The 72,089-nt window shown below is 35.4% G+C and overlaps 4 protein-coding genes across 4 annotated transcripts in view; all 4 read right to left on the reverse strand.

Annotated features, from left to right (window-relative positions):
* LOC142343290 (uncharacterized) overlaps positions 1-4,267 on the reverse strand; it is a 67,315-nt gene extending 63,048 nt beyond the window's left edge. Inside the window, exons 1-3 of the mRNA XM_075395097.1 lie at positions 4,012-4,267; positions 3,325-3,567; positions 2,323-2,634 (exon numbers count right to left, since the gene is read on the reverse strand). Of these exons, the coding sequence (XP_075251212.1) occupies positions 2,323-2,634; positions 3,325-3,567; positions 4,012-4,153 (697 nt within the window). The 5' untranslated portion in view covers positions 4,154-4,267. The remainder of the gene's footprint in view (positions 1-2,322; positions 2,635-3,324; positions 3,568-4,011) is intronic.
* Positions 4,268-12,863: 8,596 nt separating this feature from the next.
* Positions 12,864-15,041, reverse strand: LOC142343291 (uncharacterized). Its single transcript, XM_075395098.1, has one exon. It carries the CDS (start codon positions 14,922-14,924, stop codon positions 12,948-12,950), a length of 1,977 nt encoding a protein of 658 aa, XP_075251213.1. The 5' UTR covers positions 14,925-15,041; the 3' UTR covers positions 12,864-12,947.
* A 4,601-nt stretch (positions 15,042-19,642) lies between these two features.
* Positions 19,643-55,785, reverse strand: LOC142343293 (uncharacterized). The gene is made up of 4 exons (XM_075395101.1): positions 55,411-55,785; positions 54,829-54,975; positions 54,029-54,103; positions 19,643-20,823 (listed from the first exon to the last, which is right to left on the reverse strand). Exons 1-4 carry the CDS (start codon positions 55,544-55,546, stop codon positions 20,546-20,548), a joined length of 636 nt encoding a protein of 211 aa, XP_075251216.1. The 5' UTR covers positions 55,547-55,785; the 3' UTR covers positions 19,643-20,545.
* Positions 55,786-55,854: 69 nt separating this feature from the next.
* LOC142343292 (checkpoint protein HUS1-like) lies at positions 55,855-57,050 on the reverse strand. Its single transcript, XM_075395099.1, has 2 exons — positions 56,622-57,050; positions 55,855-56,553 (listed from the first exon to the last, which is right to left on the reverse strand). Exons 1-2 carry the CDS (start codon positions 56,833-56,835, stop codon positions 55,901-55,903), a joined length of 867 nt encoding a protein of 288 aa, XP_075251214.1. The 5' UTR covers positions 56,836-57,050; the 3' UTR covers positions 55,855-55,900.
* Between the last annotated feature and the right edge of the window lie 15,039 nt (positions 57,051-72,089).

Consider the following 72,089-nt stretch of genomic DNA (forward strand, 5'->3'; position numbering starts at 1 on the left):
TATTTCTATTTTTTCCAACTTTTTTTCCAATAATCAAATAACAAAAATTTGAAAGATATCATACCATCTTTTGTGCAAGAAATTAATGAATTGAAATAATTTGTTCCGCAACATTTTTTAACCGGCCTTCAAAAAATTTTGCTTGACATTTCTAAATTCAGAAAAATTAGAAGGAATAATTTTAATCAATTTATTTATCAAACTTAGTTTTTTCAAATCTGCCTTCAGTTTTAAAGCAAATCGCAATAAATGCCGAAGTTTTCGTTTACAATTTTCAAACAGTTTGTATCGCAACTTTGAAACCATCTTTCGTAAGAAATAGTGCTTGCTGGACGTTATACAGAGTTCCAAATTCAGAAAATTTAGAGATAATTCCATCTTTTTTAAAATAAAATCCCTTGTAATTTAACTTCAGTCACTTTGAACTGTGATCCAAGCCGAATCTGCTATTCCAGTCGGCCATTTCTTGATCTCAAAAAAATTTCAATACAATTAGTTTCTCTCTACATTCTTTTTGAAATTTCCGGAGAAACCTTTAGCTTGCAGTTTTGCGAGACAGCAGCTGTTAGAAGTAATGACTTCACATTTTGGAGCAACAATTTCCATAAAGATCTTCACTTTTAGTTTCACTGTTTTTGGGTTTCAAAGACAAACCTTTGCCACAGAGTAATAAAAAGCCGAGCATATCTTTTGACGGCTCAAGCTCCTATGAAATTGCTCTGGCGAGTTTGCAAAATTTGAAGAAGATAATTTTTCAAAATCTAACTTCTGCAAAACTATATCGATTAAGCTATTTATATTCAACTTCAGCTGACATCCTAAGGTGAGGGGGGTGGGAACTGTATGTTCAACCGATTTTTTTGTTCACTCAATTTTGACCGATCAATAGATTCATCGTAGATAGTTGGCGTGGTATTATTAGAAATCCCTTCAAGTAGGGAACATTTAAGTCAAGGAATTTATTTCGTATCAATTATCGAGGTTGGCTGCTTTTCGTTTTTTGTTCATATTTTCTGGAATTTTGCTCAATTTGTTAAAATCATTTTCGAAAAATATATGTTAAAAATGTTAATTAATGTGTTATTGGTTATACATTAAAGATAGAGGAGGGTTGCTAAATTGATTGATCCCACTTTTTTTAGCTTAAAATTTGGAACTAAGCCTTTGTAATGAAAGATAGCATCAAGCACAGCTTTGTCCAAATTTTCCGGAAGTAGAGACCTAAAAACTGCTGACAGTTAATAACATTGATGCTTTCAATGGCTTCAAAACGGTTTACCTAAATTTTTATAATTTTGACCGGTCCCATTGGCTGCCTGGGAGCTACATGTTAATTTTAGTATTTTTTAGATGGAAGATGATGTTGGTACGACTTCTGAAGTTAGTCGGCTAAAAGTTTCCTAACACTTCCTCATTTGGTAACTTCTTCATTAGAACTTTTTTATTCAAAGATTTCAAAAGGGCACAAATTTTACTGATCACGGTTTGCAGAGACGTAGGGAATTTTTTACATATTTTCTGGGGTGCCCGTCGTCCTCGCTTTTTTATTTGAATTATACGTTTTTGAAATTCAACACTGTTTTTGTTCAGCCTTTGAAATTTTGGTACTTAGCATTAAAATTCAGGACGTTTCCATTATTTTGTTTATGACGTCAAATGTTTCCACAAATGATTCATTTCATATTTCCACAAATGTAATCAAATTTTTTCCTAAACTTAAAAAGTAAAGTACTAATAGAAAAAATTGGACTGCTCTATTATAATCAATTATAAATTTAATATTGCACGGTGTTTGCGCATCTCTTAATTCTTTCTTCTGTTTTTGTTTCAGAAATTTGATCTAGCAGAAAACATAATGGACTAACTTCGCAGGAAGTGTTCTCAAGACTGGCGTCGGGCTGGCTTTGGTTTAGACAACTAACGCTTAGAGAGTCAAACCTCACTATTCAGCCAACGTGTACGAATAGTAAGGGAGGGGGAAATGAAAGAGTAAAATTTTAGAAAGTTTTGGCAAAACGTTTTGGTGTCACTTAGACTACTAAAGCTTTACGAGCATGCCACTGCGACTTGAAGGCCGGACGGACGCTTTACTAGTTTGTTCATTCCATTTTTGAGGACAATAGTAAAATGAGTCAGACATAAAACTATCAAAAAAGTGATTCGTTTTATCCCATACATGAATGTTTGAAATTTGTCATATTTCGATTTTATCAAGCAATAACAATATTTGTTTGTCTGGCACCAGAAAAAAAACATTCCGGACCAATGAAACATTCGGGCACAAACGGAAAAGATCCTAAACGAATTTCAGAATACACAAACCGTTATTGTTCTCCACTTTCATAAGCTGTGGTTGCACAGTTGAATATGGGAACTGTTTCCTCGTCCAGTTAAACGCAGACAACTGAGTTCTATTAAGCATCACAGATAACAGAACTGCCTCATCATAAATGAAGTACTCAGGTCCACTCTTAGAAGCGGCCACGATCATGAACAGAATGCCCATACTGACCAGAATGATACCCAGAACCAAGTAGAAGAGAGGAGAGACCGTTTTGAAAAAGGCCGGTTGGAGAAATGAGAGGGTGAAACTTTTCGGAGTAGAAGTGCCGCGGTCGCCAGCCAATGTTGACTCTAAACACAACAAACAATTTTTGATCTTTTCCTTTTGTGTCCCCAGTACGTTTTGCACCCCCCCCCCATCGCCATAGCACAGCGTGCCATTACTTAGTAAACCATTATGTAAAAATATGGCACATGCGTCTGGGGGTGCAAATAATATGCACCCGCTAAGCTGGGGGGGGGGGGGGGGCACAAACGGAAAATATCTCCAACTCTTTTCACAAATTCGAAAGAAATACTACTAATAATAAATTGTTCGTAGAGTCGCGAAACCAAACAATTTTGACAAACAAAAAAAAGTACACTCCATCAGGCGAAATGGACGATACCAGTACGCTGTTGACCCTATCTGCTTTGTTTCCAAGTGCCTATTGGAATAGAACTGGAATTTCGAAAAGATCTTAAAACTTTTCATTCTGTTTATACTTTTGCAGAATTCCATACATCGCTTTCGTAAAAAAAATGATTCTAAACACAGCAAATAATTGCTGCGCATCGCTGCGATTTTCTGGACAAAATTTATTTACATCTTATAGCAATTTGCAATTCCAGAAATGACAAGAACAATTCTGCAATTTGGAACAATAAAATTTTCGTGGCAGCTAGATCTCAAATTCACTGGAATTGTCACTTTTTTTTAATTTCCCCATTGTTCTCGGCTATCCTGAGAGAAAAATCAAGAGCTATAAAAGTAAAACTAACGCGCATCCAAAATGTAAATATGGCACTTGGCGGGGAGAGCCAGCTGGGCCAACTCAGTATCCGGTTCCAGAATCTGCACCTCTGTCATGACCACGTTAGCCAGACTACTGGACGAACCGGATTGGCAGAGAACCTGTTCGGAGAGGGAGTGGGCTGAGCTGACAGAGGGTGTAGCAGAGGCAGAGACTGTGGTGGATAGCTGAACTTCCAGCACGTAGTCATCGTCCCCAAGTGCATCGCGACCTGGTTCCAAAAAATGATCAATCAACAGAGAGAATTCAATATTGTTTTCTGGAGCAAAAGAATATAGGATCTTTTCTGTTTCTGCTCAAAATGTGAGGCTGTATCGGTTTCGCATTTTCGACTCATGAAACGGGTGGGGTGTAATCTAGTCTCAAGAGTTGGGAGGCTTAATTGTAGCGCCCAAGACAAAATTTTACAATTACTATCGCCCACATATTTAATTCATTTATGTAATCAACATTTAAGGCGTAAAACTCAGTAATTAAACCAAATCTTTCGCTCTTCTGAGTTTCGCATTGCACTAAATCACGTCAACTAGCACACGCATCTTATTTCAAGTGGTTGAAATTCAGCTATTACAGAGCGAATTGGACCACCCTATATACCATTAATGTATGCGATCAAGTCACTGGAACAGTCGTCAAAACAGATGACCCAACTTACCAAGCCTTGCGCAGTACCAGTCGACGATGTCTCTGAGGTATAGAAAGGGAGGATCTCGTCCCTCAGAGGTTACCTCAGTCTCCCCTCTGTATCCAGGCACAGAACTGCTCACATAAAAGACAACAGAACTCTGGGGTGCCATTCTGAGGTTGCTCACTGACTCAGTTCACTTGATTGTACATGCTATTTCAGGGTGACGAGGAAAAACCTGGCGCCGTAACCTTTTCATTTCACCTAAAATTAGTACAAATTGGATATTTTGGATCACAAAATGACAAAAAATCATTTTCGAGAACATAGCTGGCAGATAGTCAGAAAATAGCCACCAGAAAGAGGAAGTCTCTTCATTTTATTAATTGCTGAGATGTCATATTTAGAAAAAGAGTGTGTACAAGTTACTGGTGGTTCTATTAGCTGCCTGCTCTCAAATAACCTTTATTAGTTTGGCACACTCAGTTGACCTTAGGTCCGTGCAATTAAGTGAAGGTGTCACTTTTTCACGTGTCCTCAAGTCACGTGTCCTCAAAAACTTAATCACGCAAACGAAAAAATAAATTGGCTTCACAAAGATTTTAAGAAATGACGCCAGTATGCAATTCAGACGAAATTGCATAAATGAACAAAAAGCAGAATTGAAGTTAGTTTACATGTTTTGCGCTGAACACAGGAAAAACGTCATATCCTTCCCCATGTTAGTTTTATGATCTTTGATGTGAATTCGCAGACCCTTCTTTAAAATTTCCGGAATGTGCTCAAATTACAATTCTAGAAATGGTAAGAATGATTCTGCGCTCTGGAGCAATAAATTTGTCCTGGCAATTAGCTCGCAAATCCAATGAAATTGTGATTTAGTTCTCCCTATTTTTAACATGTTTGGCACTGAAAACCGGAAAGATGCCATCACTTTTCCCCTTGTTAACTTTATGCTCTCTTTGATCTAAATTTTTAATCTCGTTGAAAAATTACATTAGTATGATCGATCCATCCACTGCATTTAGAGATAACTTCCCAATTGTATAATGTCACTTTTTCCCTTTCAAAAGTTCAAAATAGCAGGCGGGCCAGCTATAAAACGAATTTGTCTGGAGCATGGTTTTTGCTATCAAGGCGAAAAAGACAAAAGTGCTTACAATCGAAGACAAAAAATGAAACTGATTAAAATTCCAGTAGCAGAAAAGCGCAATTACGACACTGCTGAAATGAATTGCTGAATGACGGGGGGAAAAGTGGCATGTAAATAATCAAAACTAATAATTGATTTTCACTCATTGCGGCGATAGGTGTGAAACTGAATATGTAAAAATGGAACTGAAGAACTCAGAAAAATCTAAAAAAATACTTTATTTCCTATTGTAAGGAAGAAGAAGACAAAACATACAAGATTTAAACTTGTTTCTATCCGGTTGTAAATTTATACTAAAATTTTGCTTTTCATTATTGTTTCAAGTATATCTCATACTTTGGTTTAAATTTTAGTTCCACTGTATTTTTTAAAAAATCTTATGACAAACACAGATATATATAGGGAGTGGAGTGAGGGAGGATAGGAAAAGTGGGGGGGGGGGGTTGTGTGGTGGTACGGAAGTTGAGCGGGGGTATAATCGGAAAAGGGATTTCCAATATTTCCCTTCTCGCCGTAAATTTGCTCTTTCGCTGTCCACGGTCCACAAGGGGAGGAGGTGTGTGGATGGGTGAGTGGTGTTGTTGTCCGGGAGGGGGGGGGGCTTGGCCTTTACCAGTTGATCTTGTTTCTCAATTTGAAAAAGTAACGAACATTTAGTAGTCAGATGGAAAACCAGTATACTCAAAATTGCAATATAAAGACCCGTACGAGTAACTCGATTGCTACAAACTTCCTTTGAGTGTATAATTAAAACACATTTTTGCATTCCAACACGAAAACATCAATCGTCCAGAACTGTGATTGCGAACAATTTCTTCAAATTCGATTTTTGCTAAACCAAACGTGGTAAGCGAACCTATTTTAAATTACAAGTAACATATTGAAACCCAGAAAATTTTGTTCTATTACACCAATCGCAATAGAATTCAACATCAGTATATTAAACTATAAATCAAAGTTGAAATAATTATTCTATGCAAAATTGAATCTAAAGGTCTTTTTCAAGAACTGGTTAGTGAAAGTGGTTAAATCTAAGTTAAAATCTAAGTTAAAAAAGCTTAAAAACTAATAAATAAAATTGAGCTTAAGACAGATTCGTGATCAAATCAAAGCTATCAAAAGGATATTGATTTTTTCTTTTTATCATTATCATTGCAATCGATGATCTGCTTGAAATATTTTTGGAAAGTTTACCGAAATCTGTTATTCCTGAAAATGTGTCCACTAAAACAAACAATTAATAATTTTCAAGCATTTTACAAAATTTCATTTCTTACAGTATTAGAAATGAAATTTTGTAAAATGCTTGAAAATTATTAATTGTTTGTTTTAGTGTACACATTTTTTGTGCACGTGCCTCTCCTGGTACAAATACAACAGAAAACTATCAAAACAATTCGACTCGATGAATTTGTTTATTTAAGCGCTGGCATAGTTATTGCAGAAACAAGACAATGCTGCAATACTACAGTCCAATAGTCTAGCGAAAGAGCAGTTCCAATTTTCCTTTTGCTTTCCCTTTCACACTCTAGATTCCAATATTCCGTATCCAATAATTATTAAACCCCATCAAACTGCAGTCCAACTTAGCATGTATCACGCCCCTTTTTGAGTACACGCCTCCTCAAATGATCCTAATTTCATGTACATCGAAGCGTTCAGATTGAAGGCGGTCCCGACTGTACACATGCAAGAAAGCATGGAATTGTGTGAACAAAGAATGAAAACGAATTTCTCCGGTGTAATCAAGCTCGTACCACAGAGATATTTAAAGTCTGTCGTCATATTAATTAATATGGTGCAATATATAGTATATACTATTGCATGTAAAATTTAATACATAGCATGCATAACCATTTAGATACCACATGCATTGATATGGTTTTATTGTACAAGCATTTTAATAGCAAATAAACACAATTTGGTTATAGCCATTTATTCTCTAAAAATGGACATCAACTACTTTTTCTTTAGTTTTAAACTGAACATAACTCCACCTCATTTAATACTTCAGGCTTCACTTTCGGGATAATTACACCCGGCCATAAATTATATTTTGAACTTCGCTATATCACTTTATGCATAGTCGTCAATTTTATGCATTTATTAAATTTCTGCAGCTCCTAAAATTACCAACTGTCAAAAATAGCGTAAGTCGCGTGTATGCAATTTATGATTTCTGTCATCATATTGACCTAAGATAGCATCACTCAAGGCGCGACCCAATCATCTTTAAAGATTAGTTCAAACCGTTCTAAATACTTTATTGTAGAAATCTGACCTTTTCATCACACTTCAGTTTTATTTCACATCCTCACATTTCATTCAGTGACCGTTTCTGATGTAACCCTAATAGGTATTACCGAATGCTTATGGTTGACCTTCTTTGGTTTTAACCTTTCACCCATTTATTTACTTAGTACTAATTTAATACAAATCAACATCTTATCATTCACTGGTAGTCGTCTATTTAAATCATAAAACCACTTCAAACTTAATTTGAAGAAACGATATGATGTCACAATGATTCAAGCGAGTACTAACTGACGCAAAATCGCACAATAAAGCAGACCTTTTTCTATGAGCTTTTATAACGACTGCGAGACAATTATTTACGGCTCGGACGTTACTATGTATAAATATGGCACAAGCACCTGCAGGCGTACAAGTTATATGCCCACTAAGCTGGAGGGTGTAGGCGAACCAGAATAGATCCGGTTGCCATTGAAAAAGTGCTTTTATCTTCAAAATCTACAGTAAAAAAGTCTTCACAATGATGCAACACATTGAAAAATAGAGCAGTTTTTCAAACTCAACTTTCCCAGTCTAGCTAATTTAGAGTCCACGCTTCAAAATAAGTATATACATAAACGACTAACGTCGAGGCGAATTGCTCTCAAACGACCAGCGAGCGGGAGATGCTAGCATTGGGGGGGAGTACGGTTGGGATGGCTTGGAGAGAGAGAGAGAGAGAGAGAGAGAGAGAGAGAGAGAGAGGGAGAGAGAGAGAGAGGGAGGCTCCAAAACACCAGGTCGAGGAGGGTGGATTGGGGGTGTGTTGTGGTGGGGTGAGGGAAGGGTGTGGCTGAGGGGGTGTGGGGGGTTGGCAAACTTTCAAGATTAAGAACCGCCCTCCATACCTTGAAATTGTCTCAAAACAGTTTTGCTGAATCGCATTCTTGGAGACTAGTAAGACGTAAGGCTCTTAGAGAACTTAACGCCTTCAGGCGTTGCCTATTTATACCATTATTCAAATAGGCCAGACGACAGCATTTTTACAGGCCGACCATTTGCACATGTTTTCTTTCTTAGTCTCACGAAAATCAACAAACGTTGAGGTCATTTGTTCTTGAGCCTGAGGTATCCTGATCACTGCCAAAAATAGCGCAGGTCGCGTGTATGCAATTTATGTTTTCCGTCATCATATTGGCCTAAGATAGCATCACTCAAGGCGCGACACAATCATCTTTAAAGATAAGTTTAAAATAAGTTTTAACTTATCTATTTACTAATTTCTCCATAAGTTGCATGACAAATGAATCAATGCTAAATTATGCTAACACGTCGATTATAGTAGTTTTGGATCTACCCCCCGCTTAATGTGGAATATAACTTTTACGCCCCTCCGACGCACCTGCTGGTTTTTTTTGAATAATAACGTGCAATATCACAAAACATAATTTGTAAGTGGGGCGCGAAACAGAATATTACGTAATTTTTACCTGAGAATTCCCTTAAGTATTTAATCAAGGTTTGCAAACTGGTTTTCCCCTTTAATTTCTGGATAAATGTGAGAAGACACTAAATTCACTCACCTCTTAGGGAAAGGTTCATGAACATAAAAGGGGCGGTACAATCATTGAAAAAACGGGATCAAATTCGGTTAATTGCTACATGGTCAACATTGAATTAAAAGGAAAAACTAATGTAAAAAAATTATCAATCCGCTACAAAAACATAGCTGGCAGCTTGTCAGAAAAAGCTCCAATAGCTTTGTAGATCTGCAGTCTCAAAAAGATAGTAACAGAAACAGACTAAAAAAAGAATTTTGATTTATTTGTGCTGAGATGGTATATTTTGATCCAGAATCTGTATAAGTTATTGATGCTTGAAAGTAAAAAAAAGACGTCACACGCGCAATTCACTTGAAATTGCATGAACGAACGAACAGAAAGCAGATGAAACGATTGTGACTTCATATGTTCGTAACACATCTTGTCGACGAAATAAAAACATAGCAGAATAATTCCTGAATTACACTCCAAAGAATTGAATTCATTAAGGACGTGACCATTAACATTTTGACAGCAAGATCAAAATAGATAACAACATAGCCCCTGACCCCATATGCGAAAAATTACACAAAATAATCTAAAAACAATTAGAAACTTTTTCAAGATTCTGTGTTTTACTAATCTCTAGACTCTACGCATCATTAAAATGATTACACAAAATAACGAAATGGTGGAAACATGTCAGCAACGAAAAAAAACAAAACAATGAAATTGGCAACAATCAGAGAATCTTTCGGCAGCGTAAAGCAAAAAGAGAACCGCCAAACTTCATGCTAATATCTTTTACCGCAACAAAAAAGAAAACTTAAGAAGCTACAATAGAAGCAATTCTAAGTAATTCGTACTTTTGACTTACCGATAGGACCACAGTAAAAACAACACAACAAACGAAACTAAAAAATCAACGTTTATTTTTTAAAGGAAAGTGGCAAAACAAAAAAAAACAGCCGGCCGAAAATATACCCCAAAGGCACTTGACGACGGGATTGAACACAATTAGAAATAGGAGACAAACGTCGCGAATTTTAATCTCAAACGACCGGCGGGCGGTTGGCTTCGTCAGTAGCTAGCTACGGTTTAGTGAGGCTAGCTTTAGCTGAATAGAAGGGGCGTGAGGTAAGCGCAGGGGGGGGGGGGGGTGAGGGGGTCAACGTCTAAGAACCGCCTTTCACGCCATAAGTATGTCTCCACAAGTTTCTGTGAAACGCATGCTTTAAAATAGAGAGCTGAAAAGTTCTAAGAGAACTTAAAGCCCCCTGGGTTCTACCTGTTTATCCCGTTTTCATGACGAAAAGTCAAATGGGTTAGACGAAAAATCGTTCAAGCAAAAAATCGGCTAAGAAAGACCAACACGACTAACATAATTGCTACATATTTCGTTTGAGAGCAATTAAAAGTAAAAAAATTAAAGTGTCAACAAGTGCAGTGTTCTAATTGGGTGTGCAATTTTAGTTAAAATCTAAACTATTCTGAATCCAGCTTCTTATCTGTGGTCTATTGAGCTTAATACTTATGTAAACTATCAACCACTCTATTGAACTCGGAAATATGTACCATGACTTAATGATTGGGCTTTATCGGTTTATACCGTTTCTTTCGATTTTGCTCTTGACCTATACAATACATTGCGTAATTCAATGAATGGAGGAATTGAAAAGACATCCATTTTGTGAATGATATCCAATGCTGGTTAAGCCAATCTACTTTTAAAGATATTGATAAAAAAAAATGCACGGAACGAAAAAAATTATTATTTTTTTTAAAACGTGTTTTTCTACCGTTAAATGAGAACGAGCTCAAGATTTTAGAAAAATCTGAAACCGGGGACTTTTCAGCCTTAAAAAAACAAAGATTGCAAGCGAATAAAAAAACATAGCAGGACCAGTCCTAACCTACAACTCATTTCATTAAATTAACAAAAAAACTACACCTAGAATGGACTATGTACATTGTTGGAAAACCAATCAGAAAGAAATCTAATCATAAAACTCGAAAAAAAAAGATTCCGGAATCGACTCACAGTAAAATATAGATTGCACTAGCCAAACAATAACTGCAACAACTATTAACTCTGTTTAACTTTTCAATTTGAAACAGCCACCTCAGTAGAGAAATTATCAAGGAAAAAGTAAAATATGAAAATGAATTCGTAACATTTTATAAGATGCGACTCCAGAAACATTCTGTATGATAGATGGCCTGGTATAAAAATATTTTGTTCATCAATTGCCTGTCAAACAATAGGATAAATATAACCAATTACCTTGAAAAGAAAAATTGAGCAAGAAATAAGTTAGAGACCAAAATCTAAAAAATCGGTATTCTCTTAAAGTTGAAAAGTCTCCAGATCTGTTCTGAACACATCTTAAAAAACATTTTGCTTCTGGTTTATTGAGCACTTACGCAACACCGAAAGGAATATAAAACCAAAAAAACTGAGCAAACACTGAGTTTTTTTTTAAATTCAGAAATTATTTTTATGAAAATATATTCTATCAAATCTTTATTTGCTTGCACTTAGCAACCATAATCCCTTTCAACAACTTATAAGCTGAAAATTCTTTAAATTTTGCCTTAGTTAAGTTTGTCAAAAACAAAATTAAACTGACATTGCCGACATCATAAACCCACGAAAACAAACATAGAAGACAATTCCAATCAGAATTGTAACCCGAGACACTGAAACTAAAAAAAACAAGTACACAAAAACCGTTTAAAAATCGTCTAAAACGGCGAATGACAGGGCTTTATCGGTTTATCCAGTTTCTTTTGATTTCGCTCCTTTGAAATGACCGTTTTCACTGCATTGCGTAATTCAATGCCTAAAAAAATTAAAATTCAGTCAGTTGAAGCAGTGAGTGAGTAGGTCACAAGTCAAACGTGAAAATTGTGGCTTATGTAAAACGAAAAACGTTGTCAAATGGTAAAGCGAATTTAAAAAAGGAGAGCGCCTAAGTAATAGCAACTGAGAGGCTAACGTCGGCTATTATTAAGTAAAAACTAAAAAAAAGTTCACTTGCAGCAATGACTTTCACTTCCTGCTTTAAATAAACTCCAAAAAATTATCGATCAAAAAAAGACGCTCCACCAATACTCTTCTTCGAGTCGTTAAAGACAGCGCCCCAATACAATTCAAATTCTTCGAATTGTAAAACACCAAGAGAATGTCAACATAGCCCCACCTCTCGCTGTGCGGCCATCAGTAAAATGCACCAGAGAAATATAACGGTGACATCTACAATCCAGCATTGGCCGATGATAACAAAATTTTAAGACGGTTTGAATAAAAATCCTATAAAAATCCAACTTATTTTCAAAATTTTACTTTGTTTTTTTTCTTCAGGCCAAATTTATTGTCATTATATTAAGTGGTCAGTTAATCACAACTAGTGGTTTATTTTCTTCCATGAGGCCGCAACTTTTGGAAAATGATATTCAAGATATTCACCGTAAAAAAACGCTCAAATAACAAATGGCAACTTTTAATTTAATTCAAACAGAGCCAATACCTTTTTAATATTTGCAGAAATCAATAGAAAACCAATAAAAAGACTAGTATGAAATGAAAATGTTCCTCCAAGATATAAAAGTTTCCGAAAATTTATGGAAGGCAAATCTTTCAGAACAAAAGCGACAAGAAAAAAATCCAGACGCAGTTTTGTAATACGCTACTCCGAAAGTGCCTTCTCATACTTTCCGTTGACCACTATTCTACGGGGTCAAAATTCAAAGATAAAAACGCTTACCATTTATAGTATTCGTGCTCTCATTTCGATCAGCGCAAACAAAAACTCAACAACGACGTCCAGACTTAATCAAAATTTGAATTCAACTCGTCATCTTTATATCGCCTTCCTAACGACTCATCTAGCTCTTGTTATACAAATAGGCCTCAGCTGAAGAAACCGATTACCACTAACTGCTAACAACAATACTTTTGGATCAACTTTTAGGAATATCAATTACTCGATGAACATATTTACAATATACAATTCAAACTAAGCTACTTTATCCAAAATTCACCAATCGGAACTTACAAAACTTCTGCTAACTTCAGGCAAGTTTAATGAACTGAAGGATTTATCTTCAGCTTCCAACTTTTCAGCCGATTTCATATCTTCCAAACGTTTCATCGCCATAATACAGTGCAAATTCTTTCCTTTTGATCTCTTGGCGCTTGAACTTGCCTCATTAATGGGCGATGGCAAGATCATACTTTCACATTCATCTTCGTCTAAATCAGAATTCACATTGCTCGCAAAATTAGCAGGAGCATTCTTCTGCGCACCTTTGAAGACTCCCAAATGCGGTTTGCGTGCATTAAAATGAAACGGCGATTCACAGCTTAAGTCGCGAACAATATCCTCCCATTTTAACGAATGCATACTTGCCGAAGTTTGACTAGTGTCGCTGAAAATGATCCAGTGTCTGGGTTGGAACTGTTCATATGCTTGGCAACTTTCAAGACTGGCATAAGCCAGCTCTGGAAATGCTGGTGTTGTTTCGTAACCTACTGGACACATGTAATGGTTATAGCAATGGTAAATAAACGCGGTATGATCGGAGCTCAATCCTTCTTGTAATTGTTTTAGAGCATCGCTTTCAGAGATTGATGTGCGACTGATTCCTTTTGGCTTATACAGTGTGTAAAATGTACCTTTTACATTGTAATGCAAAGTTAGTCTTTTAAACCACTTCTTAAGAGTAGCATTACCAGTGAACGGTCCAAATCTGATTTCATTGAAAGGCGGTTCGAATCCCAGAGCCTCCAAGGCCGCTTCGTGTGTTACAGGAGCTAAATCTCCGTTACCCAAAGTTGAGAAGAGGAAATTAAAGCATGATACAAGAGATGATATCCCGCATGAGTATCTGTACTGAGGTCTACTTATACAAACCCAACGCTTCATATCAAAAACTTTCCTCTCCAGAATTAATCCGATATTTGATACAGCATCTACAGCAATTGCTGGACGGGTAACTTTTGGCTCTGCACTTTGATTTTGGATTCTGCTTGAAGTTAGAGATTTGTACAGCGATTCTGGATCAACGGCGAGTTGAGAATACGGCAACGATTCCAGAGGTTTCGGCAAAATACTAACACTAGTGCCATCAAATTGTGCCCGATGAAATTGAAACAATGGGTTGAACAAAGTCAGAGTTTCGTTGATTAACTCATCAAGAAAGGCATCGCATATAGTGTCAAATTCTGGTTGTTCAAACAGACCGGGTAGCTTCTTTTTGACAACTTTTTTGGTCAATTTTGGCTTTTTAAGGCCACAAGCGGAACCACCGGACGCTGGTACAAAGAAACAGATGGCACCTTTTTTGGAGCTAGGGATTTCAGTCGAAACTGAATTATTTGCGTCAACGCAGTTTAGTTCTTCAGTAACTTTTGAATCAGCTACGGATTGGTTATTAGTGAGATCTTTCACATCGCAAGCAACTGGGTCAATATGAAGCGAGGTTGCCGTAGATACCAACGGGTCAATTTTTTTCTTCTCTTCCTCAGAATTTTGATTACAACCTGAAACAGCTTCACCTATTGGCTTGGTTTGTTCTTGTGATACTTCATCGATCAATCGTCCTAAAAAATCCTCCGCCGAGATCCGTAACTCCTCAGTTTCAACCGGTTCCGCGACTTGATCAATGAGCTGCTCCACGAATTCCGTTGCATCTTGAGTCGATACCTCGTTGTTGGAATCGTTCACCTCACTTCTGATAACGTTGAAATCTTCATAGGGTGCTGTGGCCAAAGACACAGACGTTGAGTCATCGTTCTCAGTTGCCTGCGGATTCAAAGGTCCCGTCAAGTCCTCACTGCCGATAACATCTCGAATAACATTGTCTAGCAACTGTGACGTCAGATTGTCAACTTCTTCCATAAATTGTCTGGATAAGTTCACATGAATGAGGGCATTAGGAGCTGGTTCTTCATCATTCGTTGTATTTACACCAGATCTCTGGCTGGCGGGTTGTGAGGATTTAGACTGGCACATTGAGTCCGCAATTTAGGCATATGGGGATTTGAGTTACAATCCGCGCTGTCATGCAACTTCTGAAAAATTATTAAACAGAAACGGCGCTCTTAACGATTACTCCTATTGTTGTTCACTCGAATCAAGTCCCTGCATTCAACAAAAATTTGTAACCAAAATTGTTGGAACTAGGCTAATATTTTCAGCAATTTTTAGAAGAATCTTAGGAGAAAACCTAGATATTTACTAAATACTAAACATTGAAGATGTCAGAGACATCAAAGATCTCGAATATTTAAAATAGCCGGCAAACTGTTGGAAAATAGCTGCCGTTGACGACCTTGACGCACAAGAGGGTTGAAACAGAAAAAAAGTGGTTCTAATTCGGTGTGTATGGTGTGCAGTTTTAGTTAGATTCTAATATTACATTTAATTCAGCTGTGAAATGTGACCTATGTAAAATGAAAAACGCGATCAATAAGTGAAGCGAAAAAGAAAAGACAGCAGGACACGTCCTCAATTACAATAAAAAGAATTGAACTGACTAATGACCTCACATGTAACATTTATACAGCAACAATGGGCTTTATTGATGGCAATCAATAAAGCCCATGACCCTATGTACGCAATAATGAACACAAAAAAGTAAAAACACGTAGAAAATTTTCCACGATTTGCGTTTAATCATTAAAAAAACTTTTTGAAAACGATTCTTCGCATCTTTAGAAGAAGTACACAATACGACAATGTTGGAATCAAAGACCGACAAAGAAACCAAAGAAGCAGAAAATAAAGAAATTGACAACAGAGAATATCTTTGAAAGGTCAATTGCGTCGAAGTAAGAGAACCTCATTAGTACATCCCAAACACCTTCACCACCGCACATTATTAAACTTTAACTTTTCAAATCATAGAATACCTTGTTATAATGGCTGAAAGAGGTAATAGAACTAAAAATTAAGGCAAGATTAAAGGTTACTTAAAAAACTCGAAAAAAAACGGCAATTCAGTCAATGAAGACGCTAGCAAAAAACTACGCCACAAGAAGGCCAATAAGAACTGTTACTTTTGAGACTTAGTGACAAGAAGAGAAGAACATCAAATCATCTTTAAATCCTCTACAGCAAACCATGAGACCTGTTATGAGATTAAGTGATAACAGAGCAATAATTACAACAAAGACTAGCAGAATTCAAAAACTCGACAAAATTTTTTTGTTAATGAACGCCTGTAAATCATAGACCAAAATATAAACTGAAGCAAATAATTTGATTAGCTTAAGCATCCTTAATAACAAATGCGACCTTTCATTACATTAAGGCGATTAACGAATAGGACAACAAAGTAAACAAAAACTCAAAAATTCGAATTGCTCTCAAACGACCGGCGATCGGTTGGCTTCGTCAGCAGCTAGCCACGCTTTATGACCTCAGGACGCTACCTTTTATCCCGTTTCTGAAGACGACACTCAAAAGGGTAACACGAAAAATCGGTCAAGCGAAAAATTGCATGAAGAGACAAACAGGATTAATATATTTGCTACAAATTGCTTTTGAGAGCAATTAACAATGATTTCCTAAAAAGTGCCTGTTAGATCATTTATGATGGAAAACATTTCTACTATAACTCATTGCTAATGAGGATCAGAGATGAAGCCATTACGCCACATATCAGCAGCCTAAGTGCGGCATCAAAAAAAATAGAGAGAGAGTGAGAGAGTTAAAACATGAACGAGAAAGGGAAGGAAAGGATCCCTAACCGAAAGAGAAAGAGAGATAGGAATATCTTCCATGATTGGATTCGACTCTGCAACATCTAGTTTTCCAGCCTTGTTAATAATTAAATCATATAAAAAAACTGAAAAAAGGCACAATTAAAAAAGTTCAAACCCAATTTTTGTCTTGAAAGTTCTGTAAAGTAATCCATCTCCGAGACTTTTGTTGGCCAGTAATGGTCGTTAAACTCAGAAAAGGACAAAAGGTATTTAAAAACTGCAAATTTTAACAAAATCTTGCTAAATTCCAAGTCATTAATATCTTAAGAACAATTTCATTGTCTTAAGATACTATCCGGTTTCCCTGTTTCAAGCCTGAAGTAGTTTCACAGGCCCATAAAGACCCATACACTTGGAACCTAAAAATTTTCCAAAAATTTGAAAAGTTTAAAATTTATCCAAAAATTACTAAAACTGGAGTCATTAAAATGTTGATCACCATTCCATTAACTCTAGAAACTATGCAGCAGCTTATTATCGAACCTTGGAGGAGGTCCCAGGGCCTCTGGTGTCGGAAAAAAATCAAAAACATGAAAAAATGCAAATATTGTAAAAAATTGCTTAAATTCGTGATATTAAAATCTTGAAGAACATTGCATTACATCCATTAACTATGCAGAAACACATTATCAAACCCTAGAGGAAGTTCCCTGGCCCTTGAGGCCAGACAAACCTAAAAAAAATGAAAAAAAATTTCAAAAAACTTGACAAAAATTGCAAAGTAGTTCAAATTTGCGTTTTTAGCAAGCAGTTGTTCGTCAGCATCTAGCCACTTGTTAAGGGTGCACCGGGGGCTGAAGGGGGGTGGGAACACTGGGGTTGGAGGCAACAGCGCGGTGGGGTGGGTGGGGCAATAGTGGGTAGGGGGGTCAACAATGGGGGTGTCTTCAACCTAAGAACCGCCCTTCACACCATAAGTACAAGTAAAAGTCTCCAAAACAGTTTGAGCTGAAACAGAGGCGAAAGGCTCTAAGATCACTTAATGCCCGCTGGGCGCTACCGGTTTATCCTGTTTTTGAGGACGAAAAGTCAAAAGCGTCAGACGAAAAATCGGTCACGCGAAAAATCGCATAAAAAAAGACCGACAGGACTAATATTATAATTGCTACAAACTTCGTTTGAGAGCAATTAACAAGTACTGTTAAAGTCATCAAAAAGCATTAGCTGTCCCTTTGATAAATTGTAAATAGACAAAAATGGAACACAGATGAATCAGATTAAGAGCACTCAAGAGAAAAACTCAAAAAAAGAAGTCAAATTGCCGGAAAAAAAGTCAAAAAGAAGTCAAATTGCCTTGTTCAAATAGCTTTTATCATTCCACTAAAAAAGCTCAAAATTGAATCTGCAAGTTCAATACTTGCTTCCAATGATCAAAAACGCTTCCACGCGTACATTTACCAATTGATATAGTTGACAAAAGCCAATTTGGTTGACAAACTGGTTGAAAAAGACGTATTTAACTGCTTCGAAAAAGCCAAACCTGAAAAAATTGGCTCGCTTACAGCAAATATCATACCTACTTTTCTTGCTTATCTTTCGAAAACCACTTCATCGACAAAAGAAAATCAAAGTTTTAACACGTGCGGCATTGACTTACATTGTTCCAAAACAACTCGACCGACTTTATAAAAAACGATCACCACAACTCCTCTTCGAGTCGTAAAAAAGACAGCGCCCCAATACAATTCAAATTCTTCGAATTGTAAAAAAAAGGAGAGCACCTTAACAATAGCGTTGAGAGGCTGGCGGCGGGTATTAATGAGATAAACGCAATCAACTAAAGTCAGACTAATTCCTGTAAAACGAATGATGAAGGTTGGTCTCATTAGTACAATGCCTAAGCTTAGTGATCAACCTGAAATTGCTCTTCTCACCATAAACTTAATTCTTATCGTCAGTTTGGGTTAACAGCCTACTAAGAGAATACTGTACTTCTACGAAAACTCACGCAGCTATTTAAGCTCTCGTGCTTTACGTTTTTCTTTTGATGAGAAACGATCAATCGACTTTCAACTGTTTCAAAAGCATCACTTGACTAGGCTTCTTTAAAGCCAATCGCTGACCTGTCTGATCTGAACGATGAATTTGTGTTGAGTTATTAACATGTCCTTAAATTCTGAAAACCACCTTGGTTCAATTTAAGCGACAAATTTTTCCAAGAGGAATTCATAACTGGTTTTTATCAGTGAAAAAAGGAATAAGACAAGGATGTCAACTGAAATATAAGCAAAAATATAGAGACAAATTTGATAGTATAGCAGCACCGTATCAAAGCAGAAGATTCAAAGAACAATGTCTCATTAATCACAATCTAAAAGCACAATTCAATTTATTAATATTTACATCAAGAAAAACCTGCAATATTTTAGAAATACCTGCAATCAAATCAGAACACTGAACGAAGTTAGTCGCTCTTGATTGTAAACATTCGAAACTGTTAGTGTAACAATTAAAGCACGAATTCTTGAATCTCAAGTTCTGAAAGGACGGTGTCGCTCTTTTTAGACTATTTAAGGGGTCAACTTCAGATAAATGCACAGCTATTTAACACAATTTCTTTGGCGGCATCGGTTCAAATAAAATTTAAACACGCAGCTGATATGCAGTTAGGCACTCAAATAAGACTCTGTTTTCAATATATAACATACAATGGTATTCAACTATATTCCTCAAAATTTTACAGGAAACATCATAACTTGTATTGACACAATTACATTAAGTTGAACGAATTGCTCTTGAACGACGGGCGGGGCACCATTTACTTGAAACCTGCTTCAACCGGGGTGGCGTTGGGGGTTGGCAGTAGTCCGGCTGGATGCAATTAGATGAATTGAGACCATTACTAAGATTTGATGTGGGAAAAAAAACTCAATTTTGGTGCACTTTTGAATAAACTTTTAATGGTAAACATTTCAATGGAACAAACTTTTTCAAACATTTTGTCGGTCAAGCAAAAATTTCGCAAAACAAACACACACGTTTACAATAGTTACTTCAAACTTCGTTCGAGAGCAATTTTAAAACTACTTAAAACATCGCAATTTTGCTCTAAGGGTCAGAGGAATTTTAATAATCTGAGCCAAATACAGCTGTGAAATAAATTTATCAGCACAATGCTGTTGTCATCAGCAAGCCACGGTGCATTGAAATTTTTATAAGAGTAACCGATTTTTCCAAAAATTCACTCTGCAGGCGATCAAAATTACTTCATTTGAGCTTGTATCAAAAGCAGACGGACATTAAGTGGGGAAAAATCAGGTTATCGACAGCTGAGAGATCAGAATGAAAGTCAATACTGTGTTGGTAGGATCGTATACTATCAACTATTAGACCCGACACCTTTTCGGTACGCATATTACCACAAGTTAAATGGCGTCACAGGAGAAGGAAGCTTTTTGGATCACAGCAAAAAAAACTTAATGGTCATACTGAATCAAGGTCATTCGCGTCGATGAGTCTTGCCAAACAGGATTCGACCGGCGAATGCTTTTTTTGATGAAATATTAGAACAAAACATGATGCTTTAGTCTGGGGAATAAGTAGAGTGAGAGTCCAGATGCTAGATGGGATATTAACAACTGTTCAAACGGGATGACATACACAACTCATCTGACAACTTCAATTTGACATCATCCATAAATTAAGTCGATACAACGATAGCCCTTATTGCCTCTCCTAATGATACAGTGTGACCACATAAAATTATATCCGGCAAAAATTTGCGTGGCCAAAACACCACTTGTCCTCAAGTTACTCTCAGTCTATTACGTCACATTATTGATTAATTTTCTATAGTTCCATCGTGTTTTTACACGTCCAACGCGAATAAATTGCTATTGCAAATTAAACTCTCCCATTAACTGGCTTTCACCACAAATTGAGATCTACAGGCTCTGGAGAGTGGGGCTCGGCCCATACTACAGTCCAGGGGCCATTATCTGGTATCACAGCTACTACCCTGTCATTTTCAGAATCGAAACGTGGTCGTCTTCGATCTGGCAACGTGTCGTTATTATTCACGTCGCCACCAACATTCTCTCTATCGTGATCCACCCATACAGTGGCTCCTTCCACCACAGGGGTCAGTTGGTCAAAGAAATGAGGAAAGTCAAATTGTGGCGAAGTTCGTTCCGCGAAGTCGATACCTGGAACAAGACAAAAATGGAACATTGAGTAAAGGAATTCACATTTATTTTAACGAAAACAAAAAACAGGATGTCAAATTTTGTTTAATTATAATAAATTTGAAACAAAGAACGGCGAAAGTTCTCCAGAAGTCACAACTCCAAACAATTATTGTAAATGATTGTTAATATGTGATCCATAACAGACTTAGCTCCTGGTGGGCAGAACGATACACACCATGATGACGGGGAAGGGGAAACAAAACGAAGAACAAATGAAAATTCTTTCAGCATTTCAATATTCTCAAGCGGCTGCGTCAATTATTCTCGGGATGCTTTTGATACCGTACCTATTTAATCAATTACTACTCATACGACTCACTGAACGACAAAAAAAACATAGCCGGCAGATTGCCGGAAAATAGCCGCCGTTGACGCGCTTGATGCACATCGGGGTTGAAACAGAAAAAGAAAAAAGAAGAGATTGTTTGTTCATGTTTTTTTCGTGTTCATATTTCAGCTTCTAAACTGAAAGCTAATAAGCTTTATACCAATGTCAACTAGCAATTACTCTAATGAACTTTCATAACCTAATTCTCAATGACTTAATGACGGGGCTTTATCGGTTTATCCCGTCTCTTTTGATTTTGCTCTTTTGACTTGGGCAATATTCAGCACATTGCGTAATTCAATGCAAGAAAGAATTTAAAATCCATGCAGTTGAAAAGGTGAGTGAAGCAAGTCAGTGAGTGAAGCAAGTCAGTGAATTGGAAAAACCATTTCCAAAAAATCAAATAAAATTTTTAAAAAAAATGAAAATCCATGTCAAAATGCCGCATCTGAACAAAAACCCACTAGCGAGAGAGCGAATTTTTAAAGTAGAGCGAATCAAACACAGTTTTCTCACTCTACTTTAAAATAAGAGTTAAAAAATTCACGCCGCAAAACCACTTGCTTTTTCGCTCGACTTCCTGTTTCGGCTTGACCAAAATCAATATAACAGCGCCCCAATCAATTCAAATTCTTTGAATTGTAAAAAAGGAGAGCCCCCAAACAATAGAAATTGAGGTGCTGACAGCGGCTATTAACAAAGGCAAAATAAAAGATCAGGTAAAAACAAATTTGTTCAATTATTTTGGTGAAGATTGGCGAACCAGACATCCAAGAGCCTCTTTTCTGTTTAACAAGTAACGACCCCTTATACAAAGTTTTCAACAAGCCCTTAAACAAAATAATTTACCATTAACATAGCTGTCAAATTGTCGGAAAACAGCTGTCGTTGACCCGCTTGACGCACATTGGGATATAAACAGAAACAATAGAGTAAATGACAGAATTTTTCTGTGTCAATATTTTTGATCTGGTGAGCAATTTCTGCGTATTCGGTTAGATTCTAAAACTACACTTAATTCAGCTCTTAAACAAACAGATCGCTATTAAGCATAATACTAATGCCAGCTAGCAATCGCTTTCATGAACTTCGATAACCTAATGCACGACCGGGCTTTATATGCTTATCCTGCTTCTTTTTTTGCTTTTGACTTTTACCGTATTCACTACATTGCGTTATTCAATGCGTGAAAGAACCTAAAATATAAAATCCGCTCAGTTAAAACAGTGAGTGATGTTAGTCAGAAGTCAAGCGTGAAAATCGTGAATGAAAAACGTAGAATGATGATAATGTAGAACGAAAAACATGATCAAAAGGTAAAGCGAATTAAAAAAAACATAGCAGGACAAGTCTTGACGTACAATTCAAAGAATTTTCATTGACTAAACAAAAAACTAGACCTAGAACTGACAGTCAATTTGGGAAACCATTCTTTTTAAAAATCAGATGAGAAAAACTTTTTTAAAAAAGCAGAAAATCAAGTCAAAATGGCACATGTGCGCAAAAAGGCCACTAGCGAGAAGGGAACATTTGGTTCAAACAAAAATCTAGGCCTAGAATGAACTACGTATGGATTACGTACGTTGATCCATACGTACGTTGAGCGCACTAAGTACGTTGATGCGCAAAAATTGATTTTTTTTGCAAATAATTTTTGTGCTCTTTTTAAGCTAGATACACGACGAAAAACCACTTCATTCGAAATTTTTTCTTTGCTTTTTCAAGTTTGTTTATCGAAATCACCTGAACAACTGTTTGAACGTGTGGCGCAGACGTTTACATCCTGTTTACCAGACACTTAACCTAAATAATAGCCGTTTGAGTAGCTGCCGGCGGATTTAAAAATTATTTTGCTCGTGACACTAACTACTAAAATAAAAGACTAGCATCAAGCGAACTGATATCAAACGATCGACGAGCGGTCATCGTTGGTAACTTCCAGTTTTTTCGAGGGCAACTAAACCAAAAATCATCTTATCTTTCTAGCACTGTTTCTATGTAGAATAAAAAAAAAGTTTAGAAATTTTCAGGAAACTTTTAGCAAATTTTCATCAACTTAACAACCCGCTTTTATAGCGTTTTAACCCGTCATTTTAACTGTCACTCAATTCGATTTATAGACTTCCAGAAGTAAAGAAAAATCATTTGATATCTGTCTATAATTTTCTAATTTTCCGTGAATTTTTTGGAGGAGTGACAAATATTAGACTGGCTTTGTATGTGTGAGGCTTTCATTAAGCTCCTAGTATTTACATTTTTAATTTTGATTGTAGGTCACCCTCCTTTCGAGATCGTTTCAAATATTTTTATGAATTTGTTTATCATTAGATTTGAAATATCGGGCGTGATTTAGTACAGCCGTAGAGATAGCCAGAAAGGAGTAGCCTGAAGATGCGAACATCTGTCTTTGAAGTTAGAGAACACAGGTGTTTTCTAGTTTTAGTTCACGCGATGCCTTTGACTGCTGCTTCCAGTGTTTTTCTCGATTCACGATCTGCTAATTAGACACAAAAAAAATTAGTAGTGCCTTGTAGCCATGAGCATTTAATTAGATTCCCAATTTGGGAAAAAATTTTAGCTAAGCTTCTTTGTATAGTTTTTCTGTTGATTTGCCCGACTGGCATTCATGGCAGTGGGGATGGGATATAAGGCAAAAACTCGATTATGCGAACACACTTTTTGTAGCCATTAGGCGAAAATTTTGAACTAAAGTTTTGTGGACATTAGGCGAACAGCAATTAAAACACTTAAGGATGATACTTCGAAATCCACTTGACGCTATAAAATGCTCAAGTGTTCCTAACAAATGTACTTACACAAAAACTAGTAAATAAAGCACATTTAAAACGTATCCTTCTTTTACAAATTATTTTTGCCCCTCGGTAACATTCCGGCAAAATTATTTAGCAAAAAAACGGAGGAAAGAGCCAAAAACAATCAAAAATTTTCATTTCTTTATTCTAAATAGTTAAAAGTTATCGGAAGTAAAAAAAATCGAGAAAACTGGTGCCATAAATGGACATAAAATGAAGGGCTACAAATGTTCAAAATTAGAAAAAAAATTAAGACCGTTTTTGTAAGCTAGTATCATGTAGACATTTGTTAGGGACACTTGAGCACTCTATGGCGTCAAGTGGATTTTGAAATACCCCCATAAGTGGTTTAGTTGTTATTCGCCTAATGTCCACAAAACTTTAGTTCTTGTTCCAGATTTTCGCCCAATGGTTGCAAAAAAAATGAGTTCACCTAATCAAGTTCTCGCCTTATATCCAACGCCGCAATGAGAGGTCCTAAATCTGATTTGAAATGAGAACATTATTTTATTGTAATCAATGGTGTCATTTATAGTCACTCTATTTGAATACTACAAAGCATTTTTTAAAATATAAATATTCACTCTAATTTGTCTGCAATTGTTTTTCATTTTATTTTTTACCGATCGCATTGTCATTTTCTTTGGTTTTACTGAAAATTCTTAAAAATCCAGACGCCCATTGTCCTGCCAGTGGTTCTAAAATTTTTTAGGAAAAACAAATCCGGGCTGCTGAATTTTTTGGTTTCCTGTACAAAACAAACAATTTTGATTACAGATCTATTATTAAATAACAGGTCTCAGGTGTACCTTAAAAAGGTAGATCAATGTCTCTTTGAACGCTCTTTTATGCACAATGGTCTCAACAAAGTTGATACATTTTTTCGAACTTTTTTGAATGCTCCAAAATCTTGCTATGTTTGTTACTTTGTACCATAATATTTTCACAAGCGTGTTTGTATACTTTGTACGACTAGATAATCTTTTCTGGTACACCACACAAAAAATAGCTTTTCAAAAAGTTTGAAGCCGCTAATCTTCAAAAGCCAAACTGAAATGGCTATATTGGTCCTCATTTCTCTTCGGCGCAGTTATAATTATGTTTTTCTAATGAATTGGGAACCACAAGCGCTCTAAAAGAAGAGTTTTATGTTTTATTAAATTTTTGTTAGGTTAATTCCGTTTACTAATAAAACTCTGTTAGACAAATCACTCAACCAGACAAATATGTGAATTTTTTACTTCTTTGAAACGTAATTAAAGACTTGCTCAGCTATGTCATTGTACTCTTTAAACGGATCATTTTTTTCGTTTCACCAACCTTTGCCACTTTTTCATCGTTTTGCTAGAGATAATTTTGACTTCTACACTCTAGATCACAACTTCATTTTATCTATTACGCAATTAAAAAGACGTTGCAGAGAAAACAGTGGAAAAAAATAAATTACCTTTTCTGGCGGATAATTGACCAACTACTTTTAAAAAAATTGATACGCAAAATTGCCTCAGTGTACAGTCATGTTGCAGTCGTAAAAGAAACATCTCATTGAATTATTTAGTTTGGTCTGAAATAAATTGCTGAAATCAGGATGAGGTCAAAATTTTGCATCCGTTGTTTTTTTCATTATTTTTGGTTTTGTTTCCGATCGAGATAAATAAAAGAATTAGAATTAAATGAAACTTCTACAGCCATGTTTTTAACAACTTAATTCAGGCGAAAACAGACAATTTCAAAAACCATTAGTTTCTGATCAGAGGCAATCAAACTGACCCGTGAGTTGTTAAAAATCTTAATAATCTTAAAAATCTTAAATAAAAGTTATAGACAAAAACAGAACAAACCGATGCAGAAAAATACCGTAACACACAAAGAAAATGAAACTTCAATAAATAAAGTTGGTATTCTATTAGCACACTTTTGATGAATTTGCTTAAACATTTAGACGCAAGTACTCAGGCATTTATTGTTTCTCTGAACACTAGAAAGACTATTCACTGCAGCTTATTACAAAACATGAGAAAACATTTGGCAATTTGTCAGCAGCTTTCTAAAACATTAATCAGCGCTAGTACCAACATTTCGGCAATACCATTTAAGATAGTGATAAGAAGCATTATGCATTTTCTTGAACGCTCCTAACTCTTGCTGTTTGTTACTTTGTACCATAATATTTTCACAAGCGTGTTTGTATACTTTGACGACTAGATAATCTTTTCTGGTACACCACACAAAAAATGGCTTTTCAAAAACTTTGAAGCCGCTAATTTTCAAAAGCCAAACTGAAATGGCTATATTGGTCCTCATTTCTCTTCGGCGCAGTTATAATTATGTTTTTCTAATGAATTGGGAACCACCAGCGCTCTAAAAGAAGAGTTTTAAGTTTTATTAAATTTTTGTTAGGTTAATTCCGTTTACTAATAAAACTCTGTTAACCAAATCACTCAACCAGACAAATATGTGAATTTTTTACTTCTTTGAAACGTAATTAAAGACTTGCTCAGCTATGTCTTTGTACTCTTTAAACGGATCATTTTTTCGTTTCAACAACCTTTGCCACTTTTTCATCGTTTTGCTAGAGAAAATTTTGACTTCTACACTCTAGATCACAACTTAATTTTATCTTTTGCTTTAATTAGTTTGGTCTAAAACAAATTGCTGCAATCAGGATGAGGTCAAAATTTTGCATCCGTTGTTTTTTTCATTATTTTTGGTTTTGTTTCCGATCGAGATAAATTAAAGAATTACAATTAAATGAAACTTCTACTGCCATGTTTTTAACAACTTACTCCAGGCGAAAACAGACAATTTCAAAAACAGTTAGTTTCTGATCAGACGCAATCAAACTGACCCGTGAGTTGTTAAAAATCTTAATAATCTTAAAAATCTAAAGTAAAAGTTAGACAAAAACAGAACAAACCGATGGGGCGAAAAACCGTAACAACACACGAAGAAAATGAAATTTCAATAATTAAAGTTGGTATTCTATTAGCACACTTTTGATAAATTTGACTTAACATTTAGACGCAAGTACTCATTAGCTAACAGTTGCCATTTTTGCAGCAGCTTCCTAAAACATTGATTAGCGCTAGCACCAATATTTCTGCAATACCATTTCAGATATAGTGATAAGAACCAGTATGCATTTAATTGCGGTTGTAGGAACCTTCGGTGCCACGTACCACAAAAGCAAGACATCTTGTTTTCCTCTTTCGTTTCACCGATTAGAGAAGTCTTATTTGCAGAATTACCGTCTTTATACCACTTATATACAGTAATTTGAGAAAATTACACAAAATAATAAAATGCCCTGTCGTACTTTTGATCAATTTGCTGTATTATAGTCTCTTTTGTTGCTGCAAAATCAAGTCTCTTCAGATTTCGATCACACAGCATTTGAATTCAAAAAAAATACAGTTTGGAAACTCTTCTTTACAAACTGAACATTGCTTATGCACTTTTACCGTTTTTTGCCAAGAGCGCCAATAATGTTAAAACTCAACAGATTTGACAAAATTCAATATAATTTTGAGAAATATACCCAATAAAAATTACGCAAGGTAAAAGAAACCTAGCCGGACAACAGCGGCCTTTGCTTTCTAAAATCCCATTTCGCATTGAAAGATAGAAATAATTGGAAAAAAATTGACTTATACGAAAAGAATCGGTTTCGTAAATGGACAAACTCCTGTTTTTTAATGAGAGGATACAAGGAATAGTACCAATCCCAATAAACTTTGGGCATGGTAACTAAAATAACTTAGAACACAGTTAAAACACCGCGCATCTCAAGCTGGGCTTTATAGGTTTAGACCGTTTCCATTTTTGACTTAGTTTTTCCATATTGACTATGTTCATTTTAGAGTGCTTTACAGAGCATTAACTGATTGACAACTCGTTCAGCAGGATGAAATGTGTAAAAATAGCCCAGAGAAAGATTTACGAAAAATATTGAACAAAGGTTAAGTGAAATAAATATTCGTTTGACGCAGTAAACGAACATAGCCGGAGAATTCAAGAAACAAATCTAACAGTCGCCTTAGCTGAAAATCTAGCCCCTGACAAAACAAGTAATTTGGGTCAAGCAAAAAACACGAAAACAAGCTGACAAATTTTTGCGAAACAATGTTTTAGAACAAACGTAAATAGAAAAAACAGACGGTGAAACAAAATAACCAAGAGCATCACAATAAAGCTATGCTCAGCTTACAGCTTCGGTGCTAAAAACAATGGGCTGCACAAAAAACGCCAAAATCACTTGAAAATCGACAAACAAAATGAAACACCTCTACATAAGCTAAACACTTGTTTATAAAGAAACTATCAAATTATCAACTTTAACAAACTTTATCAATATTTATCAGAGAAAACTAAAACGCTTTCAAAGCTGCCTTAAATAGTATTGCCAGAACAGTTTCAAAAAAATTCATCACAAAATCTAAACATACCCGGCAGATTGCCGGAAAATAGCCGCCGTTGATTCCAATAAGCATGATTGGGATTGAAAGAATAGAAGTTATTGAAAAAAATTTTTGTACAAAAACATTTTTTAAGTCCAATTTATTTTGATGGCATTTCGTAGTTGAACATAACGTACTTCTGTCTCTTAGAGAGAGGCTACAGGGGCTACTATCAATACCAATAAGCATAAGAGATGATAACTAAGACTTATAGGAACGACGTTCAAATAGCGGGCATCTAAAATTGGGCTTTATGGGTTTATCCCTTTTCTACTTCTGACTTCAATTTTTTATACGGACTCTATTCATTTTGAATTGCTTTGCTGAGCAACTGATGTTCAAAATCACTTTTGGCAGAATGAGCGGCAAAATGAGGTAAAGCGAAACATTTTTTTATTCGACGAAGTAAAAAAGGAGCTTTATAATAGCCGGTTGAGAAGATGAGGGCGGCTATTAATTAAAACAGCTTAAAAAAGCCAAATGTGCACCAAAAGTGTGTTCCTTCAGATAAACTATTTGCGCTCCGCTCTTGAAATTCGTTCACTAGTCAAACCACTACAGACATTAGCACAAATGAAACTTCAGTTTTCGAAATTCGCTCAAAAATTATTGATTAAAAGATTAAGTCGCAATAGCCGTCTGAGACGAAGGCAGCTATAAAGCACTCTGATAACCTGATCGAAAAAGTTCAACGTCTATACTCATTATAATCAAAATTGATCTGATATGCATGTAAAACTGAAAAATTGTCTGAATCTCGTGAGATTTGATTTTCTTTCCAAGCCGTACTTACTAATTGTTAAGCAGTTTTGAAATCATTAACAGAAAAGTTAACAAAAATTAAAATAATTTAAAAAATAATGAAATGTTTCCATTTTCATTTTTTTCAAACTACAAACTCAAATTATTTTTTTAATTTTTGCATCAAATTCCATTATGGACTACTTACCTCTCAATTTGTGTTTTTTCAATTGAATTGCTAGAAAACTAGGCTAGAAGTCAAAACTCTTCATTGTTTTTCATGTTTTAAACCTTGACGGCAAAAATACCAACAAAATTTGTGTTGGGTCGAGCGAATGTAGAACAAAAAATCATTAAAACTCTACAAAACATTTTATAGCCGCAAAAGTCTAATGCCAAAAATATATTTGACAACTGTCAAGTCAATTGCTTTCAAATGACAGTCTTCGGACTGCTTAATCGTAGGTACTGCCTTACTTGGCAAGAACAGTAGATAGAAAAATAAAATGAAGGAGGCAAGTGCGGTTAAAATACAACAAAATGACCTTTAAAACATAAAATTCAGTCGACTCATCGACGGGAGAAGTATCCTCGACCTTTACCAACTTAAATTTCTTTATTTCATGACGATAGGTCAAATTACTCACACAAAACCAATCACGCGTAGAATCGCATTGAGAAAATTATTACCGTCGAAAAAACTGTCACCAATTTTGTTCAAGCGCAAGTAATCAAAATTTAGCATTTTAGAGAACCTGATAAACGTGAAATTAAACTGAAGTTTTAACAAGTGTATTTAAATGGTAACGTCGGTCCAATAGAAATATGCCAATATAAACGCCGAGACAAATATGTGGATTTTTTACTTCTTTGAAACGTAATTAAAGACTTGCTCAGCTATGTCTTTGTACTCTTTAAACGGCTCATTTTTTTGTTTCACCAACCTTTGCCACTTTTTCATCGTTTTGATAGAGATAATTTTGACTTCTACACTCTAGATCACAACTTCATTTTATCTATTAGGCAATTAAAAAGACGTTGCAGAGAAAACAGTGGAAAAAAATTAAATTACCTTTTCTGGCGGATAATTGACCAACTACTTTTAAAAAAATTGATACGAATTGCCTCAGTGTACAGTCATGTTGCAGTCGTAAAAGAAACATCTCATTGCTTTAATTAGTTTGGTCTGAAATAAATTGCTGCAATCAGGATGAGGTCAAAATTTTAAATCCGTTGTTTTTTCATTATTTTTGGTTTTGTTTCCGATCGAGATAAATAAAAGAATTACAATTAAATGAAACTTCTACGGCCACGTTTTTAACAACTTACTTCAGGCGAAAACAGACAATTTTAAAAACAGTTAGTTTCTGATCAGACGCAATCAAACTGACCCGTGAGTTGTTAAAAATCTTAATAATCTTAAAAATCTAAAGTAAAAGTTATAGACAAAAACAGAACAAACCGATGGAGCGAAAAACCGTAACAACACACAAAGAAAATGAAATTTCAATAATTAAAGTTGGTATTCTATTAGCACACTTTTGATAAATTTGACTTAACATTTAGACGCAAGTACTCATTAGCTAACATTTGCCATTTTTGCAGCGGCTTCCTAAAACATTGATTAGCGCCAGCACCAACATTTCTGCAATACCATTTCAGATATAGTGATAAGAAGCATTATGAATTTAATTACGGATGTGGGAACCTTCGGTGCCACGTACCACAAAAGCGAGAGTTCTTGTTTTTCTCTTTCGTTTCACCGATTAGAGAAGTCTTATTTGCAGAATTACTGTCTTTATACCACTTATATACAGTAATTTGAGAAAATTACACAAAATAATAAAATGCCCTGTCGTACTTTTGATCAATTTGCTGTATTATAGTCTCTTTTGTTGCTGCAAAATCAAGTTTCTTCAGATTTCGATCACACAGCATTTGAATTGAAAAAAAAATACAGTTTGGAAACTCTTCTTTACAAACTGAACATTGCTTATGCACTTTTACCGTTTTTTGCCAAGAGCGCCAATAATGTTAAGAAAACTCAACAAAACTCAAAATTCAATATAGTTTTGAGAAATTACTACCCAAGAAAAATTACGCAAGGTAAAATAAACCTAGCCGGACAACAGCGGCCTTCGCTTTCTAAAATCCCATTCCGCATTGAAAGATAGAAATAATTGGAAAAAAATTGACTTATACGAAAAGAATTGGTTTCGTAAATGGACAAACTCCTGTTTCTTAATGAGAGGATACGAGGAATAGTACCAATCCCAATAAACTTTGGGCATGGTAACTTAAATTAATTAGAGCACAAGTAAAACACCGCGCATCTCAAGCTGGGCATTATAGGTTTAGACCGTTTCCATTTTTGACATGGTTTTTCCATATTGACTATGTTCATTTTAGAGTGCTTTACAGAGCATTAACTGACTAACAACTCTTTCAGCAGGATGAGATGAGTAAAATTAGCCCAGTAAAAGATTTACGAAAAATATTGAACAAAGGTTAAGTGAAATAAATATTCATTTGACGGAGTAAACGAACATAGCCGGAGAATTCAAGAAACGAATCTAACAGTCGCCTTAGCTAAAAATCTAGCCCCTGACAAAACAAGTAATTTGGGTCAAGCAAAAAACACGAAAACAAGCTGACAAATTGAAGCGAAACAATGTTTTAGAACAAACGTAAATAGAAAAAACAGACGGTGAAACAAAATAACCAAGAGCATCACAATAAAGCTACGCTCAGCTTTCAACTTCGCTGCTATAAACAATGGGCTGCACAAAAAAGGCCAAAATCACTTGAAAATCGACAAACAAATTGAAACACCTCTACATAAGCTAAACACTTGTTTATAAAGAAACTATCAAATTATCAACTTTAACAAACTTTATCAATATTTATCAGAGAAAACTAAAACGCTTACAAAGCTGCCTTAAATAGTATTGCCAGAACAGTTTCAAAAAAATTCATCACAAAATCTAAACATACACGGCAGATTGCCGGAAAATAGCCGCCGTTGATTCCAATAAGCATGATTGGGATTGAAAGAATAGAAGTTATTGAAAAAAATTTTTGTACAAAAACATTTTTTAAGTCCGATTTATTTTGATGGCATTTCGTAGTTGAACATAACGTACTTCTGTCTCTTAGAGAGAGGCTACAGGGGCTACTATCAATACCAATAAGCATAAGAGATGATAACTAAGACTTATAGGAACGACGTTCAAATAGCGGGCATCTAAAATTGGGCTTTATGGGTTTATCCCTTTTCTACTTCTGACTTCAATTTTTTATACTGACTCTGTTCATTTTGAATTGCTTTGCTGAGCAACTGATGTTCAAAATCACTTTTAGCAGAATGAGACAAGTCAAAAAGATATCACGCAAAATGTTGAAAAAGCGGCAAAATGAGGTAAAGCGAAACAATTCTTTATTCGACGAAGTAAAAAACATAGCAGGACAAGTCCTGACGTACAATTCAAAGAATTTTCATTGACTAAACAGAAAAACTAGACCTAGAATGGACTATGAGTGGATTGAGAAAACCATTTTTTCAAAAATCAGATAAAAAAAATAACAAAAAAAAACAGAAAATCAATGTCAAAATGCCGCATGTGAACAAAAAAAAACCACTAGCGAGAATGAAAATTTAATTCAAACAAAAAACTAGGCCTAGAATGAGCTGTGAATGGACTGGCAAAACCATTTAGAACAAAATCCGATCCAAAAAACCGAAAAAAACAGTAAAAATCAGAGTGAAATTGCCGCATGTGAACAAAAAACCACTAGCGAGAAAGCGAATTTTTGTTCAAACACCGTTATCTCACTCTACTTAAAATTTAGAGCGAAAAAATGTCACGCCGCAAAACCACTCGCTTTTTTGCTCCACTTCCTGTTTCGGGGTGACCAAAATCACTACTCCAATTTGACTTCAAAAATCATGAAAATGTGTGAACAGATCTTAAAAAAAGACAGCGCCCCAATACAATTCAAATTCTTTGAATTGTAAAAAGGAGCGCTATAATAGCCGGCTGAGAAGATGAGGGCGTCTATTAATTAAAACGGCTTAAAAAGCCAAATGTGCACCAAAAGTGTGTTCCTTCAGATAAACTATCTGCCCTCCGCTCTCGAAAATTATTCACTAGTCAAACCATTAGACTTTAGCACAGATGAAACTTTAGTTTTCAAAATCCACTCAAAAATTAATGATTAAAAGATTAAGTCGCAATAGCCGGCTGAGACCAAGGCAGCTATTAAGCACTCTGATAACCTGATCGACAAAGTTCAACGTCTATTCTCAATAGAATCAAAATTGATCTGATATGCATGTAAAACTGAAAATTTTCTGAATCTCGTGAAATTTGATTTTCTTTCCAAGCCGAACTTACTATTTGTTAAGCGGTTTTGAAATCATTAACAGAAAAATTAACAGAGATTAAAATATTGTAAAAAATAAGGAAACGTTTCCATTTTTTTTTTCAAACTACAAATTCAAGTTATTTTTTTGAAGTTTTGCTTCTGATTCCATTATGGTTTATTTACATCTCAATTTGTGTTTTTTCAATTGAATTGCTAGGAAAATAGGCTAGAAGTCAAAACTCTTCATTGTTTTTCATGTTTTTAACCTTGACGGCAAAAATACCAACAAAATTTGGTTTGGGTCGAGCGAATGTAGACAAAAATCATTAAAACTCTACAAACAATTTTAGAGCCGCAAAAGTCTAATGCCAAAAATATTTTTGACAACTGTCAAGTCAATTGCTTTCAAATGAGTCTTCGGACTGCTTAATCGTAGGTACTGCCTTACTTGGCAAGAGCAATAAATAGAAAAATAAAATGGAGGCAAGTGTGGTTAAAATACAACAAAATGACCTTTAAAACAAAATTCAGTCGACTCATCGACGGGAGAAGTATCCTCAACCCTCACCAACTTAAATTTCTTTATTTCATGACGATAGGTCAAATTACTCACACAAAACCAGTCACGCGTAGAATGGCATTGAGAAAATTATTACCGTCGAAAAATCTGTCATCAATTTTGTTCAAGTGCAAGTATTCAAAATTTAGCATTTTAGAGAACCTGATAAACGTGAAACTAAACTGGAGCTTTAACAAGTGTATTTAAATGGTAACGTCAACAAAATTTAAGACTATTTAAGGCATCATTAAAACTATTAAACAAACTAGAAAAATAATTTAGAAGCCAATTAACTCAAAAGCAAATCGGGCCAATAGAAAAATGCCAATATAAATTGAAGTCCCCGTGAAAGAATTGAACGATGATGTATTCGCAACTACTTACGCGAAGCTCAAAAATACAACACAACAAACACAGTTGAAGCTCACAAGGGAGACAAAAAAGGAAACGTCAGAAACAAGCCAACGCGGATGTATTTAAAAATTAGAAGTATACCTGGCAGATTGCCAGAAAATAGCCGCAATAGCTTCTTAGACCTGAAGTTGAAAAAAAGCAGAAAGACAGACCAGAAAAATTCATCTTTTCATTAAAGGCTGATGTTATATTTTGATTAAAAATCGGTAAAGTTTTTGCTGCCTCTATTAGCTGCTCTCAAATAACCTTCATTTAGAGTGACACACACCCATTTGACCTTATCTCTTTGAATTAAAGTAAAAGTCAATTTCGACGTGACGAAGTCATTTTTGAGAGTGAGGTAAGTCAAGTGTGACGAGAAATTTAATCACGGGAATGAACAAAAAAACTCGCTCCAATAAGCGCAAAAAATGACGTCATGCACGCACTTCAGTTGAAATTGCATGAACGAATGAACAAAAAGCAGATTTGAAGTGGTTGTGACATCATATGGTCGAAAAAAAAAAAATCTTGAAGAAAAAAACCAAAAGAAGGCCAAAAATAGCCCCAGCTATCGCTGTGCGGCTAATACAAACAATTCCAAGATTAGTAAGAACAGACCTGTACAAGAAAAGGTAAACATTAATTACTTTAGGTAAAAAACTTCAAGACCCAAAAATGGCAATTTCAAGAGCAAAAACAAAGAGAGTGGGGGTTGAGAAGGGGGGGTCGATCTACGCACCGCCCCTCACTCAATAAATGTATGTCTTCTATAGAGTTTCGGGGACTCGAATACTTAGAAACGAGTGAGCCGTAGAGCTCCAGGAGAAAGGTTTATCCCGTTTTAAAGGATGAAGTCGAATTCTCACACAAAAAAAACGTTCAGACGAAAAGTCGGCAGTACGAAAGAACGCGTAAAAAGTCCAGCAGATTTAATATAATTGCCAGAAATTCCGTTGATGAACATTTATGAAAATAATGGTTCTAAAATTATTGGTGTCAATATCTTCCCATAGCTGTTTTCAAAAACCTGCAAAAGCAAACTTATTTGCAAACTTGCGTGTCATCGCCTAATTGAGCAAAGACAAAACATTCCAAAAATCAATCAATCGTTAATCAATCAAACAGCACAGCGAAAATGGACAATTACTTTCCAAGAAAATAATATCACAAAAATATATCCACGAAACCATCACAATAAGGTCCGGTATTGGAGTCTCAAAATACAGTAAAATATAAGACTAAAAAATAATAAAACAAACCTTGATGTCTAATTTGATTAGAATGATTCATCCCATTTGAACCAAATCAAACTAACTGAAGTCAATTTGAGAGAGTTACACTCATTTTATTCAGTGAGGTACGTCATGTGAGACCAAAAATTTAATCTCTCACTCGAACAAAAAACTTGCTTCAAAAAACTGACCTCAAGCGAGCAAGTCGATTGAAAAACTGCTAAATTAACGAATGAACATAAACTGATTTCAAGTGAGCGTGATGTATGGTCATTACAAATCTAGACGACAAAAAAAACCAAAAAAATTCAGGGAGCGAATAGAAGCGTCAAAACTCGATCAAACTACTACGGCAAGAAACATGTATGAAAATACCCAAAGAAACCATACTTTTGTCCAAAGAAACGCCTCTCAGTTTTGCCACAGCAATCTAGGGTTTGATATCTAACAAAACCAGAAATCACATACATATGCAGAACTTAATCTTTACAAAAACATACACGACAGATTGCAAAAACTAACCATCGTTGATTCCTACAACCCCACTTGGGAATGAAAAAATTCTTCAAAAATATTCTCTAAGTGCAAAAAATTTTGATGTCATTTTGTAGGTAGGCATACTCATATTTCCTAATGAGGGCATACAGGGTCTAGCAGCTATTCCATTACGCATTAGAGATAGTAACAAATACGAAGAACGCCATTAAAGTAGCGGAATTCTGAAACTGGGCTGATCCCGTTTCTCTTGATTTCACATTTTTATGAGTCCGTTCATTTTTAGATGGCTTTGTTGAGCAACTGCTGTTTAAAAAAGCTTTGAGCAGACAGAGCAAAGAATAATACTAGCCCAGAAAAGTCAAAAAGAAATCACGCGAAAATCTAGCCCCTGACAAATTGAGTAATATAGGTCAAGCTAAAAAACAAGAAGCTGAAAAATTTTTGACAATGTTTTATAACAAACGTAAATAGAAAAAACATCAGACGGCGAAAGAAAATAACCAAGCGCATAATAAAATAGCTACGCTCAGCTTACAGCATCGCAGCTATAAACAATGGACTGCACAAAAAATGCCAAAATCACTGAAAATCGACAAACAAATTGAAACACTTCTACATAAGCTAAACACTTGTTCATGAAGAAACTATCAAAGTATCAACTTTACCAAACTTCATCAAAATTTATCAGAGAAAACTAAAACGCTTTCAAAGCTGCCTTAAATAGTATTGCTAGAACAGTTTCAAAAAAATTATCAAAAACTAAATAAAACAGCTTAAAAAAGCCAAATGTGCACCAAAAGTGTGTTCCTTCAGATAAACTTTTTGCGCTCCGCTCTCGAAAATTATTCACTAGTCAAACCATTAGACTTTAGCACAGATGAAACATAAGTTTTCAAAATCCACTCAAAAATTAATGATTAAAAGATTAAGTCGCAATAGCCGGCTGAGACCAAGGCAGTTATTAAGCACTCTGATAACCTGATCGACAAAGTTCAACGTCTATTCTCATTAGAATCAAAATTGATCTGATATGCATGTAAAACTGAAAAAATGTCTGAATCTCGTGAGTTTTGATTTTCTTTCCAAGCCGTACTTACTATTTGTTAAGCGGTTTTGAAATCATTAACAGAAAAAATAACAAACATTAAAATATTGTAAAAAAAATGAAAAGTTTCCATTTTTTTCACACTACAAACTCAAATTATTTTTTCTTAAGTTTTGCTTCTTTTTCCATTATGGTTTATTTACCTTTCAATTTGAGTTTTTTCAATTGAAATGCTAGAAAACTAGGCTAGAAGTCAAAACTCTTCATTGTTTTTCATGTTTTTAACCTTGACGGCAAAAATACCAACAAAATTTGGTTTGGGTCGAGCGAATTTAGAAAAAAAATCAAAATTCTACCAACAATTTTATAGCCGCAAAAGTCTATTGCCAAAAATATATTTGACAACTGTCTAGTCAATTGCTTTCAAATGACAGTCTTCGTACTGCTTAATCGTAGCTACTGTCTTACTTGGCAAGAGCAATAAGAAGAAAAATAAAATGAAGGAGGCAAGTGCGGTTAAAATACAACAATACTCCCCTCCGACGGGAGAAGTATCCTCGACCTTTATCAACTTAAATTTTTTTTATGACGATAGGTCAAATTACCCTCACAAAACCAATCACGCGTAGAATCGCATTGAGAAAATTATTACCGTCGAAATAACTGTCACCAATTTTGTTCAAGTGCAAATAAACAAAATTTAGCATTTTAGAGAACCTGATAAACGTGAAATTAAACTGAAGCTTTAACAAGTGTATTTAAATGGTAACGTCAACAAAGTTTAAGACTATTTCAGGCATCATTAAAACTATTAAACAAAATCAAAAAATAACTTAGAAGCCAATTAACTCAAAATTAACTCGAAAGCAAATCGAGCCAAAAGAAAAATGCCAATATAAATTGAAGCCCCCCCTAAAAAATTGGACGATGATGTATTCGCAACTACTTAAGCGAAGCTCAAAAATACAACACAACAAACACAGTTGAAGCTCCAAAGGGAGACAAAAAAGGAAACGTCAGAAACAAGCCAACGCGGATGTCTTTAAAAAATAAAAACATACCTGGCAGATTGCCAGAAAATAGCCGCAATAGCTTCGTAAATCTGAAGTCTCAACAAAGCAGAAAAAGACAGACCAGAAAAATTTTTATTTTCATTAAAGGCTGATGTTACATTTTGATTGAGAATCGGTAAAGTTTTTGCTGCCTCTATTAGCTGCTCTCAAATAACCTTTATTTAGACCCTTTATTTACACACACCCATTTGACCTTATCTCTTAGAATTAAAGCTAAAAGTCAATTTCGACGTGACGAAGTCATTTTTGAGAGTGAGGTAAGTCAAGTGTGACGAGAAATTTAATCACGGGATTGATCAAAAAAACCTAGCTCCAATAAGCGCAAAAAATGACGTCACGCACGCACTTCAGTTCAAATTGCATGAACGAATGAACAAAAAGCAGATTTGGAGTGGTTGTGACATCATATGGTTGTAACAAAAATCTTGACGAAGAAATAAAAAGCAAGAGAAGGCCGAAAATAGCCCCAACTATCGCTGCGCGGCTATTACAAACAATTCCAAGATTAGTAAGAACGGACCTGTACAAGAAAAAGTACACCTTAGGTTAAAAAACTTCAAGACCCAAAATTAGCAATTTCATGTGCAAAAACAAATAAGAGAGTGGGGGTTGAGAAGGAGGGGGTCGATCTACCCACCGCCCCTCACTCAATAAATGTATGTCTTCTATACAGTTTCGGGGACTCGAATACTTAGAAAAGAGTGAGCCGTAGAGCTCCGGGAGAAATGTTTATCACGTTTTTAAGGATGAAAAGTCGAATTGTCACACGAAAAAACGTTCAGACGAAAAATGGCAGTACGAAAGAATGCGTAAAAAGACCAGCAGATTTAATATATTTGCCAGAAATTCCGTTAATGAACATTTATGAAAATAATGGTCCAAAATTAATGGTGTCAGTATCTTCCCATAGATTGTTTCAAAAATCTGCAAAAGCAAACTTGTTTGCAAACTTGCGTGTCATCGCTTAATTGAGCGAAGACAAAATAATCAAACAGCACAGCGAAAATGGACAATTACTTTCCAAGAAAATAATATCACGAAAATAATATCCACGAGACAATCACAAAAAGATCTGGAATAGTGGTCAATGGATATTACAAAAAAGCAAAGCAAAGAGTTTTCAAAAAATGCAATTTGATCGTAAAAGCAAAATCAACTTCCAGTCTGCTTGCTTTGGCAGAAAAAGAAGATTGAAAACAGCTTCACGGCAATTTCATTATTGAAAAGCACTTCCTCAAACCAGTAGAAAACTAATACAGGAAAACACTTGTAGCTGATAAGCGTCAATGGATCAAAATAAACAAGCTAACTGGCAGATTGCCACAAAATAGCAGCGATGGATTTGTATTGGAGTCTCAAAATACAGTAAAAGATAAGACTAAAAAAGAATAAAACAAACCTTGATGTCTAATTTGATTAGAATGATGCATCCCATTTGACCCAAATCAAACCAACTGAAGTCAATTTGAGAGAGTTACACTCATTTTAATCAGTGAGGTACGTCATGAGTGACCAAAGATTTAATCTCTCGCTCGAACAAAAAACTTGCTTCAAAAAACTGACGTCAAGCGAGCAAGGCGATTGAAAAACTGCTAAGAAGCGTCAAAACTCGAACAAACTATTACGGCAAGAAACCTGTATTAAAATACCCAAAAAAAACATAATTTTGTCCAAAAGAAACGCCTCTCAGTTTCGCCACAGCAATCTAGGGTTTGATATCTAACAAAACCGGAAATCACATACATATGCAGAACTTAATGTTCAGAAAAACATACACGACAGATTGCAAAAACTAACCATCGTTGATTCCTACAACCCCACCCTGGAATGAAAAAATTCTTCAAAAATATTTTCTAAGTGCGAAATATTTTGATGTCATTTTGTAGGTAGGCATACTCATATTTCCTAATGAGGGCATACAGGGTCTAGCAGCTATTCCATTAAGCATTAGAGATAGTAACAAATACGAAGAACGCCATTAAAGTAGCGGATTTCTGAAACTGGGCTGATCCCGTTTCTCTTGATTTCACATTTTTATGAGTCCGTTCATTTTTAGATGGCTTTGTTGAGCAACTGCTGTTTAAAAAAGCTTTGAGCAGACAGAGCAAAGAATAATACTAGCCCAGAAAAGTCAAAAAGAAATCACGCGAAAATCCAGCCCCTGACAAAACGAGTAATATAGGTCAAGCTAAAAAACAAGAAGCTGAAAAATTTTTGACAATGTTATATAACAAACGTAAATAGAAAAAACATCAGACGGCGAAAGAAAATAACCAAGCGCATAATAAAATAGCTACGCTCAGCTTACAGCATCGCAGCTACAAACAATGGACTGCACAAAAAACGCCAAAATCACTGAAAATCGACAAACAAATTGAAACACTTCTACATAAGCTAAACACTTGTTCATAAAGAAACTATCAAAGTATCAACTTTACCAAACTTCATCAATATTTATCAGAGAAAACTAAAACGCTTTCAAAGCTGCCTTAAATAGTATTGCTAGAACAGTTTCAAAAAAATTATCAAAAACTAAATAAAACAGCTTAAAAAAGCCAAATGTGCACCAAAAGTGTGTTCCTTCAGATAAACTTTTTGCGCTCCGCTCTCGAAAATTATTCACTAGTCAAACCATTAGACTTTAGCACAGATGAAACATAAATTTTCAAAATCCACTCAAAAATTAAAGATTAAAAGATTCAGTCGCAAAAGCCGGCGTAGACCAAGGCAGCTATTAAGCACTCTGATAACCTGATCGACAAAGTTCAACGTCTATTCTCATTAGAATCAAAATTGATCTGATATGCATGTAAAACTGAAAAAATGTCTCAATCTCGTGAGATTTGATTTTCTTTCCAAGCCGTACTTACTATTTGTTAAGCGGTTTTGAAATCATTAACAGAAAAAATAACAAACATTAAAATATTGTAAAAAAAATGAAAAGTTTCCATTTTTTCACACTACAAACTCAAATTATTTTTTCTTAAGTTTTGCTTCTTATTGCATTATGGTTTATTTACCTTTCAATTTGAGTTTTTTCAATTCAAATGCTAGAAAACTAGGCTAGAAGTCAAAACTCTTCATTGTTTTTCATGTTTTTAACCTTGACGGCAAAAATACCAACAAAATTTGGTTTGGGTCGAGCGAATTTAGAAAAAAATCATCAAAATTCTACCAACAATTTTATAGCCGCAAATGTCTAATGCCAAAATATATTTGACAACTGTCAAGTCAATTGCTTTCAAATGACAGTCTTCGTACAGCTTAATCGTAGCTACTGTCTTACTTGGCAAGAGCAATAAGAAGAAAAATAAAATTTTTCTTCTTATTGCTCTTGCAAGTGCGGTTAAAATACAACAATACTCCCCTCCGACGGGAGAAGTATCCTCGACCTTTATCAACTTAAATTTTTTTTATGACGATAGGTCAAATTACCCACACAAAACCAATCACGCGTAGAATCGCATTGAGAAAATTGTTACCGTCGAAATAACTGTCACCAATTTTGTTCAAGTGCAAGTAAACAAAATTTAGCATTTTAGAGAACCTGATAAACGTGAAATTAAACTGAAGCTTTAACAAGTGTATTTAAATGGTAACGTCAACAAAGTTTAAGACTATTTCAGGCATCATTAAAACTATTAAACAAAATCAAAAAATAACTTAGAAACCAATTAACTCAAAAATAACTCGAAAGCAAATTGAGCCAAAAGAAAAATGCCAATATAAATTGAAGCCCCCCCCCCTAAAAAATTGGACGATGATGTATTCGCAACTACTTAAGCGAAGCTCAAAAATACAACACAACAAACACAGTTGAAGCTCAAAAGGGAGACAAAAAAGGAAACGTCAGAAACAAGCCAACGCGGATGTCTTTAAAAAATAAAAACATACCTGGCAGATTGCCAGAAAATAGCCGCAATAGCTTCGTAAATCTGAAGTCTCAAAAAAAGCAGAAAAAGACAGACCAGAAAAATTTGTATTTTCATTAAAGGCTGATGTTATATTTTGATTGAGAATCGGTAAAGTTTTTGCTGCCTCTATTAGCTGCTCTCAAATAACCTTCATTTAGAGTGACACACACCCATTTGACCTTATCTCTTTGAAATAAAGCAAAAAGTCAATTTCGACGTGACGAAGTCATTTTTGAGAGTGAGGTAAGTCAAGTGTGACGAAAAATTTAATCACGGGATTGATCAAAAAAAACTTAGCTCCAATAAGCGCAAAAAATGACGTCACGCACGCACTTCAGTTGAATTGCATGAACGAATGAACAAAAAGCAGATTTGAAGTGGTTGTGACATCATATGGTTGTAACAAAAATCTTGACGAAGAAATAAAAAACCAAGATAAGGCCGAAAATAGCCCCAACTATCGCTGCGCGGCTATTACAAACAATTCCAAGATTAGTAAGAACGGACCTGTACAAGAAAAAGTACACCTTAGGTTAAAAAACTTCAAGACCCAAAATTAGCAATTTCATGTGCAAAAACAAATAAGAGAGTGGGGGTTGAGAAGGAGGGGGTCGATCTACGCACCGCCCCTCACTCAATAAATGTATGTCTTCTATACAGTTTCGGGGACTCGAATACTTAGAAAAGAGTGAGCCGTAGAGCTCCGGGAGAAATGTTTATCACGTTTTTAAGGATGAAAAGTCGAATTGTCACACGAAAAAACGTTCAGACGAAAAATGGCAGTACGAAAGAATGCGTAAAAAGACCAGCAGATTTAATATATTTGCCAGAAATTCCGTTAATGAACATTTATGAAAATAATGGTCCAAAATTAATGGTGTCAGTATCTTCCCATAGCTTGTTTCAGAAATCTGCAAAAGGAAACTTGTTTGCAAACTTGCGTGTCATCGCTTAATTGAGCGAAGACAAATTAATCAAACAGCACAGCGAAAATGGACAATTACTTTCCAAGAAAATAATATCACGAAAATAATATCCACGAGACAATCACAAGAAGATCTGGAATAGTGGTCAATGGATATAACAATAAAAGCAAAGCAAAGAGTTTTCAAAAAAATGCAATTTGATCGTAAAAGCAAAATCAACTTCCAGTCTCCTTGCTTTGGCAGAAAAAGAAGATTGAAAACAGCTTCACGGCAATTTCATTATTGAAAAGCACTTCCTCAAACCAGTAGAAAACTAATACAGGAAAACACTTGTAGCTGATAAGCGTTAATGGATCAAAATAAACAAGCTAACTGGCAGATTGCCACAAAATAGCAGCGATGGATTTGTTTTGGAGTCTCAAAATACAGTAAAATATAAGACTAAAAAAGAATAAAATAAACCTTGAAGTCTAATTTGATTAGAATGATGCATCCCATTTGACCCATATCAAACTAACTGAAGTCAATTTGAGAGAGTTACACTCATTTTATTCAGTGAGGTACGTCATGTGAGACCAAAAATTTAATCTCTCACTCGAACAAAAAAATTGCTTCAAAAAACTGATGTCAAGCGAGCAAGGCGATTGAAAAACTGCTAAATTAACGAATGAACAGAAACTGATTTCAAGTGAGCGTGATGTATGGTCGTTACAAATCTGGACGACAAAAAAACAACCAAAATAGAAGCGTCAAAACTCGAACAAACTACTACGGCAAGAAACCTGTATGAAAATACCCAAAAAAACATACTTTTGTCCAAAAGAAACGCCTCTCAGTTTCGCCACAGCAATCTAGGGTTTGATATCTAACAAAATCAGAAATCACATACATATGCAGAACTTAATCTTTAGAAAAACATACACGGCAGATTTCAAAAACTAACCGTCGTTGACTCCTACAACCCATTTGGAAATGAAAAAATTCTTCAAATATATATTTTCTAAGTGCGAAAAATTTTGATGTCATTTTGTAGGTAGGAATACTCCTATTTCTTATTGAGGGCATACAGGGTCTAGCAGCTATTCCATTAAGCATTAGAGATAGTAACAAATACGAAGAACGCCATTAAAGTAGCGGAAATCTGAAACTGGGCTTATCCCGTTTCTCTTGATTTCACATTTTTATGAGTCCGTTCATTTTTAGATGGCTTTGTTGAGCAACTGCTGTTTAAAAAAGCTTTGAGCAGAGCAAAGAATAATACTAGCCCAGAAAAGTCAAAAAGAAATCACGCAAAAATCTAGCCCCTGAAAAAACGAGTAATATGGGTCAAGCTAAAAAACAAAAGAAGCTGGAAAACTTTTGACAATGTATTAGAACAAACGTAAATAGAAAAAACATCAGACGGCGAAACAAAATAACCAAGAGCATAATAATATAGCTACGCTCAGCTTACAGCATCGCAACTATAAACAATGGACTGCACAAAAAACACCAAAATCACTGAAAATCGACAAACAAATTGAAACACTTCTACATAAGCTAAACACTTGTTCATAAAGAAAATATCAAAGTATCAACGTTACCAAACTTCATCAATATTTATCAGAGAAAACTAAAACGCTTTCAAAGCTGCCTTAAATAGTATTGCTAGAACAGTTTCAAAAAAATTATCAAAAACTAAATAAAACAGCTTAAAAAAGCCAATGTGCACCAAAAGTGTGTTCCTTCAGTTGAACTTTTTGCGCTCCGCTCTCAAAATTTGTTCACTAGTCAAACCATTAGACTTTAGCATAGATTAAACTTTAGTTTTTAAAATCCACTCAAAAAAATTAATGATCAAAAGATTAAGTCGCAAAAGCCGGCTGAGACCAAGGCAGCTATTAAGCACTCTGATAACCTGATCGACAAAGTTCAACGTCTATTCTCATTAGAATCGAAATTGATCTGATATGCATGTAAAACTGAAAAAATGTCTGAATCTCGTGAGATTTGATTTTCTTTCCAAGCCGTACTTACTATTTGTTAAGCGGTTTTGAAATCATTAACAGAAAAAATATCAAAGATTAAAATATTGTAAAAAATAATGAAAAGTTTCCATTTTTTCACACTACAAACTCAAACTATTTTTTATTAAGTTTTGCTTCTTATTCCATTATGGTTTATTTGCCTTTCAATTTGAGTTTTTGTCAATTGAAATGCTAGAAAACTAGGCTAGAAGTCAAAACTCTTCATTGTTTTTCATGTTTTTAACCTTGACGGCAAAAATACCAACAATATTTGGTTTGGGTCGACGGGAGTATCCTCGACCTTTATCAACTTAAATTTTTTTCATGACGATAGGTCAAATTACCCACACAAAACCAATCACGCGTAGAATCGCATTGAGAAAATTATTACCGTCGAAATAACTGTCATCAATTTTGTGCAAGTGCAAGTAATCAAAATTTAGCATTTTAGAGAACCTGATAAACGTGAAACTAAACTGAAGCTTTAACAAGTGTATTTAAATGGTAACGTCAACAAAGTTTAAGACTAATTCAGGCATCATTAAAACTATTAAACAAAATCAAAAAATAACTTAGCAGCCAATTAACTCAAAATAAACTCGAAAGCAAATCGAGCCAATAGAAGAATGCCAATATAAATTGAAGCCCCCCCCTTAAAAAATTCGACGATGATGTATTCGCAACTACTTACGCGAAGCTCAAAAATACAACACAACAAACACAGTTGAGCTCACAAAGGAGGCAAAAAAGGAAACGTCAGAAACAAGCCAAAGCGGATGTCTCTAAAAATTAAAACCATACCTGGCAGGTTGCCAGAAAACAGCCGCAATAGCTTCGTAAATCTGAAGTCTCAAAAAAAGCAGAAAAAGACAGACCAGAAAAATTTGTATTTTCATTAAAGGCTGATGTTATAATTTGGTTAAAAATCGGTAAAGTTTTTGCTGCCTCTATTAGCTGCTCTCAAATAACCTTCATTTAGAGTGACACACACCCATTTGACTTTATCTCTTTGAATCAAGTAAAAAGTCAATTTCGACGAGACGAAGTCATTTTTGAGAGTGAGGTGTGTCAAGTGTGACAAAAAATTTAATCACGGGATTGATCAAAAAAAACTTAGCTCCAATAAGCGCAAAAAATGACGTCACGCACGCACTTCAGTTGAAATTGCATGACCGAATGAACAAAAAGCAGATTTGAAGTGGTTGTGACATCATATGGTTGTAACAAAAATCTTGAAGAAACAAAAAAACCAAGAGAAGGCCGAAAATAGCCCCAGCTATCGCTGCGCGGCTATTACAAACAATTCCAAGATTAGTAAGAACGGACCTGTACAAGAAAAGGTTCACCTTAGGTTAAAAAAACTTCAAGACCCAAAATTAGCAGTTTGATGTGCAAAAACAAATAAGAGAGTGGGGGTTGAGAAGGAGGGGATCGATCTACGCACCGCCCCTCACTCAATAAATGTCGAAAACACAAAATGAAAAGTCGACTTGTCACACGAAAAAACGTTCAGACGAAAAATGGGCAGTAATGGACGAAAGAATGCGTAAAAAGACCAGCAGATTTAATATAATTGCCAGAAATTCCGTTAATGAACATTTATGAAAATAATGGTCCAAAATTATTGGTGTCAATATCTTCCCATAGCTTGTTTCAAAAATCTGCAAAAGCAAACTTGTTTGCAAACTTGCGTGTCATCGCTTAATTGAGCAAAGACAAAATAATCAAACAGCACAGCGAAAATGGACAATTACTTTCCAAGAAAATAATATCACGAAAATAATATCCACGAGACAATCACAAAAAAGTCTGGAATAGTGGTCAATGGATATTACAATAAACAGCAAAGCAAAGAGTTTTCAAAAAAAGCAATTTGATCGTAAAAGCAAAATCAACTTCCAGTCTCCTTGCTTTGGCAGAAAAAGAAGATTGAAAACAGCTTCACGCCAATTTCATTATTGAAAAGCACTTCCTCAAACCAGTAGAAAACTAATACAGTAAAACACTTGTAGCTGATAATCGTCAATGGATCAAAATAAACAAGCTAACTGGCAGATTGCCACAAAATAGCCGCGATGGATTTGTATTGGAGTCTCAAAATACAGTAAAATATAAGACTAAAAAATAATAAAACAAACCTTGATGTCTAATTTGATTAGAATGATTCATCCCATTTGAACCAGATCAAACTAACTGAAGTCAATTTGAGAGAGTTACACTCATTTTATTCAGTGAGGTACGTCATGTGTGACCAAAAATTTGATCTCTCGCTCGAACAAAAAACTTGCTTCAAAAAACTGACACCAAGCGAGCAAGGCGATTGAAAAACTGCTAAGAAGCGTCAAAACTCAAACAAACTACTACGGCAAGAAACCTGTATTAAAATACCCAAAAAAAAACAAAAAAACATACTTTTGTCCAAAAGAAACGCCTCTCAGTTTCGCCAGAGCAATCTAGGGTTTGATATCTAACAAAATCAGAAATCACATACATATGCAGAACTTAATCTTTAGAAAAACATACACGGCAGATTGCAAAAACTAACCGTCGTTGATTCCTACAACCCCACTTGGAAATGAAATTCTTCAAAAATATTTTCTAAGTGCAAAATATTTTGATATCATTTTGTAGGTAGGCATACTCCTATTTCTTAATGAGGGCATACAGGGTCTAGCAGCTATTCCATTAAGCATTAGAGATAGTAACAAATACGAAGAACGCCATTAAAGTAGCGGAAATCTGAAACTGGGCTTATCCCATTTCTCTTGATTTCACATTTTTATGAGTCCGTTCATTTTTAGATGGCTTTGTTGAGCAGCTGCTGTTTAAAAACGCTTTGAGCAGACAGAGCAAAGAATACTACTAGCCCATAAGTCAAAAAAGAAATCACGCAAAAATCTAGCCCCTGACAAAACGAGTAATATGGGTCAAGCTAAAAAACAAGAAAAGAAGCTGGAAAATTTTTGACAATGTATTAGAACAAACGTAAATAGAAAAAACATCAGACGGCGAAACAAAATAACCAAGAGCATAATAATATAGCTACGCTCAGCTTACAGCATCGCAGCTATAAACAATGGACTGCACAAAAAAACGCCAAAATCACTGAATATCGACAAACAAATTGAAACACTTCTACATAAGCTAAACACTTGTTCATAAAGAAACTGTCAAAGTATCAACTTTACCAAACTTCATCAATATTTATCAGAGAAAACTAAAACGCTTTCAAAGCTGCCTTAAATAGTATTGCTAGAACAGTTTCAAAAAAATTCATCAAAAACTAAATAAAAGAGCTTAAAAAAGCCAAATGTGCACCAAAAGTGTGTTCCTTCAGATGAACTTTTTGCGCTCCGCTCTCGAAATTTGTTCACTAGTCAAGCCATTACACTTTAGCATAGATGAAACTTTAGTTTTCAAAATCCACTCAAAAATTAATGATCAAAAGATTAAGTCGCAATAGCCGGCTGAGACCAAGGCAGCTATTAAGCACTCTGATAACCTGATCGACAAAGTTCAATGTCTATTCTCATTAGAATCGAAATTGATCTGACATGCATGTAAAACTGGAAAATTGTCTGAATCTCGTGAGATTTGATTTTCTTTCCAAGCCGTACTTACTATTTGTTAAGCGGTTTTGAAATCATTAACAGAAAAATTAACAAAGATTAAACTATTTTAAAAAAAAGAAAACGTTTCCATTTTTTTTTTCAAACTACAAACTCAAATTATTTTTTTTAAGTTTTGCTTCTGATTCCATTATGGTTTATTTACCTTTCAATTTGAGTTTTTTCAAATGAAATGCTAGAAAACTAGGCTAGAAGTCAAAACTCTTCATTGTTTTTCATGTTTTTAACCTTGGCGGCGAAAATACCAACAATATTTGGTTTGGGTCGAGCGAATGTAGAAAAAATCATTAAAACTCTACAAACAATTTTATAGCCGCAAAAGTCTAATGCCAAAAATATTTTTGACAACTGTCAAGTCAATTGCTTTCAAATGAGTCTTCGGACTGCTTAATCGTAGCTACTGTCTTACTTGGCAAGAGCAATAAGAAGAAAAATAAAATGAAGGAGGCAAGTGCGGTTAAAATACAATAATATGACCTTTAAAACATAAAATTCATTCGACTTGCCGACGGGAGAAGTATCCTCAACCTTTATCAACTTAAATTTTTTTTCATGACGATAGGTCAAATTAACCACACAAAACCAATCACGCGTAGAATCGCATTGAGAAAATTATTACCGTCGAAATAACTCTCATCAATTTTGTTCAAGTGCAAGTAATCAAAATTTAGCATTTTGGAGAACCTGATAAACGTGAACTTAAACTGAAGCTTAAACAAGTGTATTTAAATGGTAACGTCAACAAAGTTTAAGACTATTTCAGGCATCATTAAAACTATTAAACAAAATCAAAAAATAACTTAGAAGCCAATTAACTCGAAAGCAAATCGGGCCAATAGAAAAATGCCAATATAAATTGAAGCCCCCGCTAAAAAAACTGGACGATGATGTATTCGCAACTACTTACGCGAAGCTCAAAAATACAACACAACAAACACAGTTGAAGCTCACAAGGAGAAATAAAAAGGAAACGTCCGAAACAAGCCAACGCGGATGTCTTTAAAACTTAAAAACATAACTGGCAGATTGCCAGAAAACAGCCGCAATAGCTTCGAAAATCTGAAGTCTCAAAAAAGCAGAAAAAGACAGACAAAAAAATTGGTCTTTTCATTAAAAGCTTATGTTACATTTTGATTAAAAATCGGTAAAGTTTTTGCTGCCTCTATTAGCTGCTCTCAAGTAACCTTCATTTAGAGTGACACACACCCATTTGACCTTATCTCTTTAATTAAAGTAAAAGTCAATTTCGACGTGACGAAGTCATTTTTGAGAGTGAGGTAAGTCAAGTGTGACGAGAAATTTAATAACGGGAATGAAAAAAAAACCTCACTCCAAAAAGCGCAAAAAATGACGTCACGCACGCACTTCAGTTGAAATTGCATGAACGAAAGAACAAAAAGCAGATTTGAAGTGGTTGTGACATCATATGGTCGTAACAAAAATCTTGACGAAGAAATAAAAAACCAAGAGAAGGCCGAAAATAGCCCCAGCTATCGCTGCGCGGCTATTACAAACAATTCCAAGATTAGTAAGAACGGACCTGTACAAGAAAAAGTACACCTTAGGTTAAAAAACTTCAAGACCCAAAATTGGCAATTTGATGTGCAAAAACAAATAAGAGAGTGGGGGGTTGAGGAGGGCGTCGATCTACGCACCGCCCCTCACTCAAAAAATTTGTCTTCTATACAGTTTCAGGGACTCGAATACTTAGAAACAACTAAGCCGTAGAGCTCCGGGAGAAATGTTTATCCCGTTTTTAAGGATAAAAAGTCAAATTGCCACACGAAAAAACGTTCAGACAAAAAATGGGCAGTACGAAAGAGTGCGTAAAAAGTCCAGCAGATTTAATATAATTGCCAGAAATTCCGTTAATGAACATTTATGAAAATAAGGGTTCAAAAATTATTGGTGTCAATATCTTCCCATAGCTTGTTTCAAAAATCTGCAAAAGCAAACTTGTTTGCAAACTTGCGTGTCATCGCTTAATTGAGCAAAGACAAAATAATCAAACAGCACAGCGAAAATTCACTTACTTTCCAAGAAAATAATATCACGAAAATAATACCCACGAGACAATCACAAAAAGGGCTGGAATAGTGGTCAATGGATATTAGAATAAACAGCAAGCAAAGAGTTTTCAAAAAAGCAATTTGATCGTAAAAGCAAAATCAACTTCCAGTCTCCTTGCTTTGGCAGAAAAAGAAGATTGAAAACAGCTTCACGGCAATTTCATTATTGAAAAGCACTTCCTCCATCCAGTAGAAAACTAATACAGGAAAACACGTGTAGCTGATAAGCGTTAATGGATCAAAATAAACAAGCTAACTGGCAGATTGCCACAAAATAGCAGCGATGGATTTGTTTTGGAGTCTCAAAATACAGTAAAATATAAGACTAAAAAAGAATAAAATAAACCTTGAAGTCTAATTTGATTAGAATGATGCATCCCATTTGACCCATATCAAACTAACTGAAGCCAATTTGAGAGAGTTACACTCATTTTATTCAGTGAGGTACGTCATGTGTGACCAAAAATTTGATCTCTCGCTCGAACAAAAAACTTGCTTCAAAAAACTGACGTCAAGCGAGCAAGTCGATTGAAAAACTGCTAAATTAACGAATGAACATAAACTGATTTCAAGTGAGCGTGATGTATGGTCGTTACAAATCTGGACGACAAAAAAAACACCAAAAAAATTCAGGGAGCGAATAGAAGCGTCAAAACTCAAACAAACTACTACGGCAACAAACATGTATGAGAATACCCAAAGAAACCTTACTTTTGACCAAAAGAAACGCCTCTCAGTTTCGCCACAGCAATCTAGGGTTTGATGTCTAACAAAATCAGAAATCACATACATATGCAGAACTTAATCTTTAGAAAAACATACACGGCAGATTGCAAAAACTAACCGTCGTTGATTCCTACAACCCCACTTGGAAATGAAGAAAAAATTCTTCAAAAATATTTTCTAAGTGCGAAATATTTTGATGTCATTTTGTAGGTAGGCATACTCCTATTTCTTAATGAGGGCATACAGGGTCTAGCAGCTATTCCATTAAGCATTAGAGATAGTAACAAATACGAAGAACGCCATAAAATTAGCGGAAATCTGAAACTGGACTTATCCTGTTTCTCTTGATTTCACATTTTTATGAGTCCGTTCATTTTTAGATGGCTTTGTTGAGCAATTGCTGTTTAAAAACGCTTTGAGCAGACAGAGCAAATAATAATACCAGCCCAGAAAAATCAAGAAGAAATCACGCAAAATTATTCAACGAAATTATTATTTAAAACTATATTTGAACCCCTTACGGAGCACAAAATGGAGCACCCTTACGCGAATTTGTATGTTTATGTTTTGAACATCAACCGACTAACGTCGGATGAATTTCACTCGAATGACTGGAACGGCAATCAATTTAGAGAAGGGCATAAGCTAGAGAAAATTATAAGCTGCAGAACTGACTAGAAAGGTGCTCTAAACCGCGATCTACCGGGTCGTTGACTGTAACTACTGTAATTTCACTCGGAAAAAATGAAACATAACCTACTAAACGTCGGAATAATTGCTCTCCAAGGACTAGTGGGAGCTCTAATCAATTGCAGCCTGCTTCAGTCGGGGGAGGGATGGAGGTGGAGCCTAAAGCGGACTAAGAAGTCCAATAGTGTGCTTCAAATAACCACATTAGAGATTAACTATTTAATTAAAAAATGGCACCAGTTTCGGCGCATTTTTCATTTGACTTTTAAATTGCCGCCAATTGGGTTCAGCTGCTTAATATTGTGCTAGAGAGAGAATTTTAGATCACGCGAAGCGCATAAAGTCAAGGACGTAAAAGTCACTCGAAAAGTCAAAACTGTCAAGAGAAAATTTTGCGTAAAAAAGACACACGTTTACAATAATTGACATGAACTTCGTTCAAGAGCAATTAAAAAGTCACTCAAAGAGTGGAAATCGGAAACAAACCGGCAGGTTGTCGGAAAATAGCCGCCGTTGGTTCCCATAACTCTATTGGGATTGAAAGGAAAATAATGAAAAAAAATTGATTTCCAAAATTATTTTTTAAGTGAGATTTATTTTGATGTCATTTCGTAGTTGAACATACTCCTGTCTCTCAGTGAGAGGATACAGGGTCTAGTATCAATACCGATAAGCATTATAGATGGTAACTAAAACTTATGAGAAGAAAGTTCAAGTACCGGGCATCTAAAAATGGGCTTTATGGGTTTATCCCGTTTCTATTTCTGACTTTGACTTTTTTATACTGACTCTCTTCATTTTGAATTGCTTTGCTGAGCAGCTGCTGTTTAAAAGCACTTTGTGCAGAATGACAGAAGAGTGAGACTAGCCTAGAGAAGTTAAAAGATTTCACGCAAAATGTCGGAAAAGCGGCAAAATGGTAAAGCGAAAAAAAAGTTCGACGAAGTAAAAAAAACATAGCAGGACAAGTCCTGACGTACAATTCAAAGAATTTTCATTGACTAAACAGAAAACTAGACAAAGAACGGACTATGAATGGATTAGGAAACCATTTAGAAAAAAATCCAATCCAAAAAATCGAAAAAACTGTAAAAATCAAGTTAAATTGCCGCATGTGAACAAAAAACCACTAGCGAGAAGGCGAAATTTTGTTCAAACCCCGTTTTCTCACTCTACTTGAAATTTAGAGCAAAAAAATTTCACGCCGCAAAACCACTCGCTTTTTCGCTCCACTTACTGTTTCGGCGTGACCAAAATCACTACTCCAATTTGACTTCAAAAATCATGAAAATGTGTGAACAGATCTTAAAAAAAAAGACAGCGCCCCAATACAACTCAAATTCTTTGAATTTTAAAAATACGAGCGCTATAATAGCCGGTTGAGATGATGATGGTGGCTATTAAAAAAGGTTTAAGAAAGCAATCAAGCAAAAATTTTTCAATAAAGACACATTTACACTAATTGCTGCAAACTTCGTTTGAGGACAATTATTAACGCTAACCCCAACTTCAAGGAAAAGATATAAGCTAGATCGACGAACGGTTAGATTCGTTTGAAAAAGCTTAAGCTGGCAGGGCAAAATGTCACCTCAATGCACAAATATTCCTCTGAGTCGTTAAAAACTGAGAAGGCAAAAAAGTTCCGTTCAGCTATAGCAATTTTCATGTGTAACTAATCACATTACAATTTTCTTACCGACTTGGCTTGAAACGCGAGTCAATGTTGGCGTATTCTGCTCTGTGAACACACCAGAGTTGTCGTGCTCGGCGTCTTAAAACAAAAAACGCCACATTTAGTCCAATTCCTAAAAGTAAAATATTCATAATTATTAATAATTATTATTATTAACTATAACTCAACTGTATAACTTAAACCCAATGTTGCATTGTAACATCCAGATATAACTATTTACTCCACAACATTTAAAATACCCTTCATGCTAATAAATTCATCTTAAGGAGTAACTTTAACAATCAATTTTTACATAATGATACCATTTTAATTTGGAATAGAACTAAGGAATAGAACATATTACAATTTTCACACTTCAACAGTTTATTGTCATCAAATCCGCAAACATAAGCTAATAAGAACGAACCAATTGATCTCAAAAGACGAGGGGTCGGTTCAGGTTTATTGGCCGGAAATAATCAAAACTCAGCTTATAACACCCCGCCCCCTCCAGCTTAATAGGCATATAATTTTCCACACCCCCCCCCCCGCATCATCATTTTTTTTCAACAGTTTCGAATCCAGTAGGTTATTTATACCTCAGTTTCAAATTCTGGAATAATTTTTAATTTATACCTCATTAACAGCTTCGGCGAATCGTATACTTAGTTGCTGGCAAAGCCATGAAAGCTGCTCAACAACTTAATGCTCGGCAAACAATGCAATAAAAAGACAAACCTGATATAAGTGCTTCAAAGTTCGTTTGAGAGCAGTTAACAATTAACAGAGAATTTGAATATTGAAGTAAAAAAAACTCTTTTTACCTGCTGGATGCGAAAGCATTCTCGCCGCCAACTCATTTTCGAAAACTGCGTCCGCATTGAAGTTAGCAGTAGGCGACACTGGCAAAGACTTGAAAACTGCCATGTCACTGGCATTCAGTGATGTCCCAGTCGGCAAATTCTGCATACCTGAAATATCAATCAACAGTCAAAATTCTGATAAAATTTGGATACTACTTTGGATCAAAAGATCAAAAAAATTAAAAATCCAAGAGCATCAATGGGGGCTCTGGTTAGATAAGAATATCTACTCCTCAGGAGCCCCCTCCCACGCTTAATTGCAGTGACTGTTCTGGTTAATTTAACCATCACTACACAACGCATGCAAGAATTTTACCATAAGCCTTAAGTACAACTAAATGCACGCTGCAGCGAACATTATATAACATCAACAATATGATGTCAGAAACTTTTTCCTCCAAAAATAAGATTATGGTGTTAAAAAATAAAGTTTCGATGCCTTTTTTTCTATAGCTGGACTCTAATCAACATTAAAAACTTATTAAATAGTCTGACTGTTTACATTATCATCGCATTTCGTAAAGTGATTGAGAGAAACCTTACTGGAAAATGGTCGACACCTCGACATCAAGTCATTTCGGCGTACGTCACACTCATCCCAACTATGTCCGACTTGTGCGTTCAGTCGAATTCGATTGCCACAACGTGTGGTGCTTGCTTCTCTGTGTCCTCTAGACATTGTCAGCTTTCCTTCTCTTTCAGATACCGATGTTAGAGAATTTAGAAGGGATTTAATGTGAGGCGTCAGTTTTGACCACTTCAAGGAAAATGAATAGAAGAAATCGTACTTCTATATCACCATCGGAGATTATAACCATATCACGGAAGGCAGATTAGGGCGAGGCAGCTAAACGGGGAAGTCGAAAGGTGCACAGGGAAGGACGCAGGTAACAAAGTAATCTGAAATTCACAACTAAATTTTTGGTGAACTAACATTTTTTAACGTAGCAGCGCATTGCATTTACCACCATTAGTGTTCAATTCATACAACAAGTAACCATTTAATTCATTGTACAGAACTCATTAGAACCCATTATACAGAAAAACAAGGCAGCACATATTGCATAACAATAGCATCAATTTGAATAGACAAAATAACACAAGTATCATGTTTTAAGCCAAGAAACACTCTAACTGGATTCAGCGCATGAGAAGCTAAAATTTTAAGTAGTTTATTTGCATCAATATGAACAGAAACTTCACTTTTAACGTCTGTTGTTTGTGTTACGTGTGGTTTGATGTCGACATGTTCAAAACGTGTTTTTATAGATACTTGATCATTGCTCATTGAGCACTCAAACGCTCCACTGTTTTTGGAGTATGAAAGAGTTACCACATGACCCACATTTCTAATTCTCTCAATAACATTCTTCAAAATTCTAAGAGAAGAAACAACAATTGTGACATCACAAGCTGGGTCTTGTGGAGTGGCTACAATAGCGTCATTTGAAATTATCAACTGATTGTTGTAAATGTTTACAGGCAGCTCATGAGACACGATTCGGTCCGGACCACTCACCGCCCCGGGACTTTCGATAACTACTCGTACACATGGCTGACCGTCCTCGCGTTTTGCAAGTTTCATCTTGAAACATCGAATGGCCGATTGAAAGTTTCCATTTCGCAAACTTTTAGAAAATAATTCAATGGGAAAATCGATAGCAATGACATTATTTGCTTCTTCATCTAAAGCAAGCAATCAATTTATTTTCTATTTCTTAGTAGGAAAGGAAAAAGAAAAGGATAAACCTTACTTTGAACAATGAAATCGTCGAACAAGCTGTTAGCCCTTATTTGAGAGAACATGACTAATCCACCAAGTAGTAGTCGGTCATTCAAAATAAAACTTAGACTTTTTTGATCTAACTTCAATAACACCCGTTTGGAGCAAGACTTGCACAGAACAGCGCTGATCTTGGATAATATCTGCACCGATATGGGGTCACTGGTTTTTCCATAAAAACGCATTTTTCTGAAACTCAATGTAATTCCTCTCTCGAATTTAGAAGCGTACGTTCTCAAGACCGGACATTTTACAGATATTTGATAAAAAGCAGTTTTGCTGTCGAACCTTTTCTATTTATCTGTATACTGAGTTGTCAATTGCGTTTTTAAGTCAAATATACTAAAAACAAAATTGGCCATTTCCGACGTAGTATGAAAGAAAGAGCAAACATTGTGGTGTTCTCATCGCCCTCAAAATTAACATTCCTCACCAATATATAGAGTTAGGAATTGAAAACCCGGACTTCATTAGCATAAAAATTTTGACAATAACAGGTTCTGATATCCTCATATGCAACGCACGGTACCCTAGCCCCTATCAATCGAAATTAAATGAAATGCAGCAGCTCCTTGATTTAGTTCATGATTCAGCAGTTGAAAACGATTGTGATAGAGTGATAAAAACGGGTGACCTAAATTTCTCACAAACAAACTGGCCCTCTGTGTCGTCAGAAATTGATTGCGAAAAAAGAGCTATTCGGAAAATTAATTGACCTAAATTTCAGTAATTTTTCTAACGACCAACTTGATGTAGTCCTTTGTAATGATACTGATTCGTTAATAAAATGATTTGTTAATAAAATTATCAAGAAAAGTTATTGAAAGATCTTTTCCAGAACAGCAAACAATTTTCTGACCACAAGCCGATCGAAACAATAATTGAATAGTCCAAAGTTGAAATTTTATCCGTAACAAAATCTACAATGTATGGTCTCAAAAAAAACCATTTGGGAATGCATTGCACAAGAACCGTTTTTACCTTTTTGCTACAGTAATGTTGACGAACTTTTGCTCCAATGGTACAAGTGGTTATAGGAGGAAATTGACAAAAATGGTCCGAGGATAATCCAACACAGAGCTAATCTGGCTCCATGGATTTCATGTTTTACATCAAATTTAATCAAACGACTGAATAACCTCAAAAAACAAACTAACTGCTCTCTGACAAATTGATTAAATTGAAAAGGCTAAAAAAGCAAATCAAACAGTCCAGTCACAATGACCTACGAGATTACTAGAAAACAGTTTTTGAAGAGAAAAGGTTTTTTAAGATTCAGAAATATCTGAAGGGTATCAGAAAGACTGCCTTGACACCACCAACAGTTAATCGAAACAATGAGGAGACGTTCGTTGACATTGAAAAGGCAGAAATATTCAATCGGTATTTAGTTTAAGCGTTTAGCAAGCGTGAAAAAGTAACAATTACGAATAATGACAAAAGTTTAAATATACTGACATGTAGCGAAAAGCAAATCACCGATATTTTATGTGATCTATATCCGGACAAGTCCACCGAAACGGGTCGAATTGGGAACCTCATTTTAAAGAAGTGCCACAAAACACTGTAAAAATCAATAAAATTACTCTGTCAGACATGCAAAAACAAACAATGATATCCTACATGATAGAAAAATAGGCCACGTAACGCAAATACTTAAAAAGGGTAGTAAGGTTGATCTGACATGTTATAGGCCGATAAGTCTCCTTTGCTGTTCCTGAAAAGTTTTTGAAAAACTAATTTCTGACGATTTTTAATAATTTTTTGAAAAAAATTGCACCCAAGTCAGTACAGTTTTAGGAAACGATGATCGGCCACACTTCAGTTAATTACTTTTCTAGATCAAATTTATGAATACGGGATGGAAGCAACTAGAGAATTAAGTGTACTGTATCTTGAGTTAGCCAAAGCCATTGATACTGTTTCGCATGTCACCTTAATTGAAAAACTGATATTTCTTGGAATTGGTAGAAGCATATGAGGACTAATACAGTCGTATCTCTCATTTAGAAAGCAATTTGTTTAAACAAACTGCCAGAAATTTTCCTTCCAAAATATCACAAGCAGTGTACTCCAAGGGTCAATTCTTGGGCCACTTCTATTTCTCCTGTTCATCAATGACGTGCCCAAAATGATGCAGGAAACTGAAAGCTACGGTTAAGCTGATGATTTGAAAGCGATAACGAGCAAAAAAAATGACAAGAATAAGGCAACAGAAACTATTCAGAAATGGCTTAAGACCAACAAAATGAGCCCAAAAACAAAGAAATCTCAAATAATTAGAATAAAAGGGAGCATCAGGGTTAAAATTGGCGAGAAAGATCTTGACTCAGTCAAATCTCAAAGTGATTTGGCACTCATTATACATCAAAACTTAGGTTGCACTGAAAATTGCCTTTCTAGGTCTAGGAAATCAATGAGCGCACTCTCTCAAATAAAATGTAATTTGTAAGCTCAAGTGACTAAAAAGTGAAACTAAACGCATACACTAGATATTTCTTGCCGATTGCCTTCTATGCCACTCAAACGTGGCCACCTAGTAGAAGTAACCTCCACAAATTTGAAAAAAGTCCAACACCATGGAACAAAATTGACACTCAACTCAAATCAGAACTACTAGAATCGCTTAGTGACATTAAAACTCTCACCACTGAGTCTCTATTTAGAAATGCACGATCTTTTGCTTCTATTATCCATTTTCCATTTTTCGAGGGGATTGTGATGTAGTTATTAACGACATTGAATACGCAGTAAAAACAACACGACTGAACGGGGTGAATATCGAACCACAAAAACGAGAATTAACAAAACTAACAATAACTTTTTTAGAAGAACAAAAATTCTCTTCAACTACGTTTCTGAGTTGCGAATGATTATGGAAATGACCTGAACAAAACTTCTTTACAATATTATATTTGAAATTTTTCACAAATCAATATGTGGAAGAGAATAAATGCACATGGAGAGTGATTTGCAGAAGTGAAAACTGCAACATACTAAAGACGATAAAACTGATCTGAACTGTAAATTGGGTGGAAACTAAGAGTCTTACTCTAAATTCTGCACTACTACTAAAAGGGTTGGCACCCATCATTGAAGGGTACAGTGGATCACTTTATGAAGTCTTTTGCAGTTGCCACAGTTGCAGAGCAGGGTCCGGGGTCCCAGTTGACCTCGCAGAAGCAATCTTTGATGTAATTCCCGTAAAATTTTGTTAAAAACGGTTTATCAATGTACTTAAGTTCAGTATTTGTTCATTTGCTAAAAATATTTAATAATTTGCTGGATCTCACCCAAATTTTTTTCGTGCGAGATTTATTGATTGCTATGATTTCAATTTCTTGTTCATTCATTGCAGTTTCATTTAATTTAATTGGCAATTCGATGCTGTAATTACCCTGCAAAAACTCTATAAGCGTTAGTAAGTCATGAAGCTCGAAGTACTACTGAAACGGCAGAAGCTTGAGTTCTGATAACCTCTATTTTTATTCACATTCCAACTACTCAAAGTCCAAGCAGTGGCTTTCTTTCGCATACATTCTTTTTCTTTGCAATCAGTTTTATTTTTCAAACCAAACCAGTGAGGCATAGCTTATAACTGGTATGAAACACCCACATAACCCTAATTTCCTCGTTTAAGCGAAAACGTTTTGTTTGAGTAGAAAAAACGACTTTTAAGCCTTTTGCAAATGCTTTGGCCTACTTATTTTCCCGAAGAGTTCGGTAGACAGTATCAGGCCCAGATCTTTCTGCTCATTTTTGCTCTCAAGGAATTTAATTTGCATCAATGCTCGCTGTTCTGTTGTTACTTTTCTATTTTAAATTAGCAATTGTTTTCATTCAGCATTATTCCGTATTCCGCGCACCAGCATTCTATGGCTTCAAGATCCTATTGGATATCTGCTGTCCGTGTTCTTGCTTACTTAAATTCATCTTCTTATCAAAAGTTTTTCCCGCTGTGTTAGGTTGTTCACATATATAATAAAAGAACAGTAGACCTACGATAAAAGAACAGTTGGATGTTATATTCGGGAAGTTACCAATGATATGCAACTCCTCAACTTTTGCCAGTAATTTATCAAATGGAACACTGTCGAATGTTTTTCATAAATTCTAAGTATTTAACAAATAGTTCATTTTCTTTTTCTTCAAGTTCTTATTGTAAAAGATCAAGATAAAGGAGTAGCTGCGTCACCACAGACCTGTAACCACTTAATACAAGTTGGGAGTTATCAAGAAATGGCTACTATTTCTTAGATTACATTAAAAATAACATCTCTAAAACGTTTGAGGAATTACAAATTAAGCTGATTGGTCTGTAGTTGTCAACCATTGCTCAGTTTAAAAATTGGGATTAGGTTGCTTTTTTTCCAAGATGATGAGAAATCCACATTGTTCAAAGCGTCCTTGATTTTGAGCAAGATGGTTTCTTAAAACCGTATTACCAATATTGTCAGTTCCACACGCTTCATTGGTCTGAACTTTAGCCAGTATCACTTTAACCCTTTCGTCATCAATTTTTGCTTTCTTACAAATTAGTTCTTCGCAAATCGTTTTTATCGTGATTTTAATACCTTTTCTGAACACACTGGAGAAAAACAAACTAAAGTATCTGCACTTCAATCTTTCTTTAATGGTTTTTGTTATTCTGGTATTTTGGTAGGTCAGAAAATCTTCTACTTCAAACAACTTTATTTTCAAAGTCCGCTTCATAATGTTGCAGCTGATTTCCAATTTCTTTTCTGCTTTTTTTATTTCAATCAATCAGCTGAGTTTTGGAGTTTTTGCTTTCCTTTTCGGGGTTGATACTAAATTCATGAGGTGGGACAGATCTTTTTTGACCTATGAGGCGAGATCAGATCTAGGCATTTTGATATTGGGAACATCTTTGGTAAATACATCGTCAATCCAACTGTAACATTGCTTGATTCGTCAATGTAGCTGTAGCCAAAAAGTTTAAAGGGTTTTTTGTAAGAAGTGATTCAACTCATTACAATCGACTTTGTTTAAGGCAAATTTACGCTGTTTAGTTTCGCATTTCAGCTCTTGTTATACCTCAAACTTCACTGTGAAGGCTTTTTAATCAAATAGGGTAAATATGTGACAAGAAAATAATTGGTAAGCCTGTTACCGGAGCAAATCCGTGTAAAAGTTCCAAGATTCTGTGCGCAGCAGTAAATTATGTTACTAAATTAAAGTCCTCAGCATATCAAAAAACTTCACACGCATTTTTAGATCGTTTATATACAAAATTAAAATAGAGCACCTTATAGTGATCCTCGCGGAACACCGCTAGTAACTGGCACAATTTCGGATTTACATTCATATACTCTAACATATTTTTTTCTTTCAGTGAGGTTGCTTGCTTTTATTCAGGAAGCTACCACCTACATGCAACTCGTCAACAATATTGAGTAATTTGTCGTGTGGCACACGGTCAGAATTTTTTAAAATTTAGGCACCGCATAAATCGTTTATTTTCTTTTTCAACAAGTTCTCTAAGATCAAATTTTTGAAGATCAAGTAAAAGTAGTAGCTGGTAGATATTAAATTCAGATGGTGGGAGGATTCGTTTTTGACCCATGAAGGGAGGATAGATATATGCAATGTGGTTTTGGGAACAATTTTAGTTAAAACATCGTCAATCCATTTGAGCCACTTTGTGACTTATTCATCAGCGTTGCTGTAGCAAAAACAGGGTTTGTTTTCTTTAAAGGGTTGTGTTTGTTTATAGTTAATCAAATTTTTTCAATGGACTTTGCTGAAGGTAAAATTATGCTGTTTGACTTTGCATTTTGTCTCTGTTTGCGCCTCTATCTCAAATGGGAAACGTTTATGATTAAAATGGAAAAGAAGACAACAGAAACCTGATAAACCGGTTTTCGGAGCACATCAAGCTAAAGTTTCCAAGATTTTATAAACAGTAGTAATTTATTTTCCAAAATAAACTCAATATTAATATTGATTCATGAGAAAAAATTCTAATTTATTCGAATTACAAATTTTCATTGTGGGCCTTGAATAAATGCAGTTTCAGGAAAACAATGTTTTCTCTTTCTATCTTTATGCAGATAAAAGAATTTAAGAGTAGCATACTGTAACGTAAATTAAAGATCCAGCAAAAATACTGTCTAAAAATTCCTCTTATTGATTGTCGAAATATTTGAGCAAAGAAAGAACTCAGTGCTGCCTTTCCACACATTGTAATTATTAATTTGTGTCTTTCTGAGTTTTCCAAATTTATTTTAAAATTTTCCTTTTCTGAAGGCACAATCTTGGTTGAACTCTTGAAGATGAGGCCTATGAGCAAGTGAATTTACTATATGTTAAAGGTTCATATACTAATGTTCCGTCTCCAAAGCCATCGAAATTGCCTTGAGGTGTTTTTATTGCAGTGACACCCCACCTAAAATTGAAAGACCAATTCATAAGGTTCTTCTGGCGGTCACAAATGTTCATTTCCAAAGAAATGGTAATTGGTACTGTAAAAATGAAGTTGGTCAATGGGGCTTCCCTGGGGATCGCCTTGGTCAAAATCTGGATGAAAAATTTTAAAGTTATACTAAGTGCTGCGCTAAGCGAGATATACTAAGCCAGATGAGCTACTGAGAAACAAAAACTGCAAAACAAAGATGCCCTGACTGTCATAAAAAACTGGTTTGGAAACAAATGGCGATGGATTACAAAAAATGTGTAAACTGGTGTACACAAAATGTCCAATATAAATAAGGAGCAACAAGTAAATGAGAAATTTTCTCAATGTGAAAATATACCTTAAAAAATAGAAAACAAAATTTCATTGAAATATAAGTTTACGACATTATTTGCACAGTAAAAGAAGAACACAAAAGAGTTTCAACGAAGAAAAAGAAATGCAAAAAAAATTTTAAGTTCACATTTAAATAATTGAATGAAAACCCTGGAGAACACTTTCGTGTAAATATCACAAAAAGCCAGCAGAAAACAAAAAAATTCATAAACTCTACAGCTGCACTCATCTCCAGCATTAAAAAATAATGCAGAAGCTGATATCCAAAAGCTTTTTTGATCTAAAAGCTTTTTTGATCTAGAAACCTTTAAAGTCAACAATAACATATGGCGAAGAAACCGATCGCCAGAAATTTGGTCGCCAATCGTTGTAAATCAGCCATGTGAGAAAAATGCGAAAAGTGCTTTGAAAAAGACCAGAAGATCTGCAGCGGAAAACAAGTCGTAAGTTAACCTAAACTGGAAAAGGATGGCAACAATTTTTCTTTAATATACACAATATACAGGCCAATTAACCATGACACCAAAAAAGGCAGGAAAAACAAGGGATATTAGAGTTATCTACACAAGAAGGAAATTCAAAATCTGCTTACCACCATTACACTCTAGTTTTGATCAACATTTAAAAAGCATCGTGATATGCGAAATTACCTGTAGTGAATGCAATTCCAACAGTGTTGGGAAAACTTGCATACAGATAGTCACGGGAACTGTAGAGCATCAAAAACGGGACCACCGCTAGGTCAGCAAGTACGCGAATGTTGTGAACGTAATTTTTGTCGCTTTCACAGGGTTGCGGAGCCGGTGATATAGGGTATCTGCTGAAATAATCGACGAATCCCATAATTTTCCCCGGTATATAGTGTACTGTAAAATCAAATGTTAGAAATCTGTCTACCCATCTGGTCAAGCGGCTTTGATATGCTTTATTTCCTGTGTTATTTTTCAGAGCTGATAGTTATGCTTGGTGGTCCGTTTGGTGTTCAAAGTTTGAGCCAAATAGGAAGTACTTGAAATGTTCTCGGGACCATACGACCGCTAAATTTTCTAATTCAATTGTGCTATATTTTGTTCGTTGCTGTTTAGGAATCTGCATGCGTACGAGATTGGATAACAAATTTTGTCTATTAGTTGTTCTAGGCAAGCACCTAGCCCATTTTTACATTCGTCGCATCTAACCCTTGTGGGTTTTAATGGGTCAAAATGTTTGTTTTCTATTATGTTGGTTATGACTTGTTTGATTTTGTTAAATGCTACATCGTGTTCGTTTAGCCACTTTAGTTTTGAAGCCTTAGTATTTTTTGTTGATAGCAGTGGTCTTAGGGGTGCTGTTATATCTGAAATTTTGCCATAAACTTGATCATGTGGTGTATGCTTCCCTTGAATGATTGGAGTTGCTTTAATGTATGTGGTTGTTCCATTTGGGCTATCGCGTTTGTTTTCTTTCTGTTGGAATTATCCCATTCGGGCTAATCTTTCATCCAAGCCATATTATTTCCGTTTGGGCAAATTCGCATTTGTGTAGGCTAATGGCTAGGTTTTCTTTACCTAACGTTTCTAAGATTTTTCTATTTCCTTTTCGTGCTCGCTTAGTGTTTCCTTAGTGTTAAATATTATGTCATCTGAGAATGAATGTGCTAAATTTATGTTGTTTAATGTGTAGTCTATGACTTTTTAGAATGTTGCGGGCATTTCTGGGGTCCTTAGAATCCGTTTATGAATCTATACGTTCCTGTGGCGTTTCCTTTTAGTATAATAAAGTTACAATGTTTTTGTGTATCTTTGTTGAGTGGGGTTTGGCTGTAGGCATACTTGAGTTTAATTTTTGAAAAAAACAGGGTTCCTGTTTTGCTTTTGAGTTCACTGATTTTTTTTGAGATTGTGTCCATTAGGTTACGATACTTTGCATCTGGAATCTTTTTTGTGTATTGCGTTATTGAGTTCTTTTGGATCTAAAGCTAGTTTAATTGAATTGTCGCTTTTGACTGTGACTATTACTGGACTTGTAAAGTTAACATCCAATAATTTTTCTAATTTTAAAATTTGTTTTCAATGATTTCTTCAATGGGTTTTTTCAGTTTTTTTTCTTCTTTATATTTTATGTGTTGTGGTACTCTTCGTCCTTTGTGTTGTGTTGGTTTGAAATTTTGTTCAAATGTGGATGCTTCTCTGTTGTTTTCTGAACGTCCCAGTCGGGTGCATAGGTGTGGGATTTTGTGAATATTTATGTGTTATTTTTGTGGTTTTTTGTTGTTACTAAGTTCATAGCTTTCTCACCTCTTTTCGCTTGAGATAGATGTATGCCCAGTTTTTGGAGGATGTCCCTGCCCATGAGGTTCACTGTATTCTGTGGTACCACTAGGATTTTGCAGTTTGTTGTCGATGTGTTCGCTGACGTTATATCAATGTTTAGTGTACCATTTACGTATATTTTGTTGTTGCTGAAACATCTAAATTCTCCCACTTTCATTGCTTTTCTTTGTATGTTTTTTCCGAGTTTTGATGTTAGCCAGGTTACCGTTGTTTGTGATATAAAGCTGCGTGGGCTTCCGGTGTTTACTAGCCTGTGTAGTGTCAACTTTCCCGTTTGGTTGTGAAGCCAATTTTCTCCCAAATTGCTTTTGTTGATTTTATTTATCTTTGTTTCTGCCCATTTCCAATGAATTAGGTTTACCGTGCTCCAATTCTCCATCACTTCTCTTATATAACAAGTGTTTTCTGGGTCAAGTGATTCGTTCTCTTCTGAGTGTATGATTCCTGCTTGTGATGTGTTCTCGGTGGTTGATTGTTTTACGTTCCTTACTCTCCTAGTGTTTTGTTGACAGTTATTGTTTTGTGATTTGTTTGTGATGTTTCTGTTCTATGTGTGTGTTCTTATTTGTGGTCTCTTTGTGGCTGTCGGCGGCATTTCCAATCTACACATTTTGGTGTAGTCGCCTATCTTTTTGTATATTCTGCATTTTTCGTTTTTTTATGGGCAGTTGCTAAGGGGATCTGGTATGAATTTATATTCACATTTCCAGCAAATGGGTATTGATCCCGATTTGGGTGTTTGTGGGTTCCTTGTATGAAGGTGCTCTTTACCATGCTATCTTCCAATTCTTCCCAGTTGCATATAGCAGCTTTTTGTTTTATTCTTGAATGGAATTTTTCCAAGGGCTCGTTTTGTTCTTGTTTGCAGTTGAAGAATTGATCATGTGGCGTATGCTTCCCATGAATGATTGGAGTTAATTTAATTTTTGTGGTTGTTCCATTTGGGCTATCACGTTTGTTTTCTTCTCAATTGGAATTATCCCATTCGGGCTCATTTTTCAGCCAAGCCACATTATTATTGTTTGGGCAAACTCGCATTTGTGTAGGCTAATGGCTAGGTTTTCTTTATCTAATCTTCCTAAGAATATATCAATTTCCTTTTCGTAGCCGCTTATTGTTCCCTTAGTGATGAATTTTATGTCATCAAGGAATGAATGGCCTGAGCTTATGTTGTCTAATGTGTAGTCTATGGCTTTTTGGAATGTTGCGGACGTGTCTGGGAGTTGGTAGAATCCGTATGTGAATATATTCGTTCCTGTGGCGTTTCCTCCTAATATATCAAAGTTACAATGTTTTTGTGTATCTTTGTGGAGTGCGGTTTGGCCGTAGGCATACTTTAGGTCTATTTTTGAAAAAATAGGTTTCGTGTTTTGCTTTTGATTTCACTGATTTTTTTTTTGAGATTGTGTCCATTAAGTGATCGATATTTTGCATCTGGATTTTTTTTGTGTATTGCGTCATTGAGTTTTTTGAATCTAATGCTAGTTTGATTGAATTGTCGCTTTTGGCTGTGATTATTACTGGACTTACAAAGTTTTCATCAAAACATTTTTCTTTTTTTATTTTTTGCTTTTCTTCAATGAGTTTCTTTAGTTCTTTTTTTCTTTTTTATCTTTTAGTTGTTGTTGTACTCTTCGTCCTTTGTGTTGTGTTGGTTTGAAATTTTGTTTAAACTTGTATTTTTTAAGTAGTTATTTCAACGTCCCGGTCCGGTTTACAAGTGTGGGAGTTTTGTCAATATCTTATGTGTTATTTTTTTTTGTTGTTATTAGGTTTATAGCTTTCTCACCTCCTTTCGCTTTAGATTGATGTATGCCCAGTTTTTGGACGATGTCACTGCCTGCCCACGAGGTTCACTGTATTGTGTTACAACTAGGATTTTGCAGTTTGTTGTTGATGTGTTCGCTGACGTTGTATCAATGTTTAGTGTACCGTTTACGTTGACTTTGTTGTTGCTGAAACATCTAAATTCTCCCACTTTCATTGCTTTTCTTTGTATGTTTTGTCTGAATTTGATGTTAGCCAGTTTACCGTTGTTTGTGATATAAAGCTGCGTGGGCTTCCGGTGTTTACTAGCCTGTGTTGTGTCAACTTTCCCGTTTGGTTTTGAAGCCAAATTTCTCCCAAATGGCTTTTGTTGATTTTATTTATCTTTGTTTCTGCCCATTTCCAATGAATTAGGTTTACCGTGCTCCAATTCTCCATCACTTCTCTTATATAGCAAGTGTTTTCTGGGTCAAGGGATTCGTTTTCTTCTGAGTGTATGCTTCCTGCTTGTGATGTGCTCTCGGTGGTTGATGATTTCATGGTCCTTAATCTCCTAGTGTTCTGTTGACAGTTGTTGTTTTGTGATGTGTTTGTGATGTTTCTGTTCTGTGTGTTTATTCCTATTTGTGTTCTCTGTGTGGGTGTCGGCAGCATTTCCGCTCTACATATTTTGGCGTAGTCGCCTATGTTTTTGAATATTCTGCAAATTTCATTTTTTGCTGGGCAGTTGCGAAGGTGACCTGGTATGAATTTATATTCACATTATCCAGCAATTGGGTACTGATCCCGATTTGGGTGTTTGTGGGTTCCTTGTATGAAGATGCTATTTACCAAGCTATCTTCCAATTCTTCCCAGTTGCATATTGCAGCTTTTTGTTTTATTCTTGAATGGAATTTTTCCAAGGGCTCTTGTTGTTGTTTGCAGTTGAAGAATTGATAATGTGGCGTATGCTTCCCATGAATGATTGGAGTTAATTTAATGTATGTGGTTGTTCCATTTGGGTTATTACGTTTGTTTTCTTCTCAGTTGGAACTATCCCATTCGGGCTCATTTTTCAGTCAAGCCATATTATTTCCATTTGGGCGAATTCGCATTTGTGTAGGCTAATGGCTAGGTTTTCTTTATCTAATCTTCCTAAGAATATATCTATTTCCTTTTCGTAGTCGCTTGTTGTTCCCTTAGTGATGAATTTTATGTCATCAAGGAATGAATGGCCTGAGCTTATGTTGTCTAATGTGTAGTCTATGGCTTTTTGGAATGTTGCGGACGTGTCTGGGAGTTGGTAGAATCCGTATGTGAATATATTCGTTCCTGTGGCGTTTCCTCCTAATATATCAAAGTTACAATGTTTTTGTGTATCTTTGTGGAGTGCGGTTTGGCCGTAGGCATACTTTAGGTCTATTTTTGAAGAAATAGGTTTCGTGTTTTGCTTTTGATTTCACTGATTTTTTTTTTGAGATTGTGTCCATTAAGTGATCGATATTTTGCATCTGGATTTTTTTTGTGTATTGCGTCATTGAGTTTTTTGAATCTAATGCTAGTTTGATTGAATTGTCGCTTTTGGCTGTGATTATTACTGGACTTACAAAGTTTTCATCAAAACATTTTTCTTTTTTTATTTTTTGCTTTTCTTCAATGAGTTTCTTTAGTTCTTTTTTTCTTTTTTATCTTTTAGTTGTTGTTGTACTCTTCGTCCTTTGTGTTGTGTTGGTTTGAAATTTTGTTTAAACTTGTATTTTTTAAGTAGTTATTTCAACGTCCCGGTCCGGTTTACAAGTGTGGGAGTTTTGTCAATATCTTATGTGTTATTTTTTTGTTGTTATTAGGTTTATAGCTTTCTCACCTCCTTTCGCTTTAGATTGATGTATGCCCAGTTTTTGGACGATGTCACTGCCTGCCCACGAGGTTCACTGTATTGTGTTACAACTAGGATTTTGCAGTTTGTTGTTGATGTGTTCGCTGACGTTATATCAATGTTTAGTGTACCGTTTACGTTGACTTTGTTGTTGCTGAAACATCTAAATTCTCCCACTTTCATTGCTTTTCTTTGTATGTTTTGTCTGAATTTGATGTTAGCCAGTTTACCGTTGTTTGTGATATAAAGCTGCGTGGGCTTCCGGTGTTTACTAGCCTGTGTAGTGTCAACTTTCCCGTTTGGTTTTGAAGCCAAATTTCTCCCAAATGGCTTTTGTTGATTTTATTTATCTTTGTTTCTGCCCATTTCCAATGAATTAGGTTTACCGTGCTCCAATTCTCCATCACTTCTCTTATATAGCAAGTGTTTTCTGGGTCAAGGGATTCGTTTTCTTCTGAGTGTATGCTTCCTGCTTGTGATGTGCTCTCGGTGGTTGATGATTTCATGGTCCTTAATCTCCTAGTGTTCTGTTGACAGTTGTTGTTTTGTGATGTGTTTGTGATGTTTCTGTTCTGTGTGTTTATTCCTATTTGTGTTCTCTGTGTGGGTGTCGGCAGCATTTCCGCTCTACATATTTTGGCGTAGTCGCCTATGTTTTTGAATATTCTGCAAATTTCATTTTTTGCTGGGCAGTTGCGAAGGTGACCTGGTATGAATTTATATTCACATTATCCAGCAATTGGGTACTGATCCCGATTTGGGTGTTTGTGGGTTCCTTGTATGAAGATGCTCTTTACCAAGCTAACTTCCAATTCTTCCCGGTTGCATAGAGCAGTTTTTTGTTTATTTCTTGAATGGAATTTTTCCAAGGGCTCGTTTTGTTTTTGTTTGCAGTTGAAGAACTGATCATGTGGCGTATGCTTCCCATGAATGATTGGAGTTAATTTAATGTATGTGGTTGTTCCATTTGGGTTATTACGTTTGTTTTCTTCTCAGTTGGAACTATCCCATTCGGGCTCATTTTTCAGTCAAGCCATATTATTTCCATTTGGGCGAATTCGCATTTGTGTAGGCTAATGGCTAGGTTTTCTTTATCTAATCTTCCTAAGAATATATCTATTTCCTTTTCGTAGTCGCTTGTTGTTCCCTTAGTGATGAATTTTATGTCATCAAGGAATGAATGGCCTGAGCTTATGTTGTCTAATGTGTAGTCTATGGCTTTTTGGAATGTTGCGGACGTGTCTGGGAGTTGGTAGAATCCGTATGTGAATATATTCGTTCCTGTGGCGTTTCCTCCTAATATATCAAAGTTACAATGTTTTTGTGTATCTTTGTGGAGTGCGGTTTGGCCGTAGGCATACTTTAGGTCTATTTTTGAAAAAATAGGTTTCGTGTTTTGCTTTTGATTTCACTGATTTTTTTTTTGAGATTGTGTCCATTAAGTGATCGATATTTTGCATCTGGATTTTTTTTGTGTATTGCGTCATTGAGTTTTTTGAATCTAATGCTAGTTTGATTGAATTGTCGCTTTTGGCTGTGATTATTACTGGACTTACAAAGTTTTCATCAAAACATTTTTCTTTTTTTATTTTTTGCTTTTCTTCAATGAGTTTCTTTAGTTCTTTTTTTCTTTTTTATCTTTTAGTTGTTGTTGTACTCTTCGTCCTTTGTGTTGTGTTGGTTTGAAATTTTGTTTAAACTTGTATTTTTTAAGTAGTTATTTCAACGTCCCGGTCCGGTTTACAAGTGTGGGAGTTTTGTCAATATCTTATGTGTTATTTTTTTTTTGTTGTTATTAGGTTTATAGCTTTCTCACCTCCTTTCGCTTTAGATTGATGTATGCCCAGTTTTTGGACGATGTCACTGCCTGCCCACGAGGTTCACTGTATTGTGTTACAACTAGGATTTTGCAGTTTGTTGTTGATGTGTTCGCTGACGTTATATCAATGTTTAGTGTACCGTTTACGTTGACTTTGTTGTTGCTGAAACATCTAAATTCTCCCACTTTCATTGCTTTTCTTTGTATGTTTTGTCTGAATTTGATGTTAGCCAGTTTACCGTTGTTTGTGATATAAAGCTGCGTGGGCTTCCGGTGTTTACTAGCCTGTGTAGTGTCAACTTTCCCGTTTGGTTTTGAAGCCAAATTTCTCCCAAATGGCTTTTGTTGATTTTATTTATCTTTGTTTCTGCCCATTTCCAATGAATTAGGTTTACCGTGCTCCAATTCTCCATCACTTCTCTTATATAGCAAGTGTTTTCTGGGTCAAGGGATTCGTTTTCTTCTGAGTGTATGCTTCCTGCTTGTGATGTGCTCTCGGTGGTTGATGATTTCATGGTCCTTAATCTCCTAGTGTTCTGTTGACAGTTGTTGTTTTGTGATGTGTTTGTGATGTTTCTGTTCTGTGTGTTTATTCCTATTTGTGTTCTCTGTGTGGGTGTCGGCAGCATTTCCGCTCTACATATTTTGGCGTAGTCGCCTATGTTTTTGAATATTCTGCAAATTTCATTTTTTGCTGGGCAGTTGCGAAGGTGACCTGGTATGAATTTATATTCACATTATCCAGCAATTGGGCACTGATCCCGATTTGGGTGTTTGTGGGTTCCTTGTATGAAGATGCTATTTACCAAGCTATCTTCCAATTCTTCCCAGTTGCATATTGCAGCTTTTTGTTTTATTCTTGAATGGAATTTTTCCAAGGGCTCTTGTTGTTGTTGTTTGCAGTTGAAGAATTGAT

This window comes from Convolutriloba macropyga, chromosome 7 (genome assembly GCF_964194025.1).
Source record: "Convolutriloba macropyga chromosome 7, txConMacr16.3, whole genome shotgun sequence".
Taxonomy (NCBI): Eukaryota; Metazoa; Xenacoelomorpha; order Acoela; family Convolutidae; genus Convolutriloba; species Convolutriloba macropyga.

What these genes read in the sequence shown, in the direction of transcription:
- LOC142343291 (XM_075395098.1), bottom strand. Translation starts at nt 14,924, where the DNA reads ATGTGCCAGTCTAAATCCTCACAACCCGCCAGCCAGAGATCTGGTGTA.
- LOC142343293 (XM_075395101.1), bottom strand. Translation starts at nt 55,546, where the DNA reads ATGTCTAGAGGACACAGAGAAGCAAGCACCACACGTTGTGGCAATCGA. An exon ending in GAGGTGTCGACCATTTTCCA is followed by an intron (nt 54,976 to 55,410) that starts GTAAGGTTTCTC and finishes TTGATATTTCAG; the next exon opens with GTATGCAGAATTTGCCGACT. An exon ending in TCGCGTTTCAAGCCAAGTCG is followed by an intron (nt 20,824 to 54,028) that starts GTAAGAAAATTG and finishes GTCTTGTTCCAG; the next exon opens with GTATCGACTTCGCGGAACGA.
- LOC142343292 (XM_075395099.1), bottom strand. Translation starts at nt 56,835, where the DNA reads ATGCGTTTTTATGGAAAAACCAGTGACCCCATATCGGTGCAGATATTA. An exon ending in CGACGATTTCATTGTTCAAA is followed by an intron (nt 56,554 to 56,621) that starts GTAAGGTTTATC and finishes TGCTTGCTTTAG; the next exon opens with ATGAAGAAGCAAATAATGTC.